Genomic DNA, 72089 nt, shown 5'->3' with positions numbered 1-72089 from the left:
TCTTCAGAGATTGTGGTTGGTTTTTAACTTTACATTTTAATAAAGAGTTACAGAAACTAAATAAGGTTCATTTAAAAAAAGGGAAATATATAAATATATTTTAAAGGGATGGGAAATGGGACTTATAATGGCTATTTAATCTGGAGAAGAAAAAGCTGACAGGTGACTTAATCCATATGTTCTGGTGTACGCATAGGGAAACTAATATGGTGGATCCTTTCCAGATGTTTTCCTTTTCCACTGAGACAAAGAAGAAAGGAAAGCATTTTTTAAAAAAGAGCTTTAGATCAGTGCTTTTCAAATTGTGTTCTACAGACCTTGAGTGTTCTTAGCTTCACTTTTACGTGCTTTATATATAAAGGATTTCTTGTTTGAATTTGTTTTAAAACATTGTTCTGATGTTAAACAGTTATGAAAACTAAAGCTTCGGATAATACAAAAATCACAGAATTCTAATTTGGGGTGGGACTTTAAAAATAATCTTATCCAAACTCCCTGATTTTCTAGATGAGAAATCTGAAGTCCAGAGAAGTTAAATGACTGCTCATAAAGGACTTCCTAAACATCAGGATTTTAAAACACCAGAGCAGATTATCAGAGGGAACTAAGTCTTTATGAAGACTTCAGTGAAATAGGATAGAGATGCGTTGAATGGTTGCGATCAGCTTTTCCCAACTGACCTTCTGTGTTATGGGTGGGAGGGTTGTAAAAGGCAGTAACAGAATCTGTATCAATTTCTACTTTTTAAAAAGTGGGAAGTAAAATCATTTAAAAGTATTTTTTGCAGTTCAAAATGGAAGTTTGAGAGTTTCTGAGAGTGTGCTGAGTGAGCCCACTAAGCTGGTAATAGACATCGAACATCAACAGCAGGCGCTTAACTCAGTTACTCACTTGCTAAATACCTCAGTCAGAGGGGAGGTTTTTACTGTTTTGCTACTTGAAGTTGTTTTGATTCTCATTCACATATGAATTTTTTTAAGATAGAAAGCAAATAGTCCCAAATAAAATAAACCAATGAGAAACATCATTGTGATAATTATCTTGCAAATGACTTATGACGATGCTCACCCGGTGCAGGGGTTACCTTCATATAATGAAAATTCTTATATAACATAAATACCTAACTCTAGAACTCAAAAATCAGTGCTAGAAAGAGAAAGCATAGTGATGACTACACCCAGATTGGCCTTCAATTTGTTAGAAACAAAGATTCAACTGCCACATGGAAAAACAGTGAAGTTATGTTTACAAATAATGGCCTGAAACTATTCCTTTTATCTAATTAGTTATAAATAACACAAAAATTATTTTTTAGAAACCTAGTTGGTTTTTAAGTACAAAATGCAAGAACTAAAAGCATGGAGAAATGAAAGTATTTTGTGTCAATTTCTGATATCATTCTATGTAGTTATATTTCAATCTAGGTTAAATACACATTTGGCACAAAATCCAAAGAGAATATATTGCCTATTTTAAATTTGTCAAGAAAATATGCTTTTCCTTAAGATTTCATTCAAAAGAAGTCATACAACAGAAGTCCAGTACATAAGAAAAAAAGAATTTGTTTTTATATTTTTGTGTAATAAATATTATTAAAAATCAGGTTAAAATAAACTCCTCAAAATAAACTTCAATAATATATTTATCTAAAATATAATATTTCATGTGAACTCTCTTCTTTCTATATGCCATACAAAAATTTTAAAATGACTTAAAAATGCCTAAATGGTTTGTGAAATAATAGTGACGGAGACTCACGGAATAGAAATATTGAAAAATGCTGGCTTGAATCAGTGTTTCTCAAGAGTAATATATAGACCCCTTTCAAAAGAAAAACATCTCTAAGGAAGGCCTCAAATGCTTACTTACATTATTTTTATTACATTTCTTAAGTATGGAACAGTAGAAAATGATATGTGACACACTTACGTTTATAGCTCCTATACAGCTGTAATACTAGAACACATTTGCATGCTAAATAAAAAATGAAACTAGACAATCAATAAAAATAGAAATTAACAGCATTTACATGGCAGATTTTGTCAAGATTAAGTCATCCTTTGCAGGGTGAATCTAGCAAAAAGAATCACAGCACGAGTTTTTTTCCTATCAAGTTCGGCTAGCTGATGCTATAGCTTGCTGTTCAATGAAATTCTCTATTTGAACCATTGCAAAACTTTATGTACAATGCACCATGACTTTTGGTTTTCACATGGTGTGAAGCTATCACTTATATATTAAATCCACGTCTATTCTTGTCTTAACTAGTATTTAACAACTAAAGTAATGCCGTTTGGCACCTCCACGATTGTAATCACAAATCCAGATATTGAAAGATGGTCCATTTGGATGATCCATAATATGCTTGTAATAATTTATTAAAAATTAACAACAAAGTGAAAACATAAAGTTAAAGAGGTCTTGAAGAGAAAAAGAGACCCCTTCCCCCCCTAATCTTTTAAGGACTATGAAAGATCCATGAGCCCTAGTTGAATAAAAACTGATTTTGGTGGTGTCCAGTCTCTATTATTATAAATAATTTGGATCATATAATTATTATAATAAATAATTTGGATCAATGGCTGAGTCAGGGCAGGGAATGGAGAGTTTAATCTACTGGGAAGTCTGAATGTTAACAAATTCCTTTTAAAAATATAGGTTTCTTTCTAATATCAAATAAATATATGACCCCAAAGTTGTCTGTGGGTTCAGTCTTCTTTCACTTGTTGATTCATTAGTTCCTTCTTCCATTCATTCAGATGCCTGTGTAATAACTAGATAAGAATGACTTGTATTGAGTGTGTGAATTATTTGTATTTTAAGTGGTATTTTCTGGAGTGCTTGTAGGTGCTTCAGTTCTTTTAAGTAATTTAAACAATCTTGTTTACACCATCAATTTGTAGTGAGCAAGGGATTTCTAAGCTAATTTGCTGTGCAGCCTAGCTTCTGGAATCGGTATGTAGGGGTATCAGAGAAGCAGCCTCAGATTAACTTTGAGATAAGATTATCTTCTAGGAGTGAAAGAAAAGAGCATAAATGTGTTCAAGATAAGATCAGCATTCTTAGCAGGAAAGCCCCAGCTTCTTAGGCCTCCTGGGTCCCCTTGAGATTTAGTAGCCACATGAATTCCAGGCACTAGAAGCGCATACTTCCCTGATGTAAATTAATAACCTGCTCTTCATCAGTCTCTTGTGGTCTAATGAGTGTGGGAGCCAGTTCAGCTCTGGATGGATGGACCAGCCAAGCTGAGGACCAGGCCTTGGTCTGTGGTGTCTTCACCAAAGGAAAGACATAAGTGCAATGACCGATCCTTCGGCCTCCCTCTCTTCCTATTATCTCTGAGCGACAACTACAGTGGTCTGCTGAAATAATTTGAAATTCTGAATTATTAGAATCCTACTTACTGGTAGCTTGTAATACCTTGCCATCCTATGAAGCTTTACTGTGATTTTGCTCCAGACGGGTTAGGACCTCCATCATTGCCACATTATATATAATGCCTCGTGATTTTCCTTCATAGTCCTTCTTGCAATGTGTAGTTACACATTTATTTTGTGACTCTTTAATTACTGTCTCCATGATGGTAGGGACCACACTTATCCCAGTGTCACAGCATCATATCCCCAGCGCAAAAACAGTACCTGGCTCAGAGGCAGTGATCATAAAGCTAAAAATTCTAATTCCTTTAACCCTTACAGTTAAGCCGTTGAGATCTAATTTAAAACCTTCTTTAAAAAAAATTTAAAATGTTTTCCAATATTCTAGTTTGCTTCTCTGTGGACTCTGTAAAAGTTTTCTCTATAAGTGTTAATCTATGCTAAATAATTTAGGAAGAGCATTCATAAAATTAATTATTATTTATGTTTTCAAAACTTCTTTAGCTCTTCTTGCATTTACCACCTTCTTGAGATTCCACATTCTCCCCAGTAATTAAGCTCTTCTCTAGGCCACTGTTCCTGTATTTTTTTTTATTGGCTTTGTGGATCCTTCATAACGTATTACCAAGAGGAAGAAAATTCTAAGGAAGAATCGATTCTCTGCCTGGAGGTAGGGGCTCCTCATCCATGTTTCTTTCTACATTTAAGAGGATATTTTGGAAGTGGATCCAGCAGAAGATGAACCCACATGCAATGTGTTCGTGAGTTCCCATATTATCTGGTGCAATAGTGGAGCATAAGGATGCTTTTTATGAAATATTAATTTAGATGTAAGTTCCAGAGCATCATAACACCAACAAGGAGTGCTTTCTGTGGTCTTTGTTGCTTAATAGGTAGACCTCCTTGCAGAGGAGACAGGAAAAGCTAGTGCAGTTATAAAGAAAAAAGTCCAGAGTTCATGAGGCTAGAGGACTCTGCTATCTGAGATCTTAGGTGATTAGATAAAAGGTGAAAGATTGGAACCCGCAAAGTGAAACTCATTCAGCTAGCTCCAACAGAGCATGGTTTTCCTACATGTCACCCCCTTTCTGTCATTGCTACCACCACAAACTCCTCCAAGCTGGAGACCATAACTTATTTTTCTTTGTGTCCTAATACTTGGCACAGTGTGAATTCGTAATATGGTTTGTATGACACTGCAACCTATTTCCTTTTCACTTTACTTGGCCTATAGAGAGTTATTAATTTGGGGGGAAGAGATTTGGATAAGTAAAATTGTTCTCAGGCAATAAAAACAGGCTCAAAAATAGATCAGAATAGATTTAATCTATTTAAATATAGACTTTAAATGGAGAATGGAAACTATGTTCTGATATATATTAATTTGGTAAACAACAAACTGGACTAATTGGCTTTACAAAACTCGTAAAGAGTTTTTTTTGGAGGAGGTGACTAAGTTACAAAGTATGCTTAGATACTAAGGAAGTTCACTGAGGTTTGAGTCTGTGCCTTGATCTGGTGTTCTCTGATCATCAACATTGGTGGTTCTCTTTTGGATCCCCCTCTTTACCACCAAGAGTGTACAACTGAATCATGATGGTAGTGATTTAACTTGATGTAGCTGTGCTTCTAAAAGTGAGAGGGCCTGGGCAGCTAGAGCTAGAAAGGTTTAGTTTTCTTTAAATGCATCAAGTTACCAACATCATCAAAATCTTTACCTGAGTGTCCACTGATGGATGCATGGATAAAAAAGAAGAAAATGTTGCCATTTCTGACAACATGGATGGACCTTGAGGGTATTATGCTAAGTGAAATAAGTCAAACAGAGAAAGACAAGATCTCACTTGTATGTGGAATCTAAAAAAACAAAGCAAAAAACTCCAATTTATAGATCCAGAGAACAGATTGGTGGTTGCCAGAGGTGGTGGTGGTGTTGGTGGTGAAAATGGGTGAAGGGGGTCGAAAGGTACAAGCTTCCAGTTATAAACCAAAATAAATCTGGGGATGTAACGTACAGCATGGTGACTCTAGTTAAAAATACTGTATTACGTATTTGAAAGTTGCTAAAAAAAAAAAAAAAGTTGCTAAGAGAGGACATCTTAAAAGTTCTTATCACAAGAAAAAAATATTTGTAACTAAGTGTGGTGATGGCTGTTAACTAGACTTGTGGTGGTGATCGTTTCACAATATATACAAATATCAAATCATTATGTTGTACACCTGAAACTAATATGTGATATGTCAAGTATTTCTCAATTAAAAAAAAATCTAGTTGTTGCACAAACTGTGACTAGAGAATAGTAGGGAAGCGTTCATAAGCCGTATGCAAAACTGTGCCTGATTCTAGCCACACCTTGAAAGATGCTGGAGTTTCTGAAGTAAACTCATAAGAGTCATGGAATCAGTATAAATTACAGATGGGGGGGGCCCATAAAAACCATCTAGTCCAACTATTTCATTTGGAGATTACAGAGATTCAGGCTAAGGGAAGTGAAATGACTTGCCCAAGGACACAGAGGGAATCAAGAGCAAGCCAGAAAGAGTTGCACAAGGTGATATGAACTGTTCTGCGGAGTTCATGCCCTGTTGTCTATGCCTTGCCGACAAACTTGAGAAGATCAACTGCACACCAGCTGGCACTACAGAGAAGCTACAGGTAGCTGAAGGCTGCCCTCCCAGTAGAGGCCAAAGACCGTCATCATGAGACTGCCAGGGTTGTTCTTAGCTTCTGGAATCGCTAGACAGGCAAGCCCCTATGAGAACTCATACCGGGGAGAACATGTAGGTTGTGCTGGTAGCCAGGAGTGTGCTCTGAAGCAGATGAAAGAAAAAGGACCCCTGTTCAAAGGTGCAGAACCAGTTCCCTGATAACAGCTTGATGTTCTGCTTTCAGATTATTTCACGAGAACCATTTATGACAGGCGGAGCACTGGTTTGAAGAATACCAGAGGCAAACGTGGTAGAAATCAGCGTTTATAACTAGGATTCTGGAACACCTAGAGGCCATGGTGCAGTTCTGACTTGGGTGAAGACTGCTCAGTGGACAAATAGAATCTGAAAAAGAAAAGTGCCTGATATGGTTTTTAGTGACAAATTAATTGTGTCCCTTTATCAGTGCTAGAGAGACCACTTGATCACCTTTCTTTCCAAACACGGTGGTTTATTACAAAGTTCTTTTAATTTTCAGAACACAGAGATGAGATAAAGCATCACTGGAATTTTGAAGTGTAAACAGACATGAGGTTTGCCCTCTGAAAGTGAGAAAACTAGAAAGGACCACACATAATGGGTGAGATTAGCTGTCCAGAGAAGTAACTCACAAGAGTGTCTATGTGGGTTTGATTGGGGAGAACAGGGATCACCCGTATCTAACCAAGACGACCAGGCTATGAGTCTCAGGGAGGTGCTCCCATGACAATAGAGCAATGAAACCACTTTGGAAAAGCCCCAAAGCAACATAAATGATTAGAATCAACTATGAACGCCAAAGTCTAATGAGTTGTCTAGGGGAAGAGGTGTTAACTGAAGGCAGATGGTCAGCATGGCACCTAGATGAAATGGAATCTAAAGAGTAAGAATTTGGCTGTGATTATCGGCACTGGACAAACAAGACACAAGTTTTGGTCCCTGAGAAGTGTCCTCTGCTACATGGGGGTGTTTGCTCACTGGCTTTACCATGGCCTTTGTCAGCTGTCTTCCATGATCAATCTTCTTGCTCTGACTGCATGTCCACCAAGGAAATTTCTAATAAATAATTCAACTTGTAAGAACCAGAAGAAAACATAGGGAATAATGTTAAGATTTTACGGTAGGGAAAAACTTCTGAAGCAATATACAAAAAAAGCATAAGTTATACACGAAAAGACTGCTTCTGAATGACAAATGAGATAATAATGTTAAAAGACAAATAGTGGACTAGAATAATATATTATATGATAGGAAAAGGATTATTACCCAAAATGTGTAAAATATGTAAATTTGTAAAAATATGTTTAAAAATGCTATCAAGCTAAAAAAACAAAAAACAAAAAAAATAACCAGATGAAACCACCCAATAAGAAACTGGACAAAAAAATGAACAAGCAACTCATAGTAAACCACAGGGAACCAAATGATTAATGAATATGAGATGGTGCTCATAAATTCAACAGTAGCCAGGGAAATTCAAAATAAAATGCCAATGGGATTTAATTTCACTTTCATAAATTTGGAGAAATTTAAATGTCTAATACTATTTGTTGTTCAGAATGTGGGGAAGCAAACCAACATGGCTGCTAGGGTGTGAATAGGTATAATCATATCAGAAGGCCCATATCCTGTAAATCAGCAATTCTGCCTCCAGGTGTATACTTTAGAGAATCTCTTGTATGTGTGTACAAGAAGGGAATGGATAAAATATACTATAGCCATACTATAGAACACTATATAGCAGTTGAAAGAAATAAGCTAGGTAGGTCTATGTAAATCTACATAAATCATTCTCAAAAAAGTGTTTTTTCTTTCAGCTTTGTTTATGTATAATTGAGAAAATGATAAGATATTAAAAAGAAAAGAATCAGGATAGGGTGATAAATGTAAGAAGATAATCAACTTGGTGGACCTAAGTATTTCAGCCATTGAAAAAGCATGTTCCTTTCCTATTAAAAATTAATAAATCTGGGGATGAATATATATTTTATCTTAATTTTGGTTAGGACATATCAGACTATAGAGTCTGCTAAGCACTTAAAAAATTGAGTTTCTGTACCTGAAAGCTAAGAATCATATTCTGCAATATGGTGACGCCCACCCCCTCCCCCCAACCAAGTATTGTCATCTGATGGCTAAATGGACACCCTCTCGGGCATGGAGAGACAGTTCATTCTCTATGAAGACCACATCTCTTGATTCTGATGCCCTTGGTGTTAGTTTATCTCAAGCCTGGTAGATTTCATCAGAAATAGCTGCCACATCAGCCACCATCCTAGTGATGCCCCACTGGAAGCTTCCAGACTCCTACAAGTCAGCCAGGTAGTGAGATAAGCATTCTAGTGCCTTTCAATACTTCTGAAGCCTGTAGACCATCAAGCTGCTCAAGCTATTTAAAACGTTCAGCGGGTTTTGCTTTTGACTTGAATTATTTAAAATAATATCAGTAACAATAAGAACCTCAAGTTGATCAGAAACTCTAATTGGCAATAATATATTATTATACTTAACAGAATAAGAAAGTTAATAATTAACTTATCCAATTGGCTAGGGATCCCTCTTATCCCCCCCCACCCCCGCCCACACCCCCAAAATAGTCTCTAAGGGAGAAAAACAATAAAAGAAGTCTTTGGTGATGGCTTTTGGCTATCATCAACTGCCACACTGAATTCTCCTCCTTAGACAACACTATGTCTAATGTCTTAGAAATAGAAAAAGAGTGTGCCCTCGGGGAAAATAAAAGAAAGAAAGAAAGGAGGGAGACGACACTTGCTGAGGTGCCTGCTGTGTGCCATATAATATGCCATTTGCTTCTGTATACATTGTCTTATTTAATTTCAATATCAACTCTGCTAAAAAAGTATTATTATCTGAGGCCCAGAGAGTAAAGTGATTCGACTGAAGCCACTCAGCTGCCAAGGGGCAGAGCTGGGGTTTCAAATGAAGTCTGCTTGACTTCACAGGTGGAAGACTTTCTATCATTGTCTATTACCTTTAAAAGGCAGTGGAACACGACTCCAGACCAAAGTTACCTTTTGCAAAGCAAGGGTTGTGTTGATTGTTTCTCCAAATCCAGAAAAATGGCTTCAAAGTTCATTGTCCTTTCATCCCTTTTTTTCTCCACTTTGAGCAAAGGGCGCTGTCCTAGATGGAAAGGAAGAAAATGCTTATCCTTTTCTTTCTCCTACTGTTCACCTCCCAACTTTGAATGAGATAACAGCTTTTCAAAAGACACAGTAAGATAGAAGGACCTTCACACAAGAATAGAACAGCAAAAGATAAACGTCAAAGGAGGAAGAAAAACGGATAATGGGATCGGTAAATACTGAGGGAAGCAAATTTTCTCAGAGCTTCCTGGTAGCCAAGGCAAAGGGAGAAATATGCTGGGTTATATGGTTTCAGTGTCAAATAAGGAAAGGACTACTTGTTCATTAGGAAAGATAAACTTTTTTCTTTGTAGTTACTCTTAGTTCTGAAGGGAATTTATCATGTGAGTTATCCTGAAAGGGATATTCAATGACATAAGAAAATAGTAGAGAATAGTTTTATTTAAAAAAAAAAAAAAAAACTAAGATAATTTTTTGGTCCACTACAGATGTCCAGAGGTGAATTTTTATGTTCTTCGTTGTTTATTCAATATGGCACAAAAACATTTGATAGGTTGATCATAAGAAGTCTTTCCTTGAAAATCTTCAATAGTTTCCTTCGATGATATCACTCAGAATATTTCTCCCAGGAGTTTTTTAGTGTCGGTCTCTTTCTTCTTTCCCTGCCACATTTTAGACTGAAAATCCTTGAAGAAGGACCATGCTGGCTCCTGTGCTTTGTATAAAACACACACACACACACACACAGCATATAAAGGATCTTTCCATGGGGGCTAGATTTTTATAATGTTTTATACTTTAAAAAAATCTACTATCAATATCTACTTGGGAAACATAGCAGTCGTGCCAGACATCTGAGTTTTATTCATTAAACCATATCTTTTACATCTGACCTATGACCCACTGATGTGTTTGTTTTTCTCCTTGTTAAAGCTCCTAACAAGCCAGACTGAACCATTCGCAAGTCTTTCTCTCTTTCTGCTTTATTTCTTGTTGCACATGCTAGAAATCAAAACTTTCTACAGACTACAATGGATAATTTTGGACTTGAATAATCCATTTCTTCTTTCCCGTCTTTATTAGAATCATAACAATTTTTAGTTATTTTCCAACTTTTTCCTATTCATAACAGTTTTTCAGTTGCATTTCTACGCATTCTTTCTTTGATTCTGCATCCATAGATTTTGTGTACCTCTGGCATTATACAGGTATATAACTTTTTAAAAATTTTGCATGTGGATTAAGCTTCACTGAAGTTTGAGGCAGACCAGGGGGGGAGATTATACTGTAACAGCACAATACATTTACAGCTGATTTCTAATAAATTCTGTATGACTGTTATGAAAGCAACTGATTCAAACACATTATAGACGAGTAAAATTATAGAAAAATTAATTTTCCATTATAGAAAAATAACTTTCATGGAAAATACAAAAAGATATTTTTAAAAAATGACACAAAAATTGCTAGTTTTCCTAAAGTTGACATTTTAGGAATTTTTCTTACGGTACTTTTCAGAAGGATTTTCCAAGGACTCCAGATGGGTTTGGGGTGAAAGTACAGGACACTCTCCAGCAGTATTGCTTGCAAAGCTATGTACCTTGACCTTGCACGTGACTGGAATTGCTCTGTGGGTTGTGTCTAACTCTCTGAGCTGCAGGCAGCTAGCTTGCCTTTATACATGCCACTAAGGTAAGTTCAGAACCAAGTTATCACATCAGGGTGGTCTTGGTTATAGGAAAGAGTCTCAGCTGTTAGTTAACAGGCTGTGAAGAAACCATTTGGGCAAAACATAGTACGTTCAAACGTGGCACTTTGCTTTCAGCTCTAAGTTCCTTTTCTTCCCTCTAAATACTCTCTTATTTCCTTCCCCACCCCCTTGCCTAAGAACTTTTATTTAAAGCTGTTGGGCTTTCCCTTTCTACATATCTATCCAGAACAATTTTTTTTTTTTTTTTTTTTTTTAGTGGTACACACTTTTAGCATAAGGAGAACACTGACCGTAGAGTTGTATTCCTGGTGGGCAGAACTCCTTTTGCAGCATTTCCTCAAGATCCCCTAACTTTGGTGGTCTCTTTTTCCTGGCTCACAGCTCTCAAGCTCCTCATCTCCCTTGGAGGCCTGGTGTTAGCCTGAGGTTGGAGATTTCTGGCAAAAGGTGGTTTGCAACATGTACTCTTCTCAAAGCCCAGCTGCTAGGGGGTGGAGATCAAGCTGTGAAGACCCTGCTTTGTTGGTGTTCTTGCCTGGCTTGCAGAATTGTCAAGTGGGGATGGGGGAGAGGGAAACCATTTTTTTCAAGATGCTTGTGCATATCAAATGCGACTTCCTAGAGGCTCCTTCTATGCTGCTTCTGCATTTCAAAGAGGGTTTATTTATGCCATTAGTTAAGTCATCACATTTAAGGCAAAGAGGCTTTTTACAGGTGTGGAACTCTTTAGAAAGGACTTTCTATACGTCCCCCTGTGTTGAGCTGACAAGAAGTTCCCACATGCGTTGCTGTGCTAATTCAAAAGATGCTTTGTTGCTCTAAGGAGAAAAGCAAACACTTCAGGAAGAGAAGGTTTCACAGAATATTGCAGATCTGGTGTGAGTGAATGTAACTAATATTTTTCTTTCCTTAGCAGATTCATCTTGGCAATCACAGTTACGACTATTACCATTTAGTGACACTAAGCTTATTTGGTGCCATCGTGAGAAGTCTCCTAGTTATCCCTATGCCTCCAAGTCTCCCATTTCTCCACAATGCATTCTACACACTACAGCTAAAGTGATCTTTCTAACAAAAATCATGTCATGTTACTCCTTACTCCCCACGTAAAATCCTTCAAGGATCCACAGAAGGCAATGCTGCCTGTTTAGTATAGCAGAGAAATCCTTCAGGCCCTAGTCCCTGCCATCCTGCCCAAATCTGCTCTCCCACAATCAGTATGCTTTCTAAGAGCAACAGAGAAACGGCACGTATAAGCACTAGTTATTAAGTACCAAGCTTGGAGCTAAATGCTTTGTGTGCACTTTGATCCTCTTAATGACTCCAAAAATTAGATGTCCCTATTTTACAGAGAAAACAGAGGCTTAGAGAGGTTAAGTAGCTTGTGGGAAGTCATCAACTTGTGAGTGGTGGAGGGTAGAGTCCCTTCCAGGTGGTTTGTCAACACAGTCTGTGAGTTTAACAAGTGTACTATACTGTCTCTCCTGCTGAATTGCTAGTTGTTTCTGTTCCCACTTCCTGGAAAGGCTTATCCCATTTGTTCAGCTGGCTGGCTGGCTTCTCCACCGTAACATGGCTCAGTTGCTAACTCCTCTGGAAGCCATCCCAGGCTCCCCAAGGCAGAGTTGGGAAATGATGTCTCTACAGCCATAGCATGAAATTAGTGTGTGCAGTCGAACCCTGAGTAAATTGTATTGAGTCCATTTACATCTCTATGTCTCTGACTAGACTGTGAGCTTTTTGAGGGCAAGGAATTTTGTCTTTGTATCTCCAATGTCTACTTCAGTGCCTAGTGCATGACTAGTTGGTGTGCAATAAACTCTTGTCAAACAGAATGAATGTATAGGAGTTGGGGGAGTATGGTGCATGTTGGATTTGCTTATTCTCAATCACCCTTTAAAGTCTATTCTCTGGTGCACAAGTTTCCTTTCAAAAGGTTTCTACATCCCTTAGGGTCCTTGAAGATTTTAATGGACTCCTTGAGGTATTTTCAATATTTCAAAAATGCTGACAGAAACCATTTATTAACCTGAGATAAGTCCCTACAGGCTAAATAAAATGTCAAGTTTCTTTGCTTTTGGCTAAAATCATATCAACTTGGTGTGATAACAGAGATTTTCTCCTAATGATCAGAAACTTTGGCAGGAAAGTCTTATGTGTGATTAATAAAACAATAAGAAAATAAGTTATCTGTAACTAAAATGCTGCTTGTTTAGTGGAAGAAATTTCTCAAAAATTGGAATCATAAAGGGGGAAACTCTAACAAAAGTGATTCTTTATGGTGATTCCTTGTGATCCTTCACAAATATGGGGAAGTCTCTGCCTTAGTTAATGGACTCATGTAGACCACAGTCTTCTTATCTGCACAGAATCCCCTTTTTCAGAAAGCTGAGGAAATTATCTTATGTTTGTGCAAATAAGGCTTTTTTACTGAACATTTTTTAAACCTCTCTGTTGACCATTGAATGTTAGAGTGATCTAGTTTCTTTAACTGCCATCCATTGGCCATAATATGTAATATACAGTTGAAGTTATGTTCTTTTCACAAATTTTGTCATTACTGTTTTCCAAAAGGAAAGAGAGAGAGAGAGAGCGCTGATATCTGCAGCACTGAATTCTGTTCCATTTGAAGTGCAGCCATCATCTATCTCCTTGCTCTAGTTCATCCTCCACAGAGAAGCTGGAGTTTTCAATTCAAAAGCCAAATTGGCTCCTATGGGTCTTCTGATTAGAAATCTTTGAAGGCTCCTTATTGCTGACATTTTCAGCTCCAAATTCCTTGATGTGATATTCTAGGCCCTTGACAATTCATCTTAAAGGCTAACTTTTCAGCTTCATCTGCCACCAGAGCCACTGAGGTTCTTTTCTGTCCGACCACCTTGGATGCCCTCTTTTCTCCAACATGGTATGACCTTTCATGCCTAGAGTGTTTTGTGTTCATGTTCAATTCCCACTCATTCTCTAAAACTCTGTTCAAATGTCATCACTTCTGGGTGTGTATATCATTCTTATGTTATAGCATATATCACCTTTTGATTTGTACTATAATTATCTCTTTTCCTGTCTGCCTCTTCCATTTTTGTGAACTCTTTGAGGGCAGGAGTCAGGTTTTATTTATATTTGGATCCCTAGGGCCAATAGCTTCCAACCACTGGGAAGACCATAAAACTTACGAATCAATTTGGGACACTTTTGAGGGTGTAAGGGGCACCTTACACCCTCAATAATTAATAATTAATAATTATGTTGGGGCCATAGTTATAAGCCAGATTTGCCTGGGCAATACAGGGTGTGTTGTTACCCTACCAATCACTCCAAGCCTTTCAATGTCCCTGCCTTCACCTACTTTCCCGTTCTATCTTTGCCCGATCTCCTTCCCTGCCACCACCCAGTACAGATGCTTCTTCACACTAGCGTCACCAAACTATCTTGTGTTCCATGATGGTCTCTGCCATCACTATCCCTCTGCCACGTCCACCTGGAAGATTCCTCTTCGCCTTTCAGGATTCTCTTGTGGACTCGGAGAACCGGACTAGGAGCTCATCCTGGGACCCTTGCCAGCAATAAGCACGGCAATACTACTTTGTATTACACCAGTTTGCTTCTTCATTGCTTTGTGCAGCTAGGTTGGAACTTTGTGAGGCAAAGCTTGCATCTTATTCATCTCTGTTTTCCAGTCAGTCTGTACTATTTTAATAAATGTCAATTGAATTAAGCATAACTTTGGAATTGCCATAGTTTTTAGGTGGCAAATCCATTAAATCTTTTGGAACATCCCCTTTACTGTTTATTTAACATATGTTTCTGGGACTGAAATTGTTTTTACATTTTAATAAATGTTACATTACTGTTTGTTGAAATTTATACATCTGATACTAAATGCCAAATTATGGTTTTTATTTGAAATGTAACTGATTTTTGGTTCTTTTGAACCATTTTAAAAAATAACTCTCGGACCTATAATCCTCTAACTAGCATTCTGGCTTTAAAAAAATTTTGAGGTGATGTCCAGGATCGATTTTTTCGAAAAGTGTCAATTCCACATGAAACATCTTGGGAATTTGGGGGAAAATTCTGTGTTCATATGTGACTGAATTAGAAAACAAAATGAAATTTCTCCTTACCTCATGATATCAGCCAGCCTTCCTAAATCCTGAGCACTTGAGTAACTGAATTTCATAAAGAATGCTTGAAGTAAGGTGAAAAACGGAGAAACCAGTGTCCCATGTGAAGCACTTATGAATCACATCCATACACCTTTTTCCTGGGAAAAGACACCCAAATCATCTACTCCTCCTCTTCTCTCACTTCAATCCATGGCCAGGAAGTGACACCCTTGGTATAGAGAAACAGTAAGAAACAGGTCTGATGTGTTACCAGGCTCAGAAAAAGGGTATTTAGAGAGTGGTTGATGGCTTGTCCCATTTTGTCCTCATGGCCTGTGGTTTCTCTCAACCTATGGGAACAAGAAGAATTACTGAAATTAGTCACAATCTTTGAGCACCTAGCATTGTGTTTGTCACACTCTGACCTGCCCACAAATATTGAATGAAAAAGGAACGAAAACATACTTGGCAATTTTTGTCATGAATTACATCTGGTTGAGGTTTTTGGAGTTCACAAATCTTAGCCAAAAGATGAGGAGAGTAGGAGAGAGAAGAAAAACTGAGTCAGGGTAATACATCCAAAAAGAATGAATATTGGCTTTAAAAGAAATTTCCAGAACTTTAGTTACATTGTAATTGCTTTAATATAGTCCCTTAGATTCTTCAAGATGTTGCTTCTGCTCTGGTCTCTTGCACCATCCTGTTCTTTTGTTCAATTTATTGGGAAATACTTGAAAAGTGTTCATTGTGCCTAGGGCATCCATCACCAGAGGCTCTGGGAAGACAGGTAAAAGATAGGACCCTGCTGCTTTGGAGCCTACATTCTGTTTATCCAGACACCTGGTTAGTGACATTTTCCATTACACGTCTTGCCTCAGTGTAAGTGGTTCCAGTGCAGGTGATCCTGGCTGTCCTGGATATTTTATGAGCTCTTTTATCCCAGATAATAGTGATAAACCCACAAAGCCCAATTAGTTGCAAGACTAGTATATCCTAGGTGATGTCCTAAGTACAGTACAAACCTTCTTTCATTTAACCCTCATATCAAGCTGAGGTAAGGATTGTTTTTAGATGAAGAAACTGAAGTTGAGAGATGCTAACTGACTCGTGTAAGTCACTAGTAAGCTAGTAAGAGTGCTGCTGGCGGAGCTGGGGTTCTTGGTCTCTGAAGCCAGTTTCTCAGCCATTATGCTGTTCAAGTTGCATCTTCTTCTGCCTGCCTCTGGCAGAAAGTATTTAAAACATTCCCCACCACGCTGCCCCTGAACTTATGACTTGCCTCTTATTGGAAATCTCAGATGAGGACTCAAGAGAGTGAAGACCTTTCTTCTGAACACTCTGAATAGGTGATGCACCAACAGCCAAAGGCTTTGAGAATTCCTGTTACCCATGGGGCTGTTCTATTCTAGATCCCTACGCACTCCCTTCTGCTGTGTGGCTGTCGTTGGCTTGATGCAGGTGTTCCATTGCACTCAATTGACTGCCCTGCTCACTGTCCTAAAAAGAGTCAAAAACGGCTTCCCCCTGGGCAACTGGACAAACATACGTGACTGAGTTATGGAGGGTGGTAGCCAGTCTTCAAAGGAAATCCCATAAGAGTTAGTATAAAAACAGATTTCCATTATACAGCCTCAGATGGAAACAATGTAATGTAGATTTTGGCAGGATATTATTATTTTTGACTAATTCTCAAACCCACAGTTTAGGTCAAAATTCATTTCTTTACCCCTAACCTACTCTGCTTGCTTTTACAAGAACTCTGGACATCATGAATTATTTTAGAAAATTGGGGGATATTCTGTGTTGCTATGTGCAACAGGTTCCCAGGAGATGACTCCAAAGTATAACTCAAGCGAAGAACAAGTTTTACTTGGATGTCAAGCAACCTCCTCAACCAGTGCACATCATAACGCTTCTGTGGTATCTGAACATCTCACCACCTCCAGTACTGAGATTATAAACAATTGAACAGCGCTTACAATAGCTGTATCTGCTCATTCTCAGACAATGCTTCATGCTGAGGTTTTTGAAAAGGTGTTATAGATATGATGCTTTTAAGTTCCAGGTCATGGGTTCAAATGCAACCCAGATTATTGACTATCATGAGACATTTATCTCTGTAAAATGAACCAGTGTTCTAACTCGAAATCTAAGATGTGGAAATACACATGTTAAATACGGCCACCACCTCTGACACCTTATTGGCCGTCATAGCAGAAAGACCAGTCTTAGTGAGCTGGGGTAAAATAAACATAAAATATTAATCTTCAAATAATAAAAGAAAAGTATTCAAATTTTATTAGACCAAATCATCATCTTAAATGAAACACACACACACACACACACACACACACACACACACACACACACAAGATGGTTTCTTTTTGGCTTTTATAATTGCATGTACTAATAAGAAATGTTCTATTTAGATGAAAAATATCAACGGTTACATAATTTTTATAATCTACACCATTTTGAAGACTCTGTAATATAATATTTTCTATATATAAAGGCATTGTTTTTTTTGGTTTTATAATGTTAACATCTACTTTTCTCACTGAGAATTTATGAGATGTTAAGGTTTTTTTTTTCCTTTATCAGTTTTTATTTTCTCATGAAATAGTCTCTCCTTGGAAATAGCCTTCCAAGGTAGAAAGCAACTTTTGTAGGTAAAGATCAAATTTACTTTAAACATGTTCCTTAATCATTCCTTCATGAATTAAGCAACTATTAACTCAGCCCCTACTATGAACACAGTACTTGCTGAACTGGGTGCTAAAGGAAGATATGAAACCATTTAACACATAATCTTCACCTTCAAAGAGCTTACAGTCTAGTGGGAATGTAGTGCAGACACAGTAAATGTTAAATGGTGAGTCAGCAGTACCTTAGATGTCACAAGGCTGTGTGTAACTGTGTATCAAATGAATGCCATGAATGCTCTGAGTTCCTGGGAAGGAGAAATCACTGTGCAAGGAGAGGTTAGACCAGCTACATGAGAGAGGGGACGGTATCCGGCCTTGAAAGGTAGGAAGTTCTCAGGAAGTTGATGAAAGGACATATTACACGTTCCATACAGAGGGCAAGGTTTGAGCAAAAACCCAGTGATGGGAAATGAGCAAAGTGTAAATTTAGGGAATCAGGCTGCATCCCACGCAGAGGTGGCAAAGAGCTTGGGCTTTGTAGTTTCTCCAAAACTCAATATTACCTGCAAAGACCATCCCTGAAACAGTGTGGCAAAGAATCTGAGCAATGCAGTGTTTGGACCTGGAGAAGCATAGGTGGGAAATGGTGCCATATGGTCTCAAACGGAGAAGTGAGAGTCTTGAAACATAGTGGACATTCCTTCTCCTTCCTTCCCTCCCACCACTTACCTTTTAAAAGGGGAAAAAACAGATAAACAGGAAATACAAGGTTTTTGCTTTTGTTTTTATTTTCACCTGTATAGTCTTTTGTCTATACATAAAGCTGTTCCCAAATTTGGGGAAAGGCCAATTCTTTGAAGTTTTCAGAGAAGGACCTCTGATTCCATTGCAAAGCACTCTGGTTTCCACAGCTTTCTTTGCTAGGAAGATTTTCTAATATCTTTGCAACTGATATCCTTCCATCGTTTTTCCTCTTTCTAGGCTTGAAAGTGGTTTAGTACTTTCCTCCACCTTTTCTAAGTCAATACTTTTATCATTACAGTTGTTTCTCTAAGGGCTGTTTCTGTAACTTGTAATCAGTAAGTAAATTTTATTTCCTCTTAAAAGCCCCCATATTCTCCATATCCTACTTTAAAATATGGGGCTAAAGACATCACAGAGTATTCTAGTATAGCCTGTATCTGTACTGAGCATGAGGGAAAGGACTCCTGGTTTTCTTTTACTAAATCAATCATGTTTTTTAAGGTTAAAGCACAAACACCAATAGTTTGTGTTGACTCTGACCTCCAGATTGTTTTCTTTATGACATCACAAAATGAATCCTGCAATCCTGTGGTTTGTTTTTCTTCCCAAGTGAATTACACTACAGAACCTCAATCTGTTTACGTCCACCCACTTCTCCAACTCATCAAGGTCATTTGCACTTCTATCTAGTTTTCCAAAGCAGAATGTACCACACCCAGTTTGATGTCATCCTGAACTTAATAACCATATTCTCTACCATCCTCTAAGTCACTACTAAAAATAGCACCAGGTTAAGACCAGTCTCTTTGGAATCCCATGAAGTGTGCATCTCTGGGCTGACACTGGACCATTAATAATTACTTACTGAGAAAGGCCTTCTAATCACTTATGAATCCTCCTGATGAGAAGAGGATTTCAGGATGTAATATTTTAATTGCCTGATGTCAAGCAAGACAAAACTTAAAACTATACAACAGTCAAAACTATTTCATATCTTTACCTTCTATTTGGTTTTACCAGATTTGTCATGCTCCTGAGGAATAGTGTTTGACTAATGTGGTAGGATTTCTTTTTTAAACAAAACTGCCTTGATCTTATCTAGCATGCTACTGTGTGTGTGTGTGTGTGTGTGTGTGTGTGTGTGTGTGTTTATAAGATTGTAATATTATTTCTGGATCTGAGTGTTAAGGTGTTGAATCTAATTTTCTGAGTTTTCCTATTTCTCTTTTTAAGACACAAGTATGCATTTCTCTCTTTCAGCCCATAGACACCTCACCTTAAGTTTGCAAAGATAATTGCTAGTGATTCTGTGATGACTTCACTGAAATGCCATACCATGGTGTTTGCCAGTAATTGTTTATTCATTCTGCCATCTGAGCGTGCAGGTCATCATTAGCATATGCATTTGTATATAATAATGATTTTCAATTTATTGAGTAGAGTCATCATCTGAAGCACTGTAAAAAAAAAAACAAGTGTAAACGCAATTCCTACCTCAGATGTTTGTCGCTTCACTGGGACATGACCACTAAGAAATCAAAACATGGAAGAAGGAAAGGTCACTCGTATTGCCGAGACGTTGCTGGCAGCTGGCTGAATCTTTCTTTGGGCAGCCTTTGGACTGCAGCCCTGTTGATTTAGAGGAGCCCCATTGTAGGAAGAGCCTTCCTGGAATGTGAGAATTTTGACAAGAGGTCTGAAAAAGAAAAGGGAGCTAGCTCGGATAGTTGGAGGGAGACCATAGGTTCATATAAAAGCAAATGGGGGACTTCCCTGGTGGCACAGTGGTTGGGAATCCGCCTGCCAATGCAGGGGACATGGGTTCGGTCCCTGGTCCGGGGAGATCCCGCATACCGCGGAGCAGCTGGGCCTGTGCGCCACGGCAACTGAGCCTGCACTCTTGAGCCCGTGAGCCGCGGCTGCTGGGGCCCGCACGCCTGGAGCCTGTGCTCCACAACAAGAGAAGCCACCCCAGTGAGAGTCCCACGCACCGCAGCGAGGAGTGGCCCCCGCTCGCTGCAACTAGAGAAAGCCCAGGCGCAGAAATGAAGACCCAACACAGCCAAAATTAAATAAATAAAAAATAAATAAATTTATTAAAAAAAAAAAAAAAGCAAATGGATTGTTCTCATCCCTCTGTTCTGTGAAAGGGATTTTCAGTGGCTTCAAAAGGAATTCTGTGTAGGAAGGGTATGTGGGGGAAGGGAGATTGTTTAAAGGAGTCAACCCTTGTTTTACCTGGCTACCAGACAAAAGAACCTTCCAGCCGTATGAAATTGGTTGCACAACTCACAACATCTTGGTTATGATAAGAGCTGTTGCTAGAGACTGGTGTTTCTGGTGCTTGAATTCTAAAAGGTAGTTTTCTACAAGCCGCCGTCTACTTTGATGGGTGTTGTGACTCAAATGTTGATTGTGGTTAATCTGCACAGATGTGAGAATGGAAACGTCCCTGGGGAAGGCTGGCTGGGTTTCTGCTCAGCTATCTGCACACTGTTAAGGAATATGCATACTGATAAGGCCAGGTCTCACCAAACTTATTCCTTACTCTAGCCCTCTCCATCCCAGTGGCCAGGGACGAAGCCTGACATGGTGTCGTCCTTTCTCATAGCCTGCGCTGAAATCCTCATCCCTGGGATCGCTCTTGGGATGAGTCAATAAAAAAGTAGCCATTACTTCCAGGAGACCCCAGGTAGCAGTTTGAACGTACCTACAGGAGGCAGGAGGGTGAGTGGTGTCATCTACTTTAGTCTTTTCCCATTAGCTTATTAAACTAGTTTATTGTATTTCCTAACAACCAAAAGCCTGGTCCCAAGGACATGAGATTCCAGATGGCTGGCCTGCAAAGCAGAGCATGAGGGGAGTGGGGGGAGCAGGAAGAGAGCATGGCATGAAGAAGGTTGCGTTAGAGCGCCGTCATGCCCAGGAAGGCAGTGCTAGCTATGAATGGGCAGAGGGTGGATGTGGTTGCCAGTAATGTGGGCTGTGGAAAGGGGCGGCTGGGAGGCATCCAGCCTTTGCCCATTGCTGCTTTCCTCTTGTCTCTTCTCCCCTTATTCCCCTACATGTCTACTACTAAGCCTATAATAATGGCAATATTGCATGTCAAAGCATTCTGCTTTTTAGCAAAGATCTCTGAATGAGGCTACTGTTTATTGTCTTCTTTGTTGAGTGAAGGGTTAGAAGAAAAGTGCATGTATTGGACTTCCCAGGTGGCGCAGTGGTTAAGAATCCGCCTGCCAATGCAAGGGACACGGGTTCGACCCCTGGTCCGGGAAGATCCCATATGCCGCGGGGCAACTAAGCCCGTGCGCTACAACTACTGAGCCTGTGCTCTAGAGCCCACAAGCCACAACTACTGAGCCCACGTGCCACAACTACCGAAGCCTGTACGCCTAGAGCCCGTGCTCCGCAACAAGAGAAGCCACCGCAATGAGAAGCCCGTGCACCGCAACGAAGAGGAGTCCCCGCTCGCTGCAACTAGAGAAAGCCCGCGCGCAGCAACGAAGACCCAACGCAGCCAAAAATAAATAAATAAAAAAAAAGAAAAAAAAAAAAGAGCACTAGAAGCATTAAAAAAAAAAGTGCATTTTTTTTTATTCAGTTCATTCAGGTTTAATATAGGGAAGATCAAAATACAATGAAGAGTACTGTACATTAATGGTCTCAGTTTCTTGAAGGTATTGAGAGAATATAGCTCTGTGTTCTTGCCATAAGTTAAAAGTAGACTTCCAAAGCCTTGACTGATATCTTAGTTTTTTTTTGTAGTATTGAAGCCTTGTGTACAGTGGTGTGTGGTGAGGTTTGGGCCTTGGCTGATATAGAAATAATTACCAAAGCGTGGTTGCTGAATTATAAATCCTGCTTACCTAACAGGCACACAATAATGGAGTAATATATTCCACAGTGGGTGTCAGGGAGGGCAAAGGCAATGTGTTATACTGTGGTAGATCAACCCATCTCTTTGATTCTGGCTGGAAACAAAAGTTGAAACTTGCCACTGATTGCATAAGTGATTCCGTCCATGCGCTTTGTCTAATTACAGATTTTTAAGTATAGTGATTTAGCTTCTGGGTAGAGAATTTGGTGTTTAATTTGAATAGAATCCTGGTAATGTCCAGTCCAAAGATACACTTACTCTGCTTCCAAAGATTGTGGTTAGGTGCTACCTTGGTTTCTGATGCACAGTGCAAGCAGGGGGCATATTGTTATATGACAGTACGACATATATTGTATGATATATGCTGAAATGGAATTTCCTGCAGTTTGCCATAAGGCTGTTTGTTGAGGTGTGTTAATGTGCTGACTTTGCATGTGTGAATGCACGAACTGGGGGTCTGTGGAACTGGTGTAGTGAGAGTCCCATGCCCGGCCCTGGCAGGGGTTGTCCTGGGCAGGAGCTCCTGCTGCTTGCGAAGCTGGAAGGGACTATCTCTAGATTACTCAGAGCCACTTTCTACTGCTTGGGGTGCTGGGAAGATTTGTTTGCAAATTCCTGCTTGACTTTGGGCTTATCACTGAACCCACCTCTGCCTGTTTGTCTCCGGTGAAGCTGCAGTTAGCCTTTTCTGATTCTAAATACCTCTGCATTAAACCTCACTTGCCCATGGATGGATGTCAAGGGCTGTGGTGTTCCTAATGAGTAAAATTTCAAAATAATGGATGACTCTTCTTCAGAAGTGCCTTTTAACTCAATTTAAAATTTGTTTTTGACTAACATCTTAAAATGAGGGATCAATTTAGTATACTAGGAAGAACTGTGGTTGGAAAGACCAGAATGACATTTCCTAGCTGGGTCTCCCTGGGCAAGTTTATAAAACCTTTCTGAGCCTCAGTTTACTTTGAGGATGAGCACATTTCTTCTTAAAGATTGTTGAAAGCAGTAAATGAGATTATAATGTATGTAAAGAGACTAACACAGTGCCTAGTTTATACCAGTCACACATCAAGCTGTGGTGTGTCCAAGCTGACTTCTACTGGCTCGTGAACCGATGGTTAAAATTTCAGGAAGCTCTTGTGCTAGTTGATAGCCTGAAATCAGTTATGGTGGAAGTACAAACCAGACCTTTCCTTCTCCCTGGAGAGTTGGTTGCTAAACATTTAAGAGCACACAGTTGATGGCAAGTGTTAATCCCCATCACCACAGCTCCAAAATATATTATAAACCTCCCAGCCTTTGTAAACAGTCCATAGAGAATTAAAAATGGGCCTTTAAAGAAAATTTAAGGTAATCACAGTAAACTTCAGTCACTTTTCATATTGTAACACAGATTCTGTCGGGGCTCATTGAAACTGTCGTCTCCATCCTGTATGATTGGAGAATGTTCTGCTTTTTGAGGTTTTATGTTTGCTTTTTAGAGTATTTTTTTTCTCTTGTTATATCATGTTAGCTAGTATATCTGTCTCTAATAGCTCCTTCCCATTTATTATTTGCTGTTTCTCATGATTTCTCAACTAAAAGATCAGCTGTTAAAATAATGTGTAATGTAAAAGTAAGCTGGCTCCCAGTTAAAAAATGGGCAAAGGATATGAACTGATATTTCTCTGAGGGAGATATACAAATGGCCAATAAGCACATGAAAAAACTCTTGACATCATTAGTCATCAGAGAAATGCAAATCAAAACCATAAGTAATAATGAGATACTACTTCGTATGCATTGGAATGGCTACAGTCAAACATCCACTAATAACAAGTGTTGATGAGGATGTGGAGAAATTGGAACCCTCATACACTTGGTGGGAATGTAAAATGGTGCAGCTGCTTTGGAAAACAGTCTGGTAGTTTGTCAAATGATTAAAAAGAGACCCATAGATCCCTCTCATATGACCCAGCAAGTTCACTCCTAGTTTTATATCCAAGAGAAATGAAAACATTTGTCCACACAGAAGCTTGTACAAGAATGTTTAGGGTAACATTGATTCATAATAGCCAAAAGGTGGATGGGTATTCATCAGTTGACAAATAGATAAGTAAAATGTGGTATGTCCATACAACAGAATATTGTTGGGCCATAAAAAGGAACGAATAATGATACATGCTACAATATGAATAGACCTTGAAAACATTATGCTTAGTCAAAGAAGCCGGGGTCACAAAGACCACGCATTATATGATTCCATTCATATGGAAGCCCAGAACAGGGGAAGCTATAGAGACAGAAAGTGTATTAACCCTATTAGCTTAGGGCTAGGGTAGGGATAGGGACAGGGGAATAGGGGAGTGATGCTAAATGTTATGGGGTTTCTTTTTGAGATGAAAATGTTCTAAAATGGATTGTGGTGATGATTGTGCATATCTGTGAGTGTACTAAAAACATTGAATTATATACTTTAAATGGATGAATTGCATGCTATATGAATTATATCTCAATAAAGCTGTTAAAACTATTAAAAATACATTATCATGAAGTAAGGTTTAATTCATAGACGGCAAGAATGATCTAAACCTAAGAAAATATTGTTATATAATCAATACATTAATTAACTTAAAAAGAAAAAGCAAACTGGCTTAGAGAGACATCCTGAGAGGCTCATCTAAAAGGGAAGTGTGTGGATTTTTGACATCTGTTTTGGCTGTTAAGAAACTCTTTTTTCCTTTTGACTGTATTCTGGAGAGTTACTGTCTCAGGTAAGTAATGCCATCTATTTGAATGAGTTGTTTACCGTACAAGCATTTTTTAAAAAAAGATTTATTTATTATTTATTTATTTTAGGCTGTGTCGGGTCTTAGTTGTGGCACGTGGCATCTTCGTTGAGGCATGCAGGATCTTTCTTTGTGGATCGCGGGCTTCTCTCCAGTTGTGGCGTGCGGGTTTTCTCTTCTCTAGTTGTGGCGCGCAGGCTCCAGGGTGCGTGGGCTCTGTAGTTTGCTGCATGCTGGCTCTCTAGTTGAGGCACTAGAGCCCAGTAGTTGGCGGCATGCGGGCTTAGTTGCCCTGTGGCATGTGGGATCTTAGTTCCCTGACCAGGGATCGAACCCCTGTCTCCTGCATTGTAAGGTGGATTCTTTACCACTGGACCATCAGGGAAGTCCCACACAGCATTTTAATTCCCCTTTTAGTTGTCAAATACAGAGGGGACTGAATAAATCTCTCTCTCTCTCCATTTGTATGTTTAAGTTCAATATTTTTGGATGACCGTAGTGATATTGCATTTCACAAATGATACTTTAATCCCTGGCTTCTGTAGAGACTGGGGGAGAGTGAAGTGAGGAGTAGGGATGGCAATGATATCTATGAGTATCATGGTAGAATGAAGATAAATGATGAGTAGAGGTAGCCTAAAAATAGCGAACTCTTCAACAGCTCTCTGTGTGTGTGTGTGTGTGTGTGTGTGTGTGTGTGTGTGTGTTTCTTTTGAAAAGAAACTTGTAAAATATTTTGGTGCAAAGAGTGTAGAGGTGAAAATACTTATGTAAACACCCAGCCATGCCAGTAACTTTCCACTTGATAGAATGCTCTTGCGTTATACCAACTCCCAGCAAAATGTTCTTTCATACTTTGCAGAATTGCTGTGAAAATGTTACCTTATGCCCTTTTTAGAAATAATCTACATATTTGAAGGGAAAAATATCTGTGTCACTTGAAATGTTTTATTAAAGCATTCAAATGCCGGTAGGAAAAAAATATATCATTTCTTAAGGAAAATCTGATCCCTTACAGAATATTTGCACTCCACTTGCAAGATTAAAAAAACATGCTATGTTGTGACTTTTCTGTGGTGAAATTCAATTTTCAGCTCTATTAATGCTATTTTTACTTTAATATTTGGTTTGTTCTTGCTCATGTTTTATTGCTAGTCATTCTTAGTTTATTTTTGTTTACCACAGTGCTCAGGGATTAGATTTCAGGAAGAGAAACAAACAAGGAGAAGTACTTCTGAAGTTCCATACCACATCAATTGCCTCAACACAGTAAGTACAGGCGAAGAAACACCAAGACTCCGATAGCTCAGCCCTAATTTTCTGGTGAAGTCTAAATGCTCCAGGAAGGCAATTAGCCAATAACCGTCCCCCGCATCGTTCCCTGCCCTCCATGCACCTGCCCAATTGTGCAGTCCTTAGCTTGAGTGTGAGGATGTCATTTTCTCAACAAGCACTGGCTCAATTTTAAAGTACTTGGACCTTGTGGGAGGGCATTTCTTTCTGATCTCTGTCAGCAGAGGCTCGATCTCTAGAAGCCTCAGGATTGATTATCTCCTGGTAACAACACTTGCCAATCTCAGTTAAACATTTGGGGAGAGGGAGAGGGCAGAGGGGTGGGCAGTCTTACTGGTCCTGGTGGGCAGATCCAGGGATAAATTGCCTCCTGGGGAAAAGGGAAAAACGAGAGTGTGTAATGATTTGTGTATCCAGGAACTTTACAAGGTCAGGCGAACGCAACAATTTAACTGTTGGCTCTACCTGATGCTTGCCTTTATTTATTAGCGTTGATACACAATATCAGTATGAAATCTTTGTGCATCTTTCTGGGCTTGAAAGAAGAGATGTATGATTTGTAAATGGTATTTGAAGTAATATTTATGAAACTTTATAATACATTCATTTTCTTATTTCCCATCTTAGAATAAATGCAAAATGGCAACTAATGGGTTGGGTATCATTAGGGAGAATTGAGGTCCCGATCAGCTCATAGCATCTCATATCAGAAGAAAATTCTGTTTCCTTTAATGCCATTTATAGACAATTTCTAGTCTACCTACAATCTAAGTTGCAAAAATATTAATATAGGTTTTTACCTTTATGGAAAACTTATATGCCACTTATGTTCATCTTTCCTTCATTCAAATTATTAACTAGTTGCTAGCTTTAAAAACTTCCCATCAGAAATTGTGCCTGTCTTTTCCCACTGCTTCTAATGAGTTTCCTGGGTGTTATCAGATGTTTCTTTCTATTTTTACCATCTTCCTTTGGAAATAAGGCAATTTTAACTGAATGTAGAACAAGAGTGCACCACTGATTTCTGTAATGGCACTGGAATATACTCTCTTTCATTCTTACAGCAATTTAACAGCGTATTTGCTTTCTCCCTCTCTTTTTAAAACTCTGCTGAGCATCATGCATACATCTTCATTAAGAAGTCTTCCGTGAGCCTAAGTCTTTTCCCTGTAAGTTTAGAACTAATTCAGAACTCACCCCAGTGGATGAGTAATTTAAATTGCTACTTACAACATGCATTACTTTGCAGTTGTCTGCTGTGAGTTTCGTCTGCCTGTTTTGCCCAGTTACCGAGTTTGGATTCTGTGTTTCTCACATCCATCTGTATAGACTTAGAGAACCAAAATAGTTTTGTTTAGTCAGCAAATTTCAGCACCTCATTATTTAGTCCGTTTTTAAGGGTGTGAATAAATATCCTGGAGGACACTACTCTTGTTCCGATTGCTGGCACCCCACCATTAACTCTTTTCCATGCTGAGAGCTGGTCATTTATTCTCCTTCTATCACTTAACTCACTTTTAACCCATGATTGACAGATCTTTACTTCCTGCCTCGTGGTTGGCAAGTTTCCTTAATAGACTCTTGTGTAGGATTTCATCAAAAGCCCTTTGAGAGCCTAAATAAATTACATCCTCTAGTTTTCCTTTACCCACTATTTTGTTGCCTCCATAAAATTTTGCATTAAACATACCAAAGGCACATAAGTAAAACAACAAATTCTAAGTGTTCTAAAAACCTCTTTTCCCCCCTTTGGATATGTCCCTTTATCATAGCATCTAATGCTGCCTTTTTTTTTTTTTTTTCTTTCCCTTAATAATAACTTTTTCTTTGTATCATCCCCACTGAACCTCTGCAAACCAAAGACATATTCCTACCTCATGTTAATGTTGTTTAGAGCTACTTTACAAAGTAAAAACGTCCCACTGCGTGGCCCCTTCAGAACTGTAAGAATCATGGCTTGCTAACTCACTCATTCACGAACTTGTCAGAAATTTCAAGAAAGCAATTATTCTCTTTGGTAGTTAACATTCCAATATTTTGGTTTTAGGGGCATGACCACTTGTCATGACTTTATTCTGTAAAGATATTTATTTGGGCTATATTGACCCTATTCCAATAATTCCTCACCTTACACACAAAATTTTTTTTTTTTTTTTGGAATTAAAGAAAGGAAATTGGAAAGTGTGTAATAAGTAGTCCGTCAAAAGCTCTCCTTTGTTAAAGCTCGAAGTCTGACCCTGACGATGTTTGCCAGCAGTGGCTGTTCCTCATTTTGATGAGAACTTGAAGGTGTGGTGCGGAGGGCAAGCGGGAATAGTGGAGTGGGGAGGCTACACTACACGCTGGCATTTGCATTTACATATCTTCTGAGCCTCACAACAACCTGACGAGTCCTGTAAGGGAAGTATCATTATTATAAAATTGTAGAATAAATTAACACATAGGAGGTACGTTATTTGCCCAAGGTTGTGGGCCACTGTCATGACCCCGGACTAGAACCTAAGTTTTCAGATCCTTCGTCCAAAATCCCTTCTATGCTGCCATAGTGATCTCTTCTATTCCTTTGAGTTGAATATGTTAAAACATTTAAGCCATTTAAAAAATTACTTGTAGCTGCTTATATACTATTTATTTCAAAGTCTTCTCAGGAGTCACGCCGTTCCAAACGTGGAGGGGACATATCCTTGCCCTCTTATATCTTATATCTGCCAAATCTTACCGTTTAGAAGTGAAGGGCATTTTCATTTTGGATCAATATTAAAATGACATAAAAAAGCATCTTGCTCTCTGATGTAAGCTTTTCTTCAGTGTTCAACAAACATTTTATCATTTTTTTCCTATAAAACAAAGTCCCCCTTATTTAAATTGTCACAGCTTGGGAGCCCTGCCTGGAACACATAATAATTGCTTGTAACACTTGAAATGAAAACAGATTTACCAGGGATGGTGGCACGACAGCAAAGAGCAAGAAAAATATAAGTACATGGAAACAGTCTCTCCTACACAGATATTTTCAGCACTAAGTATTTTTATTGAAATTGTTGTTTCCTGTTCTCCTAGCTCCTCTTCATCTGAATTTTTTTTTTTTTTTTTTTTTTTTGGGTGGAAAGGGCTTTAAAAATCTAAAGATCTGAAGGGAGAGAGACACGAGTCTTTAGAATTGTTATTTGATTTCTTGGGTTTAGCAAAAAATGATGAGGTAATACTGAATCTGAGCAGAACACTGATTGACCGGTAGCAGGAGAACAAGCCTTCTCAGCCTTGGTGCCATTGACATTTGGGACTGGATACTGTTTTGTAAGGTGTATTGTAGGGTGTTTCACAGCATCCCTGGCCTCTATGCACTAGACGCCAACAGTACCCCCACCCCTCCCCAGTTATGACAACAAGTAATGTCTTCAGACATTGCCCAGAGTCTCCTGACTTAGAGGCATAGTTCTTGGGAATGCATTTCAGGACTCTAGTAGGGGCTTTGACAAATCTCCCACTCCCTCCTGTGGGCAATCTCTTCCTATCCAGGTACAGACTGGTTTTGATGCCTGGAAATAAATTTACCTCCAGTGAGGCCTGCTTGCTTACCCAGACTCTGCTTACATTTTTTGCCCAGTGATTCTGAAAGATCCATTTACTCTCTCGTGCTAAAACTAGCTAGAGTTGACAAAAACATTTTGAGAGCTTCCCTCTTGGTTGGGTGGAACTCATGATATTTCCTGAAAGTTCCATGCTCCTCTCTGGTCTTACCCTGTTACTCCTCTCTTTTTCCACCCAGCGTGAAAACTGATAAAATGAGAATCCGACTAGGAAGCAGCAGACCTCACTGACCTTGGGCAAGACAGTCCCTCCCTGTTCTCGGCTCTTGATTTCTCAACCATGCTTTGACATAGTTGGGCTAGATAACACATCTTCATGGCCTTTCAGCTCTAGAATATTATTGTCTGAACATTTAAAATTTTTTTGGCCTCTTGAGTCTGCCAATTCAGACTTTAGAAGCAACCCCTATTCCCTCAATGACACCAATTTATAAAACTGTTTTTGCAAAAATGTTTGTTTGGAGTTGTTTATCCACTTTATTTCATCTATACCCTTTTTCCTCCAGAGCCTAACTTTTATTAACCCATAATGAGAATTTAGACACTCATTTGTTATAATGATTACATCAAGAAGTTTTGAGTTCAATCACATCTTATAAGACTACATTGTGGACTGAGATTGTAGCAGCAAAGTGTGGGAATGAAAACCACATTTCACATAGATTAGGGAGAACAGGTTATTCAAAGCAAACTGCTGGGAAACCTGTTGAAAAAAAGTACTTTTTTAAAAAAAAAATACGTAACTACTACTGGATTTATCTGGATATAGGCATTTCAAAAATCATGAAAATCTGATTCATTCCTCCAAATGCATGCAACCTTTTGCTGCTGCTCTTATGACACTGCTGGTGTTTACTCTTGGGAAGTAAGAGTGTCTGACTTTCCCCAGATATTCCTGGTACTGCAGGGAATGGTGAGGTTAAGGTGGGAAAGGCCTCCCTGGCTCCCACTTGCTGGTTGTGTGACCTTCGGCAAGTCACGTTCCCCTCTCTGGGCTTCAGTTTCTTGGCTTCTGAAACTAGAGAGTTGAATTTGATTTCTAAGTTCTCTTATAGATCTAAAATCTAATGAGTGAAATCAGAAATGTTGGTTTGGAGCAAGGCTTTGGAACACAGACTTCTTCAGCAGGGCTGGAAAGCAGGATCCCAGGGAGACTGGCTCCCCCAGAATGGCAAACCGTGACTCTTCCCTCCCCGAAGGGAGAGGTGGGCTCCCTCCCTTTGTTGAGATGTCTAGAGGGCTGCACCCAACAACCGGCTCCCTGCCCCCCAGCACAGTGCCTGTTGATAAAAGGCAGCAGTTCTAGGAAAATGGGTGGGAGCCTGCTGAGAAAAATGAGTCAACAGCCCCAGGGGGAGAAAGAGGAAGACCTGCGGGGGCATTGGACGTTCTTCTAATCAAGGAGCAAAGAGGAGGTGTTATCAGTGCTCTGTGAGCTTGCCTGCCCGAGGGGGAGGAGGAGAAGATGGCGTGAACCGGGGTGACTGAGGTGTCCTCCCTGCCAAGATTCACAGTGAGACATGCTGCAGCGCCATTCAGAAAGCACAATTGCAGCTCCTGAAGGTCTGCCTAAGCCCAGAGCAATCCCAAGTTCCTCGTGATCACAAAGCCCTGAGTGAAAGGCTGCAGCCGCCTGGTTTTCCTAGGAGTGTTTGTTAAGGAAATGGCTGAGAGAAATTTGTTCCATCAGTCTTTCTTGAATGGTACACTGGTAATGGGAATGTGCCTTGCATCATTAGCACATTATATATTCACTCATTAAAGTATATTTACTGAGTCATTATTACGTGCTGCATGTGCTGCATGATTGGGGTGTATCAGTAAACCAACTGCTTAATATCCCTGCCCTCAGGGAGCATACTGCCTAGCAGGAGAGACAGATGACACACAGTAAAGATAAGTAAGTTAAACTGCGTGCTAGAAGGTGATAGAACCAAGGAATAAAAAGAAATGAAAAGAAAAGATGCCATTTATTTAATCTTCCTCCTTTGCTTTTCCTCTACCTCTAGCGTTCATAATATCCCCCAGTATTTTCCCTCACTACAATTTCTTGTTCTTTAGTTATTTTTTCACTACCAGCATGACTGGAGTATTATTTGAGACTAATTTCACACAATAGCATAACAATGTTACGAGTTGATGTTAAAATGCCTTGTACCTGTTCAGTGACACAGTTTCTAAATTTTCCTTTCAATACTTCTGTGAGGTAGACAGAGAGGGTATTTTCACCCACATTTTACAGATGAGGAAACTGAGGTTAAAAGACTCAGTTTCAAAGCTTGGTGTCATGACTTTTTCTCAGTATTCTTCTGTAGACTTTTGTAGGAAATATTTTTTGTCATTTTCCTTTGTAGGAAAAAGTGTTCGAAATTTCAAACAATTGACTTCAAGCAAATATTTGCAACAAACCTGGTTATTCATTGGGAACTTCTTATATGGTGATTACTTTAGTTGGATAAATACATGTGCGTTTGATGGTCACCACTGTACTTCCTGATATCAGGGTTATCCCAGAGGCCACAAGATTTCCTTAGAGAGCTGGTGAGCTGCCCCGCCCATGACGGTGGGGGGATTTTTTTCCACAGCCTAAAATTGGTGATGTGCAAAATCTTTTTTTTTTGTTCTTCCCTAGGCTCTAGTGATATCAGTGAATATTGGCAAACTCTGCTCCAATTCTTGTTGTCTGTCTTGAGGTTTAACATCAACTGCATCTTCTGGAAATGGGTCATATCCTTGGATGTAATCCAGGTAAGACTTCTTAAGAGTACAAATGGGACACACGCACACACACACATAGGCTTTCCTGAAGTCCCTGGGGAATTTGCCTGCGTCCATGTACCTTCAAAGGTTATAATTTGACAGGCTATAAAGGTGAAAATCTTATTTCTGAATTCTTTTGCTGTGTTCCTCCTCCCCCTCATCAATTCCCCCACCTCTGCACAGGGCATTTTTCTTCCTGCCATAGGAATTTATGGTAAAGTTTTCATTTCCAGACTGAAAGCTCTTGGGTACCTTTTCGTCAGTTGCTACATGCTCAGCGCCCACGGTCTAATTTCAGTATTAGTACAACCAGAACATATTAAAAATATTAAGGAAGGTAAATTTACTTCTGCTGCTGTTGCAAAAAATATGATTATGTAATGCGTTCTAACACCAACTGTAAATGACGTTTGTTTTATACCATATCCTCAATAATCTGGAACACTGCCCTTACCAGTAATGTGAAAAACTGGGGGATTTCTAGTTTCATGACTTTACCACCCTCTTCTCTTTTTTAGAATATACTTCTATTTAATTAAATACAACAGGTTAAAATTAGGCAGTGTGGTTCCTTGGAGGGAAGATGGGATTTCATTTAAGGGAGTCTTGGGTTTGGAACCTGACATGCTGTTTTATTAGTGTGTGACTTTGAACTATTTAGTTTACTTTTCTGAAATTTAAATTCTTTTTTTTCCTGTAAAATGGAGGGAAATTTCCTCTTACAAGTTTTTTAGGGATTAAAAAGGGATAACAAAGAAAGTGCCTGGCATTTAGATAGAACATACTCAGAAAAATGTCAGTTTCCGTCTTTTTTTTCTACCCTCTCCCTCTTAGTTCGGTAATAAAGCTTTCTTGGGAATGAAGTTTTTATGTGACAGGTTTATTTGTCCATTAGGACTTCATACATTATGAATGGGTTTGCAGTGCATCTTGGAAGTGTCGGCTCCCCATGTGTGGTGTGGTGGGAAATGTATTCTCTTTACCACTGCGCTGAATACAAGACACACTTATTTAAACTGGTGGCTGAAAGTGACAGAACCTGCCTTGAGGCTGATCTCTTTCAGTGTTCTGGTGTGACGGTTTCCTCTTTAAAATCCACTGGTTTGGGAATTAGGTGATCAGCTGTGCTCACCCAACTTGCTAGTGTGCTGGAGAAACAACAGATACTCTTCTGGCTTCGTCTTTCATGGATCTCTTCTTCAGTCTGGGCTGCTGTGCCACAAATTTCTTTGCCATCACCACCACAGAGCGAGTTTCTGGCCAGTGACACAGATGTTGGTCAAGTGCTTCTCTCTCAATTTGATGGCTGGGAAGAGCACACTGACTTGCTCACTGAGGAGACAAAGCCACAGTTTGGAAAACTAGGGACAATTTGAGAAAGTATAGTGGTCCCACCAAGACGAGATCCCACATCTTTGTTCTGAATCAGGTGGAAAGGACAGTACTTGATATCACTAGACAAGAGCTTCTCCAGCTGACAGATACAAATTACTCTTCTTATTCTTGTAATCTGAGCAGTCAGCACCTGCTCCAGAACAAGGGCTCTGGCATCAGAGAACACTCCAAAACCACATCTAATACTCCACACGTTACCTCCTTAATGAAATGAAGAACGGCTCTGCGAAAGAAAACAGAGGTGAGGAAAGCTCACAAATAATTAGGAAAAGTAAGATGGGGGTCAGATTCAACATGCTGTACTGTCAAAAACATAATAAGAAACAGCTCCATTAATTTGGTGTGAATAACTAGGTGAATATACTCTTAGGACTTAAATCACAAGTGAAGTGGAAATTGCCCAAAGAAGTTAATAATTTCTTGATAGAGTCTTTTATAAATAATCATGATTTGTCTCTGCTGGTTATTTTATGTTTAAACTGTCATCAAAATAGTTTCCATTTTAGCAACAAGGCATGGGATTGTGTTTTTATGATATATAAGAAAAAGCTAAGTACTTAATAACATCCCCTTAGAATTATTCCTTAAATTCCATTTTGCATTAAAAATACATGGAGGAGGGACTTCCCTGGTGGCGCAGTGGTTAAGAATCTGCCTGCCAATGCAGGGGACAGGGGTTCAATCCCTGGTCTAGGAAGATCCCACATGCCGCAGAGCAACTAAGCCAGTGCGGCACAATTACTGAGCCTGCGCTCTAGAGCCTGTGCTCTGTAACAAGAGAAGCCACCGCAATGAGAAGCCTGCACACCACAACGAAGAGTAGCCCCTGTTCACCGCAACTAGAGAAAGCCCATGCGCAGCAACAAAGATCCAACGCAGCCAAAAATAAATAAAATAAATAAATTGAAAAAAAAAAATCCATGGAGGAAACCCAGTAAAGCAAACAAAAACCAAACAGAAACAAAATCAAAAATAATTGTGAGGACTTGTGCACTTGCAGTGATAATAATGACCCTTTTACACAGAAGGTGAGCTTTCCATGTGTCATGAACAGGTGAGAGGAAATCTCTAAGGCAAAAGATGATCTGGTCTGATAGGCCTACAAAGCCGTCAAAGGTTTCTGTTTTCATCACCTTCATCACATCACCTTTTTTCATCACATCAAAGGTCTTCCTCTACTTCACGCTCAGTGAGCTGGGTACAGCAAAGGGGGTGAGCTTCCTTGGACAGGAGGTGAGAGAACTCCATAAGGTTATCCAGGTGCCTTTGGGCCCAGAGGTACCACCCTTGGCCTCTAAATCTAATGGAATGTGTCCAGCGAGGGTGGGTGGATCCCCTACAGTGGAGAATTGCTGCTGTGGAGAGTATATATATGCTCAGGAATAAGTACTTGCTGGATACATGACTGGCCAGTTGTCGATTTGCACGTGTGATTATTTCTTCAAGTGGCAAAAAAGAAAAAAAGTACATATGCAAATATACTCATTTCAGCTCTCTCCCTGGCTCCAATTCATTTTTGACAGCCATTCAAAAGCCTTTCCTTTGAAAAGCAGATCTGCAAGGTTCAAAAGGCCCCAGGAGTCCAGGCCAGTCTTGCTGGATGTTCAAGCCGTCCCCAATCCCCAGCCCCGCCTCAGCTCAGCAGCTGCCACAGCCCGGCCGAGCCCAGCTCCCCGCCACGCCCTGTTCTTCTCTCTCTGAGCTGCCTCTGTTTACGCTGGGCCTGGAGAGCCCTCCTCCTCTCAAGATCCTGCTGTCTTTCCAAGACCCAGAAGGGATGACCCCTCTTCTGGGAGGAAACTCATGGCAGCACTGGAGATTAGAGCTCTCTGCTCCTGCTGCTTTTTCCTTGCATTTAGCTTTTGGCACTTTCCATATTAAGGCTTGTATTTTAGTTACCTGCCAGCCTCTCCCACCAGGTACAAACTCCTCAAGGGCCAGGACTTGTCTTATTCATCTTTGTGAGGGAGTGCCGCAGGCACCAGGGGAGTTTTTCAGCATGGGCACGGCAAGGTAAATGCTGGCTGATACACCTTTTCCTCTTTATTTAGATTTTGGTGATTCACAGTGTGAAAATTGGAGTTAGTCTTTTAATGTTCAAACTCCTTGCCACTCTTGAGTTTTTGCTGAGGCATCATATCGTATCCTGGTCTCAGCTACCAAAAAGTGGTTATGCTTCTTTCCTATAAGAATTTAGGCCCTGGAAGCTTGGGCAGTATTGTGTCTTTCATTTCAAATCCTGTCCATCAGATTATATGTTCCACTTCGGCTTTTCCTTTACAGCCAAAACTAATCCTCAGCGTGTTCAGATTCAGTGTTGAGCTAGTAAGAAGGGCCCCCTTTGTGCAGTAGGCCCTGGACTGGATTCCAGATTTGTCACCGCTCAGGACTGGCCTTTTGGTTGGTGCCTGGAGAGGGTGGTTGCCCCTGCCAGCCGAGGACCCTGCCGGAGAACTTGCCAGGGGAAGTGTTTGCTCTTCTTAGGATTTTTACGAATGGATTTTTCTATGGTTCAGAGTGGATCAGTAATTTTCCACAGCCAGAGTGCCTCTGCCAGATGGGTAGTTTCCCTTAGGTTGGTAGAATGCCTTCCGATAAGATTCAAGCGCACATAAATTGTTTATTCATTATGGACCTTTGGGTCCCAGCCATAGAAGAGGAGAGGGGGCCTAGGGTGCAGCAGAGACCTTGAGAGAGCTGAAGAATCCAGAGAGATAGATGAAATCAGGGTTCTAACCAATAAGATACTCAAGCAACACCTAGGGACCTTTGGTTACTATACACACTAATGTTCTAATTCATCATATGAAGGAATGTGGGTTCACTGAAAACCTAACTATCTACTGAGGTTAGGGTGATCTTGTTGGTGTACTTCCTAGCAGAGCAATACGTCTTAAAGATAGCAAATATACATACATACATAATTATAGCTCAGGTTTTTTGAGCTCTTTCCAGGTAAGATGCTTTCTGCTTTACATTAGAGATGCCATTCAGTCTTCCCAACAACCCTTAGGTGATAAATATAATTACCTCCACTTTATAAATAGCCAAAATGAGGCTTAAGGAGGTTACATATCTTACTTGCATACCAAAATTTTAACTGATGGTTTTTCCAAGTTGTTCTTTTTCCTTTGCTTTGCCCAAGACTGGAAGAAATGAAGCAGATCAACAGTTTTTATTTCCCCCGTTGACCAAGGACAAGGGTGTTTAAGAGGTTTGCTAGAGAAAAACATATCAGTTGGGAGGGTGATGTGGGAGGGTGAGCAACGATATTTTCTCTAAGCAGGAGCTGATATTTTAGGATGCAAAAGGTACAAATTAGGTTGACAGTAATTCCCCCCAGTGTCCATATCTGTATCCACTCTTTGCTCTTGATCATTAGCTGACTGGTCCAGAAATACTTGACCCAAGCTCTCTCTTGTGAGTGCTGAATAAACTCATAGCACGCAAGAGGGTAGGTTTTAAACTGCCTGCTCCTGAGACTTTGATAGGTATCTATTTCTCTCCCTATGTGGATGCCTCGTACTTCTGGTGTTTACAGATTCTTAGCTGGGCTGGGAGTACACTGACAAGCACCCATGTGTCATCTGGGCAAGGCATGTACAGCTCTGCTATTTTGATCTTTCTTTTGCCTTGAATTCAAAGTCTGCAGGAAGAGGCAGAAATCTATTCCATCTTTGTGGGTTGTGGGGTGGACCCAGAGGCCATAGTCTCCTAAACTTATTCTCGTTACTATGATACTTGCTCGGCAACCACCAGCTCCCCTTTCCTATCTGCTGTTATCCAGTCCTGAAGTTGAAAGGGGTGGGTAGTGAGGCTGAAAGCAGTAGATGGTTCTGACCAAAGGTTGCAGGGTGGGGCTGTTCTCTCCACTGCTCCTTGTTGGGTATGAAAGGAGGAAGAGGAAGGCCAGTACACTGCAGGAGAGAGTATGTCCATAAGGAGTGTGGCAGGGGGAGGGGGGAAGCTCTAAGTACAGAAAAGCTCATCTCCACCTGTGGAAAACTGAATAAACACCTGAGAATAAAGAAGAGATGATTAGTCAGAAACACCTTGTAAAAATATCTGCTCATGAAAAGTAGGTCTCTGAAATGTAAATGCCCTGAAAATCTGCAAGTCTGGAAGATAAACTTCCTGAGTTTATCACCCTTAAAAATGCACACTGGAGCTTCAGGAGCAGATTCAGGAAAAAGTTTGCAAAAGCTGGAAAAAGAGTAGAAATGACCTCCTGGTAAATTAGATATGATGATTTCGCAAGAGAATATAAGAAAAATTGAAGGAAACACGAATAGTACAGAACACCTGTGATAATGTAATCAAGAGCAATAAATAATATAGATTTTGAAATGATAAATTATGACAAGTCAAATTGGTGGATATAGGAAGACTTACAGGACTAGGAATTGAGTCCAGCCAAGCAGATGTTAAATGTTTAGAATTTAGGAAAGCACTTAGGGTGAGCTCTCAAAACATTTTACTTGCAAAATTAGTTCAGATTGATTTGGATATGAACATGCTGGAAATCAGACAACAAACATGGGCTCTGGAGAGATACAAGGTGCCCAATAGCAGAAAGGGAGATAGGAGGAGGAGGAAATAGTCTTTTATGTATTTGATTTCTCTAGGAAATAAGTTTTTTATATAGGAAATAATTATATATATATCTTTCTTCATAACTATAAGGAGCTGATTAGTTTTTTTTTTTTTTTAACTGTGAGGGCATAAAATAAAACAGAAATAAGGATATGCCAAGAAAAAGAAATAAGCATATTAGATTCTATTAAAAAAAAACAATCCGGGAATTTCTTGGCGGTCTAGTGGTTAGTACTCTGTGCTTCCATTGCAGGGGACACGGGTTTGATCCCTGGTCGGGGAACTAAGATCCTGCAAGCCATGCAGAGTGGCCAAAAAACAAAACAACAAAAAAATCTGAATCTGGATCTTTTCCACATTGAAGAGAATTATGGGATGCAGTGAAGTAATCCTAACCACTCACTCGTTCCACGAGCACATGTTCCCCATCTCCTTTAGGCTGGGCACTGTTCTGGTACTGGGTGAAGGCAAACTAAACACAGTCCCTGCCCTGGGTACAGACCAACTAAACTTGGTGTTGAGGGAACCTCAGGAGGGTGGCCTGGAGGGTCCAGGGAGGGACTCCTAGAATTGGTGGGAACTGAATTGAGTCTTAAGTTATAATAACTGCTCATGCTGTATAATATTCTGTATTTTAGAAAGTACCCACACCTACAGGACCTTATTTGGTTTTCGTTATAGCTCTGTGGCGTGGTGCAGAGAGACTTAACAATTTTGGGGTCTGTTTCATGTGATCTCTCTACCATGTTTGACACCATTGGCCATGTCCTCCTCTTTGACATTCTCTCCTCTTCTGGCCTCTGTAAGATTTTGTGCTAATAGTTTTCTTTCCATCTCCCTGGATGCTGCTCAGGATCTGTTGTCACTCTTTTCTTTCAGCCCATCCCTTAAATGTCAGTGTCCCTAAAGGTGTTGTCTCCTGCTTTCCTCTGCTTCCTTCATATGATGGTGGTAATGATTTACTAGACTCATGGCTGACACCCTCAAGAATTGGAGCGGGGTGCAGGGGGGTAGGAGGAAAGGCATTGGAGAATTTCACGGGGATGGTATGTGTAGTTGGAAAAATCTCCCCGTGTAATTCTGACAGCCCTTCTTTCTTTCTGTTTTGAGTCCCACTTACATATATATGCTGATTGTTATATTCCTAGCCAAACTCTCTGTTGAACTCTGGATCTTCTGTTCGGTTTTCCACAGGACTTTACACTTGGCTGTTTCGCCACAACTTTCCTTAAATGTCCCAAACCAAACCTGCTAGTGCCTGCTCCCCCGCTGTGGCCTCTATTTCTATTTCTCCCTCTAGCCTCTATTTCTCCCTCTCCACTCACATTCCACACTCCACACAGCCTACAGTCAATCTCCAAGCCCTTCAAATTATAACTTTTTAAAATGTCTAGAACATGCCCACTTCTCTCTGGTCCCATTGCTGCTGCCATAAGTCAGGATACCGTCATCACTTTCCTAAATTACTGCAGTGGGCTCCTAACTTGTTTGCATGCTTCCAGTCTTAGCTCTTGATACACATTCTCCTATAGCCATTATAATAATTTTCCAGAATAAAAGTCTGGCTATACATCTCATGGCCAGTGGGTAAACCGAGAGGATGGCCTGTGAAGTTGACACCAGGACCCTGCTTACTTGCCAGCCTCATCTCTTGCCCTTCCCACCCTGTCTTCCCCTTGAACCCTGTGCTTCAGTCATACTACGCATCTTCTCCAGATGTGTGGTGCCTTCCCTCATCTGCCTGCCCAGCCCTGGTCCCTGCTTGCCTAACTCTTCCTCTACCTGCGCCTTCGAATTTCAAGCGTCCATCTGGCAAGTTTATCCTGACCCACTTCCAGGCACGAGTTCGTTGTCCCCTTCCCCATTCGCCTCCATATCCCTTGGGTGTAAGTTCTCTTACACTTCTCTACTAGAGTGTAAAAGCTCTTTGAGGAACAAGACAATTGATCGACATCATTTTACTCTCAGAGTCTGGAATGTAGCAGACATCCAGTTAATGTTTGTTAGATAAATGATGAGTGCATAATGAATTGCTATTTCTCAGAAGAAGAAATAGAGGTTAACTCACATGTCTAAGAGTGACACAGTGAGTCTTCTAATCTAGGATTATTTCCGATAAATCATCTATCTGTGGCTAGAGAGACCCTATAGATATAGACAAATTGGGATTGAATCTTTATAGCATGAGATATTGTTTTACAGGCTTTTCTGTTTTTCTGTTTCACCACAGATTGGTAGTGCTCAGTGATGGCAAGGGAATGAAGAGCCAACATGGCTCACAATCCAGGGATGATACAGGGAGAAGTGGACTGGAAATCAGGGCCTCACCGCCAGCTCTCTATGTGCTTTTCTTTCAGCACGTAGCTCCTCTCAGGCTCGGCCTCCCGCTCCATAGATATGCGGGTAGAATAGGCGGTGTTCAATGTTCTGTCTAGCTCTGTAACTCTATTATACTGCATGTGTCACAGTGCCCGTTAAGCTACTTCCTCCTTCAAAAGCTCAGTAAGCAACCAGTGAAATGTACCGGGAAGTTTGGTGTGTCCTGAAGCTTGGCACAAAAATCTCTGGGCACACATCTCCTGGATGGCATGCAACCGAGGCGCATGCCTGGCTGGTCTCAGATCCAGAGGTTTCCTCCAACTCCTGGCCTTTCGTCGGCAGTGAGGACTCCTAGTGCCATTAATCCCTATCTAAACACGCAACCACCTAACGGTGTGGAGGACCCTCTTGGAGGACCTAGTTTGAAGCGTGGAAAGTTCACTGGTGTCTCCCACAGCCAGCCTATCTCAAGGGTCTGGACTAGATAGTTTATCACTATACCTGTCTACAGGAAATTCCCCGATCACATCTTCTAACGAGGAAAGCATGCCTAGGCAGGGGTATATTCATTTCCATGGAGGAGTCCCTTACCCTCTTTGCCACCAGCTGCAGCTGTTTGGATTGTGTGGCATCTGTCACAAGCACAACCAAACTGTAGGCTGGTTACAAACCCATGGCATGACCTCATACAAAAAACATTAGCTGCAATCAGGCTCTTGAACTGGGAAATACTGCAAGAACGGGGCAACCAACTCCATTCATTCCAGTGGTAGAAACAGTAGCTGAAAACGCACAAGAGGAGCCCTGAGGTAAGGTTAGAACCATGAGGGGTCACGGCAACCTGAAGTGATGAGGAGGCAGAAACTGGAGTTTGCAAAAATTAAGAGGCTATACTTACACATAGGAGTCCCTGAGGGATGAGATAGATGATCTGGAGTAAAGAGTAAGCAGGTGAGAAAAAAGAGAACAGAATGGACAAGGAGAGAAAGACCACTGGCGTCAAGCCCACACGTTCCTGCTGCTGTGGTCTGGAAGGCTGTCTCAGACCTGCACAATCTTCTGGTCCAGTTTCACACTCAGAAAGGTCTGGGCCAACCGCAGTTCCTGTTCTTGTTTCTGAGAGGTTCTTTCTCCAGTGTGTATCTTTCCAACAACCACCCCTTCCTCATTTCTTTTCGGTAACTAGAAGAGTGTAACACAGACACCCTTATGGTAGGACTCCTGAACTCTGACTCACTGCTCTGGCATTGGTAGGGCTTTCCTGTGTTCAAGTGTCCAGGTCACTCTTTCTCCACGTTCATGTCATGTTTTCATTTACAGCTCCTTAATTAGACAACAATTAAATTCCCATACATTGATCCTTAATGAAATACGTAAATTGAACTTCCATAGTTTGGGGCTTATGAACCACAAGGGAAACTCTGGATGGTCTTCAAGGAGGTCTACAGAATCCCTGAAACTGTAATTAGTGAAAGTGTGTGTGTGTGTGCATTTTTCTGAGGAGAGTTTCCATAACTTTAACCAGATTCTCAGTGATTCATAACCTCCTAAAAGTTAAGGATCACTAGTCTATCGCTAGCATAGCTGGGTTGCCAAGAGCTCAGACTCTAGAATCAGAATTGTAGCTGAAATCCCCTATGTACCACTTACCATTGGGTGGGCTTAAATATTTGCTTTACCTCTACATCTTATGTTTTTCATGCATGAAATGTGCCTAATACCAATAGTACCTACAGATAGGAGCGTTATGAGGATTACAAGAGCTAACAGACGTAATGCGCTTGTAATAGAGCGCTGCAGTGCGCAGCCCTTAGCACTCAGCCACTGCTGCCAGCTGTTACCCGCCCCCCACGCACCCTGTTACCCGGCAAGGTTACCGGGAGACCATTAATGCCGCATGGTTAGAGCCACCTTAGAGGTCCTGCTCAGCCATTGGTCGGCGCCACAGGAGGCCCCATTCAGCCATTGGTCGGCGCCGCAGTGGGCCCCTCCCCCAAGCGAGCAGCTGTCAATGGGCGATCGTTAGAGGGGCATTTTTGAGCCAAGCATCAGCGTACTGGTGGTCATCGGGTGGAGAGTGAGGTAAGTGGCAGATCCCGGCCTTCTCCCCGGGGCCCTCCAGCTCACCTGGCCTCGGGCTGGCGGGTGAGCTGCGGGGGCCCAGGGAACAGGCTGGGGGTGTGTCCTGCAGGGCTCCGGAGTCCTTGCCAAGACCGCCCACTGGCCGGGCCCAGACCTTGAGGCAGCGGTGAACCTCTTTCCCCTCCCTGCCTCTGCGACCTAATAATGGCAGCGGCAGTCTGCATGGGACACAGTCTGGGGGACCTGGCCCCCACCATTTGGGCAGCCTGAGGAGCCTGAGGGCCAGCTGGGTCCTGGGCGCCTGGCTCCCTCAGCGATGGCAACGGGACAGCGTCTGGGGACCTGGCCCTGAGGGAGCCACCAACTGAGATCTGCCTCTTCAGCCGGGCCTGGGCACTGGCGGGAGGAGCCAGCCTGGGTGCCAGACGGACTCTCCGGGGCAGAGTAACCCCCCACTCCCCGCCATGGTTCCCCTTCTCTGAGCCAGGCCTGGACCTCAAAGGGTGAAAGTTGTGCCTTGGGACCTTCCCCTTTCTTGTCAGAACAGAGAGAGTAACATTTGTTTGGTGGAGATTTACAGGAACATCTTTACCTGACCTTGACCTGATCTCAAGAACAAAGGATCTGACACCGAGAAGTTTGCAACAGCTACCCACGCCCCTCCCTCACCTTTCCTATAAGAGGGCTTTGCTGAAAGCTTTCAGGGAGTTTGGGGTTCTTTTTAAGGCATGAGCCAGCCCTCTCCTTGCGTGGCCCTGCAATAAACATTTCTCTGTTCCAGGCTCAGGCGTTTTGGTATTGTTTGGCCTCACAGTGCGTCAGGCACACGGACTTGTGTTTCGGTAACATGCTTAGCACAGCTCCTGGCATACAGCAAATTTTTAAAAAAAATTTTATTTATTTTTTATACATCAGGTTCTTATTAGTTATCCATTTTATACATAGCAGTGTATACATGTCAATCCCAATCTCCCAGTTCATCCCACCACCCCCCCACCCCACCCCCCGCCGCTTTACCCCCTTGGTGTCCATACGTTTGTTCTCTACATCGTGCAGCAAATTTTTACTGATGGTATAACATTTGTATTATACTGAAGAAATACAAGTGCAATCATTTCTTCATTGTCATGTTTTCCAATTCTGAATATTTATGTTTTATTATTGAGGGCAATATATATATATATATTTTTTTTTTGTCAGAATTTTGAGACTAGAGAACAGGACGAATAAACAAATACAATTTTTCAAAAATAGAATTTTTATTCTCTAGTGAAGCATAGCAGAAAATGCTATTAAATAGGTACTCATATTTTATAAAATTTATGAAGGTATGAAGTCCTGATGAACTAAATGGATCTATTTTATACTGATGAGCACAGTTTTATATATCATCATAATCACTAATAAAAATTAGATGAATTTAAAAGTCAGCTGCTTGTAGGTTAGTGAAATATTGAAATGACTGGAGTTTTCACTTAACCTGAAGAATTGTTACCACTTAATATACACACATTTAATACCTATTGGTTTGTCACGGAGGAATAACGGAGAAACCAAGTTTATTGACTAGAGTTTATATGAATGTTTCAATACAGCTGCTTTCACTTGATTGTATTTCTTTAATGCCTACTAAAAATCCATTATTAGGCACATTTTTGGCGTTACCAATTAATTTATATAGGACAATGTGTGATCCACAGCAGGTCAAGCTTCTGACTAGCTGTTTTAGAATAAAAGCGGATAGTCAAATAAACCTAATTGAGGTTAATAGGATAGATGTTATTGTGACACTCTGTATCCAAATGGGAGAGAGATGAGACCATTTTCTCAACTTGAATATCCCCCAGTGGAGTCAGACTTCCCAGGTACCTGCCTGGACTCTAAGAAGTGGTGAAAAGGACAGTGGTGGCAATTGTGAGCATGCAGTCAGCTGTGGCGATCCAGCTGGTTCTAACAGGAACTCCTTATGAGCCCTTTGTGGTGGAGAAAATAAATCCTCAAAATTCCTGACGGGAGGCCGTTGACTTTTAATTTGACAGATGGTTAATCAGGTGTATGTGAATAATCATTATACAGGAAACAACCCCAGCAAAACAAAACCCAACCCAACTCACGAATGTAAAAAATGTCATGTTTCCAAAATAATGATGTTCAGCCTGCCTGTTGGAAAGGGAAGAGGCACAGCAGTGGTCTTTACCAGTGCCGCACAGTGTTCTTATTCTACCAGGTGGGAGAAATAAAAGTAGAGAGTTCTCTGGCCCTCATCCGGTCACTCAGCCACTGTGCAGAGGTCTGTGACTTGCAGTTGCTCTACCCCACATAGGTATTTGGCTGGACTGCATGTCTCTGTAGAAAGACAGAAGTCCTGCTATTTGCAGTAGTTATGGCAGTGATGATGAGAGTGATGATGAAGATGAAGATGCTTACAGTTGGGCACATAATTTTCAGTCTAAAGGTCTCAGGTGCACTCTGGTGGTGGGGCTTCTGCAGGGGTTGTCTCTGAGAGAAGGCTCCTGGTGTCAGTTGTCTGCACCTGCCCTTGGCCAAGCCCAGGCTCAGGGCCAGTGGCCAGCATTTTGCTTAGGTGCGAGACTCTTGCCTAGCAGCTCTCTATTCAAACATATTGAGAACTGATTTGACCTTTGTCCCAATCCTCCCTTAAGACACCCCACGTAGGATGCTGTATGAGCACAGTGTCTACCCCATGAGAGGAACTAGTTAGGTACTCTGTAGATGTTTGGCTGCAGCTTCTTGTAATGATGTATACACAAATGGTTTCTTCATGCAGAGAGCAACTTGCTCCTTCTCACCTTGATTCTCTGTGGGTTACTTTGGTTTTTATTTTTTTGGAAGGGGGCGGGTGAGTAACAGGGAAGATTAAGGCATTTGGAAAATTCCTTAGTACATTACTGGTAGTTGCTCTTTATGCAATAGAAGACATTAGTGGAATTTCAAATAGTTCCCAGTTTGAATCCTTGATCTCTATCCTTTTTCTATAAGGATCTCCCTTTGTGTTGACTTCTCCATCCCTACAATTGGGTATAAGTGTGAGTCCTTTTAGAGAATCTTTTGGAAATTCCAGGGTCTTGAGATTAGGTGCCAAGCCTAGGATTAAATTGAATTTAGAATTACTATAGCAGTTGTTTCTACAGACTCATTCTAGGGAGGGAAATGGAGAGATTTATTGTGTGGCTTTATTCAGTTTGGTACACTGGAACAATGTTTCCCATAGTCTCTTTCCCTATATGGCTCCAGGTTACTACTGAGCACAAGATAAATTTAAACAAGATTTGGAAGGTGAAAGTGAAGCAGCAGCCGTTGTTTACCCGTGGAAGGTGGGTGTAGAACTCCGGGCACAATGGTGGGTCGTGCCTTTTGATGCTGATCTGCTAACTCACCTTATGGATGCCCCCCCCCCCCCACACACACACCAAGGCCACAGCTCCGACGGCAACCACCAGACCCTCCTTCAGCCTCTCTGAGTCCTGAGCCAGATTTACACGCAACTCCATAGTAACTTGCTGGTCTTACCGTGCAGACCGCCTCATCACTGAGAAGGGAGCAGTGAAAGACAGGTATGAGCTCCAGTTTGTCCTCATGGGCCTCAGGTTCTAGTTTGTCCTTGCTCTCCCCTCCTTCCTGTCCAGCTGACCTTCCCGATCGCTGGCCCAGGTCCACAGCGACTCCATGACCGATGCCAGTCACAGACACAACTTCCATAGACTTCCTTTTCCACCAGCTCCCATACTTGTGTCAAGTTTAGCCCTGATAATAATCCCTCTTCATTGTCACTCGTGGTAGTTCTACTTCTCTAATTGAACCTTGATTGGTACACTGTTCTTATCCTAAATGAATACAAGCATTTTTTATAAAAACAGTGGCCCTGAAGTTCAGATGTTCTTTGTACTGTCTTGGGGGACACCAACTCTAGTGGGGGAAAGCATGAAGAGTCTTTTCTGTAATTCATGTGGTATGTTAGCTGAACTTGTAATCTTGAACTTGTTTTCTGTAACTCAAGTATTATACTATCCATGGGAGGGGAGTTGCTAAGGTTTATAGGGAAAAAATAGACAGTCCTTTGCCGTGATAGATCCTGAATGGATAGGTCAAGCGTATACACCTAAGGCACAGATATTAAAGGGCTTAATATCATGTCACCTGAGGACATGAGAGAAGTGAAGAAAAGATGAAGGTGGGATGGAGCAAACAAAGGTAAATGAAAATTACCTGCACAGTAAACAGTTAATGAATGAATGTATAAGAGGTGTTTTGACATTTTTAATTAAAAAAATCAAACAAAACAAATCAAACAAGAATATAGAATTATTTTTTAATCTACTTTCACAATACCTCAAAACAACTGTTTTCATCTTTAGGTATTATTTTTCATATTTATATACATTTGTTATATAGTTGGAATCACAGTGCAATAGCTTTTTATATTTTCTTTGTTTTTCCCCACTCATTTTTCATATATATTTTTTTCATTGACCCGGATCTCAAGGGAGACTGTGAGTACTTTTAAGGAGATTTTTAAGCCTCTGTTCAAAAATGTGTTAAGTTTTATCCTTCATCTCCTGCTTAGAATGTTTGGTTCTGAGAGGTCTATGAGCGGTTTTAGAAATCAGTCTGACAGACGATTGCTAAAGCAGTGTGTAGCCAAGGTGAGTCCTAAAAAGTAAGAGCTAAGGAAACTTCTAGAGAGACGTTTAGGGTATAAACTTTGCTATCATATTCAAATTTCTTGCTACGGTCCTGGCTTCCTGGACTTGAACATTTGAACAGTCAAGACAGAAATGGTGTAGGGGTGATCGGCGTGGTCTGGCAGAGGCCACGGTCAGAAGAGACTGCAGGGCTGCTGGAGAGCAGGGAAGGTAATGGCTCATGCCTGCTGACCTGAGAGAGAACTTTCTGGACTCAGGGATCTATAAATTTGAGTGAGAACTAGCTTACTATTGGGAAAGGCCATCCCTATGCCTCTGCCAATGTCCGTATCTACCAGGGGGCAAGTGTTTTTTAATCGGAGCACAACCTATATATGTACGTATATTTAAGTACAAACACACAATTAAAATGAAACCTTACCTTGAACTCCAGTGCATTCGGTTGGTAAAAATCAAGCTCCTTTGGTTGAGTTTCGAATTAGGTGACTGAGAATTTCTCTCCCTTAACCTTCACCTCACCCTTATCTCCACCTTTACTTCTTTTTTATTGCAGTCCCCGAGACCCATGTGGTTATAAGAAGAACAGCTTGAAAAATGCTGGTTTGGAACCACTTTAGTTCATACTTAGTCTTATAAGGAAATCTGAAGTTTTCATGTTTGAATCAGATATTTTGCATCTTTTTAATTTTCATTAATCTCTTTGTGATAATAATGATCTATAATAGCAAAATCTATAATTGCAAAATCATAGTGCCTACAAGGTGTCAGGCTCTGTTCTAAGCACTTTACATATATCAACTCATTTAGTCTTTCCAACAACCCTATGAGGAAGGTACAACCATAATTCATTGATTCTAAAACATATTTTCTCTCACATTTTAGCATCTGTGAAACTGGAATGTGTCTTACTTTTGATGGCATGTAAGTTTAATTGGCAACATTTCAAAATTTCTTAATGGAACATAAAATATTTGTATGTTTTGCAATAGAGGATAGCTTAGATTCCGTGAAATACAACATTACTATCCTCATTTTACAAATGAAGAACTTTGAGCATAGAGAGGTCAGGTAACTTGCCCAATATCACAAACCTTGGCATTCAAACTTCAGAGTTTGTACTCTTAGCTACTTTGTGCCCTTCCTGGCATTCAGCATGGCTTTCCTTTGTCCCTGCTTTTACTGCCACCAAGGGTGTACCCTTAGCATGGGGGGACCCCTGCCATTTCTGATAGTGGACTTCATCCACTGAGTTGAGGCCCTCTTCCAGGAGCCCCCATGACAAGGCAGACACCACTTCCAGGGTTTACCCATCGAGCCTTTTTCATGCAGCCATTAACATTCTGCTGGGATTTACTTATCTTATTGCTTTTCCAAATGAGAGACAATTCCAAAACAGTCTTTGGGAGATGAGACACAGAACAAGTTTTGATAAAAGACTGGAAGGATAAACGATATACTAGAACTGGTTCTGACTGGCTTGTGAGAGCTCTTGCCTGCTGGTTGGTGGAAGTATTTACATCACAGAAATCAGCAAACACAAAAGAATAAAATACCTAGGAATAAACCTATCTAAGGAGGTAAAAGACCTGTACTCAGAAAACTGTTAAGACACTGATGAAGGAAATCAAAGATGATACACACAGATGGAGAGATATACCACGTTCTTGGATTGGAAGAATCAGTATTGTGAAAATGACTGTACTACCCAAAGCAATCTACAGATTCAATGCAATCCCTATCAAATTACCAATGGCATTTTTTACAGAACTAGAACAAAAAATCTTAAAATTTGTATGGAGATACAAAAGACCCCGAATAGCCAAAGCAACCTTGAGGGAAAAAAATGGAGCTGGAAGAATCAGACTCCCTGACTTCAGACTATACTACAAAGCTACAGTAATCAAGATAACATGGTACTGGCACAAAAACAGAAATATAGATCAATGGAACAGGATAGAAAGCCCAGAGATAAACCCACGCACCTATGGTCAACTAATCTATGACAAAGGAGACAAGAATATACAATGGAGAAAAGACAGTCTCTTCAATAAGTGATGCTGGGAAAACTGGACAGCTACATGTGAAAGAATGAAATTAGAACACTCCCTAACACCATACACAAAAATAAACTCAAAGTGGATTAAAGACCTAAATGTAAGACCAGACACTTTATAGGAAAACATAGGAAGAACACCCTTTGACATAAATCACAGCAAGATCTTTTTTGACCCACCTCCTAGAGTAATGGAATTAAAAACAAAAGTAAAAAAATGGGACCTAATGAAACTTAAAAGCTTTTGCACAGCAAAGGAAACTATAAACAAGATGAAAAGACAACCCACCGAATGGGAGAAAATATTTGCTAACGAATCCATAGACAAAGGATTAATCTCCAAAATATATAAACAGCTCATGCAGCTCAATATTAAAAAAACAAACAACCCAATCAAAAAATGGGCAGAAGACCTAAATAGACATCTCTCCAAAGAAGACATACAGATGGCCAAGAGGCACATGTAAAGCTGCTCCACATCACTAATTATTAGAGAAATGCAAATCAAAACTACAATGAGGTATCACCTCACACCAGTTAGAATGGGCATCATCAGAAAATCTACAAACAACAAATGCTGGAGGGAGTGTGGAGAAAAGGGAACCCTCCTGCACTGTTGGTGGGAACGTAAATTGATGCAGCCACTATGATGAACAGTATGGAGGTTCCTTAAGAAACTAAAAATAGAAATACCATACGACCCAGCAATCCCACTACTGGGCATATACCAGAGAAAACCATAATTCAAAAAGACACATGCACCCCAGTGTTCATTGCAGCACTATTTACAATAGCCAGGTCATGGAAGCAACCTAAATGCCCATCGACAGACAAATGGATAAAGAAGATGTGGTACGTATATGTGATGGAATATTACTCAGCCATAAAAAGGAACGAAACTGGATCATTTGTAGAGACGTGGATGGACTTAGAGACTGTCATACAGAGTGAAGTAAGTCAGAGAAAAATATCATATATTAATGCATATATGTGGAACCTAGAAAAATGGTACAGGTGAACCGGTTTGCAGGGCAGAAATAGAGACACAGAGGTAGAGAACAAACGTATGGACACCAAGGGGGAAAGCAGCGGCAGGTGGGCGTGGTGGTGGGATTAAAAAAAAAAAAGAACCAGCAAACACTGTGTGTGAATCAGGGCGTTCTGTTTGTTTGTCCTTTTCAGAGAGCCAGTTTATGATCCTATCACTGGAGAGTTGCTAACTTATTGGATTCTAGGAAAAAGACCTCATTGGTCAAAACACAATAGTAGGAGGGAAACAGGCAGGGTGAGTATGAGTATGAGCAGATATTCTGAAGTTTTCACAATAGTCTCAATGGCAAAGAATTCTACTCTAATTACATCTTGTGTGTGTATGTTTTAATTTAGTTTATGTCATGATCTTAATATCTATAGGGTAGGAGACCAGTGACACATATGCTATCCACCTGAAGAGCTGAGAAACCTAACTACCCAAGGAGCGAGCACTGTCCAGTTTTTATTTTGCCCTCCTTGTTGAGAGAAGGAGAGGTTAGTCAGCTATTTGCCGAGGGAAGTGAGTGGGCAACAGGACTTCCAAGATCATCCCAGAAACAATAGCTATTAGATCCTAGAGGGCAGTGCTCAACATGTAAGAAGTGATCAATAAATGGTTATTGTTGAACTAAGCAATTATGTAAGAGTTCTTGTATAGTCACATCCCTTCCATGTGGGTTCTTTGGTTATTTTCTCTTTTTTTTCCTTGGTGATTCTCAGTAATACCCACAAAACAAAAATGGCTTGTGGGCTTACCATTAGGAGGAGGAAGGAATTGGGCTGCTGTGTAGACTGCCTCAGCCTGAAGAGAGAAAACTCCAGGAAATTAAGTAGATTGCAGCAAGGTTAAAAAGAAACCCAACACTGGCCAACGCCTCGAGGGTTTGGCACAGAGGAAAAGAAGATCAGAGGAGCAGGCTGGAGTCTGAGGAGAAGCTCTTGGGGCTGGAGTGAGGGACAGGAGCTTGAGTTTCCAAAACAGGGGCTCTTTGGTCACTTTGGGGCCACAGAAGACATGTATGAGACATTGGTTGTGGGAGAGAGGCAAGAGAAGGGAGACCGACTCTCAAGGCAGAGAGGACTTGGAGGTGGGGATTATGGCAGCTTTACATGTTGCAAAGGACCTGCCCATTTCTTATTTCCAAATTGGGCTGCTTTAGAAAAAAAAAAAAAAAAAAAAACCTTTGTGATTCTTCTCTATTTAAAACTACCATGGATTCAGCTCAGGAAATGGACCTTCATGGGTTGTAGGATGACGATTTTAGCAGCTGGACTCTCGGCTAACTCAGAGAGAGAGCATGGGCTTCACAGGGGTATGGTATGAAGGCTGAATAGCAATTTCTAAAATGACCTTCCCAATATCTTTCCCCACACACAGAAAAGGATTGTGCACAATCTATTAACAAATCTGGCTCTCATTTATAATTCTTTGAACTGTCAGAGCAATCCTAGCTGATTGAAAGTAATTATCAATCTCTCCAAATGATTAAACAGCATATTTAGATTTTCATTTATATCATCATTTTGACTGAATGATGTGTATGTGTGTGGGACTGTGTATTAACAAGGTATCTCTTCAAAGTTATAATAAATACTTGATGAAAAAAGAGTTGCCTATTGCTCAGCATAAAAGGAAAAACAAGAAGTCTAGGGCGGGTAAGCCAAAGAACAAAATTGGGACCTAAAATAAATGATGAAAGACAGACTGTGGCAGAGATAAAGTTTCAAGAGACATAAGTGATAAACACATAGAAAAATACTTGTGACGTTCCTAGCATAGCATCTGAAGATTGAAAATTCTGGTCAGCATCAGCAAACAAGCAGTGTAATTAATGTGGAACAGAAAGAATACCACAGATGTTTAAAATTATTTTTTTTTCTACTGACTCAGTCTCCTGCATATTTACAAATTGAAGGTTGTAGATTGATAGCCCCTGAGATTCATGCCCAATGGGCCCTGCTCCAGGTTTGTGTTTGCACTCAGTGACATCCTGTTGGGTTCAAACTATTTCCCCCAATTAGAATATAAGAAAAATTACCACCAAAACCTGCTTTGTCTCACATTGGTCTCCCACGTGTGTTCTGTTAAGGAGTCACTCAACAGGAATAACAAACAAAAACTCCCACCAGAAACCGCAGCATCTCACAGAGGGGGTGCAGGCTGCTCTTCTTCACTAAGATAACTCAGTTTGGTACAGCCTCATTCATAACACAATAATAGCAATTCGTTTCCACTGGGTTCATTTGAATTCTGATTTTGCTACATGTCCCCATCTGGATTAGCTCAACAGACTTTAAATGCTAGAGAAAGATTATGCAAATGTGGAAGTTCATAACACTCTGAAGAGATTTTCTTTTGCAACCCCAAGGACTAGGCAGATGTTTCACGAGGAGGTAAACTAAGTCACCAAGATGTTTTGCTGGTGTGTTAAGGTCTCCCGGCATGTCAGAGGCAAAACACCAGAATCTTGGCCAGAGTTTAAAATTCTGCAGGTTAGTGTTAGAGCGTGATCATCTTCCAGGTTGGTGGGGGTTTTTTGTTGTTGTTGTTGTTTGTTTGTTTGTTTTCACTTTTTTTTTTTTCCGCAGTGCTTGTTAAGCATGAAATTTTTCTGAAAGGGCAGTCACAGACAAAGTAGCCCAAATGGTTTGAAAAGAGCCAGCTCTACAGAGGAAGGCCCTACATCTTATACCTAGGAGCCTTTCCTTCAAAGCGTGCTGGCTGATAGGACGCCAAGAGAATTTCAGTCATGGATTGTGGTGATCTCTGAGCATCTCAGGTGGTTTAAAGGGCAGCAGGAACATGGCAAATCCTTTGTAACCTGGAGGAGTCAGCCCACTTCTCTGGTTTGAGACAGACACCAAGTCTCATGTGGGGGTCTGTGCATGTGTCAGCCGTTGTTCCATAAACACTGAAATCAGATATAATTTGCCAAATAGTGTGTTCCTAGATAAGACCTTCTACTTTGCTTTGAAGTTGATCAAAAGCCAATCCTTAGTTCTTTTTCTATGAAAGAAATTAGCAAAATAGAATATGGTGAGAATAGATGAAAAGGTACTAAAAATAAAATGTTCTCATCTCTAAAAATTATATATTCACAATTTAAATGTTCTCTTGACTTAGATAGGAGTTTTGTCCACATTTACTTCAAGATGCAAAAGGTATTCTAACACACATACTCATAACACAAAGAAAAAGGTACTCAAAGAGACTCTGAGAAATCATCTGTCCACTTAGTAACCAGAATAGAAACAGAAATAGAAACCAGGCATAAAAATAATTTCTCAGAGTCTCTGGCCTACAAAAGATACATTTGGTTGTGGCATGTCAACTGGTCCTTTCCCCCTTGCCTCTGTGTCCCCTTTTAACAGTTTCCATCTCCTTTTATTCTTCCCCAAGTCACAGGGTTAGGAGAATATTAGCAATTATCTTTGACAGACTCACTTAGGTTATGTTTACATAACAATAAGAAAATGTTTCAGGAAGGAATTCACTGTTGCACTGGGGTGTAGGCATTAATTTCTTCATGTAAGAACCAGTTCTTCTTTACAGAATGTTTCATCAAAATGTTTATTTCAAGCCAGTGGGTTCAGCCTAGTTAAGGGGTGTTTTCCACATAAAAGGCTCGTGGTTGGATAAGAACTGGCCTCACCCAGGGTGTCCTAAAACTGTCTTATCTTTTAACACATTTTCTAACTCCTTTTAGACAAAAGAAGGAAACCAAAACCAAATTGGGGCTAACAATATGGTTAGGAAGATAGGGCATCAGCATTGTGCTAGGGACACATATTCCTGTGAAAATGAAGGAAGTGCAAAGGAGAGAATCATGAAATTTCACAATGTTCAGAGCTGGAGGGACTTAAAACTAATCTAATCTTCCTTCTTCTACAGATGTGGGAACTGGGAACCACAGAGCAAAGCAACTGATTATATTTTCTAAAAACACTTGGCCTGTGATCCAAGAGCTGACTGAAACATTTCAAGGCAGATTTTTCTAGATATTCCAGAAAAAAAAAAATCCAGTGTTCTCTTTTATTCCAAAATCCAATCATTCATATGCCTGGAAGTCTTTTCCTGTATTTCTCTCAATTTCTCATGCTTATTTATGACAAAAATGGTTTACTTTTTGGCAAACTGCCTTAGGTGGACGAATATTCCGAGACAGGATCTGGAGCCTGGCTCTGGTTAAAGGGGACCCTAACTCTGGCTAGAGACAGATCTCTGTTGCTGCCGTTGTGGGCCTTGATGTTCGGCTGTTCGCCCATAACTGAGAACTGAGGACTCTTTAGCATACAGGAGTCAGAACAATTCTAACAGGGACCAGGTTCTCTGCTGACCCTATGTGTCCCTGGCTCAGTCTGAGGGATAGAGAGGAGTGCTTTTTGGTTTTGATCACTTTCTTTTGGGGCAGTTTAAGTTTGCCTCTCGCTCTTTCAACAGATCCATAAGATTGTGTTTACTCTCTTCTCTTTCCTGTTTTTTGGAATTTTAATTTCCTAGTCATTGAAAGTTGTCTGTTTTCCAACTTTCACCCCCTCCACCCCCTACCCCGACCTTTATTCTAATCCCCTAATCCCATTTTAGCAAAGTATTGAGTTGTTGTTGTTTTTTTTTTCTTTTTTTTTTCTCCCTGTAGTTTTCTGGCTGCCTCGGGAAGTTTACTCAGCCCCCCCCCCCCCAACTCCTTTTTTTTTAACCAAAAGTGAATTTTGCTTATTTGGACATTTAAAAATTAATGTCTTCTAGTTTCTGTGAGACTGGTTTCTCTCACTTTTTTAATCATTAGACTTCTTGAAAGAGGTCTATACTTAGTCAATACTTAGTGTCGTCACATCTCAATTCCTCAACCCATTACAGTCGGGCTTACACCAACACCGTGCAATTAAAAATGCTTTCTCACCAGTATCCTCCCAATTGGCCAGTTCAGTGGCCCCACTCTTCCTTGTCACCCTGCTTGACATTTATGCAACATTTGACACGGTTGACCAGCCACTCCTTATTGAAACTCTTTCCCTTCTCAGGCTCTTTTATTTCATAGGCTCTTGCCTCTCTAAGCTTTCTTCATGGGCTTCCTTTTCTGGTTCCTCCTGCCTTTTGATGTTATTTTTCTAGGGGATCTATTTACAGTTTGCTCACACCATACACCCTTACTCTGCTTTATTGCTCTCAGTAACCCCAAATGCATTGATGAAGTTCTCTGGCTTATAATTTCTCAGCTGAACTCCGGTTCATAGTTCCTAGAGCCTATAGGACATTTTCAACTGTTTTCTCTGAATGTGATGGATGATGACTATTATTCTCGTTATCGTCATTATTAAATTCTCTATGCCTTTGCTCATGCTGTTTTCTTGGTTCCTCCTTCACCTTCCCTGCTTGGAGCACTCCTGCTAGTTATTCAAGACCAGCCCCCCTGCTGCTACCTCCTCTTCAGAACATTCTCTGTCACTCTGAAGAGGAGTTTTTGTTATTTCCTTTTTTCTTTTGGAGCATTTTGATAGTGATAATGACTAACATTCATCGAATTCTTAGATGCTAGTCTCTGATTTAAGTTCTCATGGATGATCTCATTCAATCTGCACAGAAACCTCTGACAGGTACTTTTATCATCCACTGAGTTTGCTTGAGAAACCTGACTCAATGTAATAACTTGTAGGTTCTCACAATAAAGTTTCAAATCCAGGTAGCCTGAGTCCCTCCCCAAATAACTGGAGCTAACTTTTACTGACTGCCTACTTTGTTCATAAATTTCTGTATTATCCTCCTTTAGTCCCCAGAACACTGTTACAAAGTGTTACAAAGTACAATTATTATATCTATTTCGTGAATGAGGAGACTGAGACACAAATAAACTAAGCAACTTGCTCAAAAGCTGCCTAGCCCCCAAAGTAGCCAAGTCAGGATGCACTTTTATTTACCTCTGTTATAGAACTTCCCAAATTGTTCTATAGTTAACTACCTAAGACATCTTTCACTCTTCTGTCTGCTCTGTGAGGGCCCCGATGATGTTCCTTCCAACTTTTTATCCCCTATATCTAGTCACAAAATAGAAGTTCAATAAATGTGGAGAGAGAGACTGATAAACAGATTGGTTACTGTTGTCTTTGGGTCATTTTTCTAGGACAATTGATATGGATCCATTTTGTTCTGTTTTCCATGGCCAATCATTTCTGTGTGTGTAGCATTGTGAAGCCAAATGTGAAAATGCTGTCTCTGCAAACTTTCTTTCTGAGTAAAAATAGTTTCAGTTCCCAAAGGTAAAATAATTGCTGCCCTGACAGCCTGTATCTTCTTCCCTCTCCCTTTAGCAGTTTTTAGCTGTTGTGTCCAGATGGAAGGTTTAGTTGAAGAGACCCTTAATCTATTCAGAGATAAATACCACATTTCACAGAATATAAGCCTAAGACAAACTTAAGTCATGTTGCGGTTTGAAAGAGGCCATTTTCTGTTGAGTGAGGTAGTATCTGTCCATCTCAGGTACTTGCTAGCTCTATTACCCGACCCCTTCCTTCCTTCCCTCCTTCCTCCCTCCCTCCCTCCCTCTCCTCCCTCCCTTCCTCCTTCCTATAGCTGGACTTTACTTCATGCTGAAGATGTCACATAAAATTCTATCTCTCCACTCTCTCCAAAACAGGTTGGATTTGTAATTTTTCAACCATAAAATACAGTACTTTGCATCAATACAGTGCAATATATATATTCATTTTTCTTGTTTTGTTTGTTTATAAAATTACAGGAGTACTGGTATACCTTGTTATATTGCACCTCTCTTTATTGCCCTTCAAATGTATTGCAGTTTTTACAAATTGAAGTTTTGTGGCAGCCCTGCGTCGAGCAAGTCTGTTGGTACTACTTTTCCAACAGCATTTGCTCATTTTGTGTCCCTGTGTCACAGTTTGGTAATTCTCACAATATTTCACACTTTTCAATTATTATTATATTTGTTATGGTGATCTGTGACCAGTGATCTTTGATGTTACTATGATGCCTTCCTGAAGGCTCAGATGATGGTTAGCATTTTTTAGCAATAAAGTATTTTTAATTAAGTTAGGTACCTTGTTTTTTTTTAGACACAATGCTACTGGACACTTAATAGACTACAGTATAGTGTAAACGTAACTTTTAAATGCACTGGAAAACCCCAAAGTTTGTGCGACTCGCTTTACTGAGATATTTGCCTTATTGCAGTGGTCTGGAACCAAACCTGCAATATCTCTGAGGTATGCTGGTAATACATGTTTATTGTAGAAAATATTCAGAATGTAAAGTTATATGTAGTAAAATTTTAAGTTTCCTAAACTGAGATCACATCATACATACTATCTTCAGCACATTTTTCATGTAATAATATATCTTTCCATGTCTGTGTTAATAAATCTACTTCAATCTTTTAATGGTGACATCGTGTTCCATGTTAAGGAGTATGTATCTTATAAGCCAATTCCCCTTAGAAGAACATGTGGATTGGGCTCCACAATGCTAAATATACACATATCTTTGTGCCCAGGTGCAAGAATTCTGTAGCTAATTTCCTAGAAATAAAGTTGCTGGGTCAGGGAGCATGTATTATTATTTTGATAGAGTCTTCTGTGGTATATGATCTCCAACGATGGCCTCCCACATTCACATCCTTAGATGGAACCTCACATTAAATCTGGGCTACCTACCCTTACGATTTTAATTTTAATTTAACTAATAAACATAGTTAAATCTATATACTTTAACTGACATTGAGAATTAATCTGAATCTATTAACTCCTTCCTCCCCCTGAACATGGCAAGACTGGTAACATGCTTTTACTTTTCCCTTTCCTCCCCATCTTTATTTTGACTAGATCATTTGGAATTTTCTAGACTTGCTAATTTTTAAAATGCTATTCCTCTATTTCTTATGACATTTCCTAATAACTGAATTGAGCCTCACAGCCACATTATTAAAAATAATTTAGAGTTAACTATAAGTGCTAGTGGGCTTTGTTTCTCATCCCCTTGTAGCATGTTATACTTTTTGAAAATTCTTCTTTTATTTTAAATTTCTTTTTTGTACTTTGTATTTTTTTTCCAAAAGAGATGCCTGGGTGGTAAAGTTTATAAGTCATTGTGTATATAACAATATCTTTATTTTTTCCCTCATACTGGATTGATATTTTATCTGGTTATGAAATTCTAGGTTCAAGGTAATTTTTTCTTAGCTTTTTGAAAGCATTTCTCTATTATCCTTGAGTACTCCATCATTGATATAAAATATGATGGCAAACTGATTTTTGTTCTTTAGGTAACCCTTTTTTTTTTTTTTTCTCCTTGGAAAATTTTTAGATTTTCTCTTTGTCCTTGGAATTTAATAATTTTACTAGGATTTGTTTGTGTTTTTATTTGTTTGCTTTTTAAAATTTTCTGATGCAACACTTCGTTGGCCATTTTCAGAAGGAACATTCAGAATGTCAGATCCTAAAGCTCTCCTAGCAAGAAGATTCTGAATTTTCTTTTATCATTGTTTCTTGCTTTTTATCTTAAAGAAAAAACAAACCCCAAAAAACAAACAGGCTGTGAGAAACACCAAAACAGTAGACAGAAAAGGAGAAACAACATTTGCAGTCCATAATTTAAAAAAATCTTCTCAACAGTTATTAATCATAGTTTATTATTTTTACCATTTTTTTCCTATTGAAATAGACCTGAATATCTAGAAATAATGCTATCATTCTTTTACAGCCAGACTCAGGAAACTTAGATTATAGAATTGATGTATTCCTGTGGGGAAAAATTTGCTCTCTGTACCCCAAAGCCTCACTCATTTTCTTAATAAAATTGAAGATGGGCTTGTCCTGAAGATTAATTTGGCCTCATTCATTATAAAATCATTTTCAACAATTTAACAAGTGAATTTAGATTACATATCTAGATTGTATGAATTTCTGAAAAATATATTAATAATACATAACATGCAAAATATCAACAAGAAATCCCTAGCTAAATAAATAGCTTAAATGTATTAAAGGAAAAAAAGTAGGTCTGACTGAATATCCATGGGCTAATCTTTACTGAATGTTGCTCTGTGCCAGGCTCCTCTCTCTACTATTTTTATAAGCATCCGTCCTTTAATTCTCACATTAGTCCGATGAGGCAAGCGTTGCCATTACCCTAATTTTATGTAGGAGGAAACTAAAATTGGTAGAGCTTGCATGGGACCACACAATTAACAAATGTGCAAATTAGCAAAGCCAGGACTTGAATCCAAGTTGCCTCATTCCTTGGGAGTGTTTGCTTAAGGTACACGGTGGTAGGGAAAGTGTTAGGGAGCTTGATCTCTGCACCCCATAATCAGAGAAGATATTCTGGAGGCTGTGGTTCCTGAAGGGATTAGCCAGGTGAGGAAGAGAAGGGCATATCAGAAAAGGACAATTTTTACAATGACACGGAAGAGCGAAGAATGTGGCTCACTGGGGAGAACTGTATATTGTTGGGTGTGGATGTATGTGTCTCTCTGTGGCTGTCAACTTTTCTGAGACATGCTGGATTTGATTCTTTGGGTTTTATCAACAAAATGTCTGCACAGTTGTCCAGCAATTCACATCAATGGTGAAGGTGGTTGAAATAACAGAGCTGATGGAGACCTGGTTATTTCAATCATATAAACATAGCGTTAAGATTTGGTTTCATCTATTTAGATTGGGGGCTTAAATTACCATGGATTTCAGATGAAATTTATCATAAAACACACTGTGGTCCAGTCATGTTTGCTCATCAGAATAATTGACAGTAAAGTTCAGGACAACAGTATCAGACCTGCATGATTCTGGCCCATAAGCATTTCAAATAGGCTGTCCACTTATGAGTAGGCCCCTATCAGGAAGAGTGAGAATGCACACCAGAGGAAAAATGTTAGTAAGTAGAGTACTTTCAATTTTAAGCTTTCAGAGCATTTCTATGCACATAAATGAATCAAGAGCCAGTTGAATAGTTAAGAAAATGCTTTGCACAGAGCTCTTTAAAATTTAACAGGTGTCAGAGAAATTCTACCAAAGAAGCTGAAGTGCACTTTGAGTGTGTTTTATGTTCAGCGTTATTGCCTGACACAAGGACAGAATGTGAGACCGAGTATCTTCATCTGGGGAATGCTTAAATTCTAACTCAGTTTAGATTTCATCATGTGCCAGAAATATCTTGGATGATTCTATCAATTCCGTATAAAATAATGCACCAGTTCTTACACATCTCGTACCCATAGAGCATAATGAAAAACTTGCAATGATGAGTTGGATTGTGATTTTATTAAGTCATCTACTATGACTGCTCTGTGTCATGTTTATCTGTGGGAGCCAATGCAATGTGTGTGTTAGGTTAAATTCCTTCTGTAATTTGAACCCCTCTCCATTGGAGTGATCTCTGACCACTTTTAAGGCCTTGGTATTCCTTCAAAAACAAAGGCCTTATCTCTTCAGATTGCACCCTGAATTCCATTTGCCTCTGAATTCCAATCAAAGAAAACTGAATAATCCAATTCCCTTTGAAATTTTTGATGCAATCTGATGTTGACAAGGATCTCCAGAGTAGTCTATGTGAAAAGTATGCTCTCCTGCTGGATCATTGCCCACATTGGTTTTTTTGTATCTGATTCAAAGCTGTTTAAAACAAGGTTTCTCTAAAGTCTCTTACATTATCACAGCTTGGATAAATTGACTTTAGTGGAAAACATCTTGACATATCAGCTTCATGAATTTAGAAAACGTAAGGCTTTTGTCAGAGAAAAGTGTGGTATGATTAAACCTTGATATGGTTAAAAAAAGTGATTTGAAACAAAGCTTTGTTCAGGAGATGGGCGAAATTTCTAAGGACTGACTTACAGTCTGAGACTGGCTGACCTGTAGGATTTGTGATTCTCATGCAACATCCAAGAGGGGATGGAGGCTACAAGGATAAATTTACAAGTCACAACATGTTTTCTGGGGCATGAACATTCTCTCCTCTCCTCTGGCCCCTACAGTTTATCCTTCAGTGGCCTTCTATTACAGCAGTTCTCTGAACCTCTCATACGGCACTTAATCGCTTTATTCTTTTGTCTTGTTTTCAAGTTGTTCATGTGTTATCTTGCCTCCACAACCAGATTGAAAGTTCCTGGAGATCAAGGGCCATGTTTTATACTGCTTTTGTGACTATCACAGTATCTAATAGTATGCTGAGTTCACAGGAGACCCATCAATCCTAGTAAAGTGGAACCAAATTGAATAAGTAGCCTTGGTAATCTTGACCCAGGGCCAGGCAGAATCCACAAAACCTATTGGTCCTCATTGGCAGCCACATCACATTTCATTTCTGTGCCCAAGTAATCTCCTGCCTTAGCTATCCACATACCATCTTCTCCTCAAAAGGCATCTTCTTTTTTGGAAAATTTCTAGGTTTTTCTCATCTGTAGTCCCTTTTCATCTTGAATGCCAGGTCTAGGTATATGGCATTAAATGTATTTTTTTGGTCAATAATTAACAAATTAATAAATTATACCTGTGTGGTTGCCTAATCTCATAGGATTTAATAGTAAATATATGCTTACAGTCCTTGTAAGCGGTTTCTTAGTATATCAATTTAATTTTTATTGAGTGTGGCAAAACTATCATTTTTGTTGGAGTTCATCGTTGCTTCCAGAACCCAAGCTATTTATTTATTTTTTTGTTTCCTCTTTTCTCTTAAAAATGTGTATTTCCTTTGATTCTAAAATCAATAAGTAGTTATTGTAAAGATTTTTGCAAATACAGGACAACAAGAAAATCAAATCCATCCATAACCCCATCGCCTAGAGATAATGTTTTTAAGATAATTTCCTGCCATACTCTTCCCATGTATATGTGTATGCATGACCCTCAGTCTGTTAGCTTGGATGTATAAGACATATTTTTTTATCATCTTCTTAAATCCAAATGAAGTCTGACCTTATCCTTCAGCCATCCTTCCAGAGGATATTATAATCACCTTGCCAACTGTGAGGAAATTTCACTTATATTTTTATTATAATTGATTGGAAATTATAATCAATCCATGAAAAGTAGCTATTTTTATAATATTCAGTCTCCCATATAAGAATATGGTGTATAACCTTTGTTCAAGTTTTCTTTTGTCTTCTGGTAAAATGTTGTAGGTTCCCCCCCACCCCGCCGTGGGTACAGAAGTTCTTCTCTTTTCTAAGTTATTTCTAGGTGTTTAACTTCTTTTATTGCAATTGTGAAAAGACTCTTTTTATACTTACATGTACTGTTATTAATGATATTATTTAAGAAAATTGCTGATTTTTTCATATTTACTTTTTCTTCATATTAGTAAATTTTCTTATTAGTTATATTAATTTTCAGTTTACTTCTTGGAAATTTTCAGCAGATCATAGCACCACTGGCAGATGATAACAGTTGTACCTCTTATTTCCATTTCATGTCTTATTACATTGACTAAAACGTCAAGAGTAAGATTAATAGGGGAATTCCCTGGCGGTCCAGTGGTTAGGACTCAGCACTTTCACTACCGGGCCGGGTTTGAACCCTGGTTGGGGAACTAAGATTCTGCAAGCCACTCGGTGTGGCCAAAAAAAAAAAAAAAAAAAAAGAATAAGATTAATAATACTGATATCTCTATTTTAAAGAGATTGTGTCCAGTGTTTTATAGATTTATATCATGTTATCTGCTGTTTTGAGATAGGTGCTCCTTTTTATGCTGAGTAATTAATAGTTACTTTTAAAAATTATTCTTTGAAGGAGACTTTCTAAAGAATTTTGTAGCTATCTGTTTAAAAGACTATTGTGTAGAGAGTAAAAGTGTCAACATGGGCATAATTTACTAATTTATTGGTCATTAATGGATAGTGGTATGGTAATTATAATAATAATTAGCATTTGTAACATTTGTTTACATTATTTCACTTAGTTAGACTTTATTATCCATTTATATTTTTGTTATTATCACTTGTATTTGCATTTTTTCCTTCTTCCACTGCATCGTATCTTCTTAAGGAATCATATTATTCCTTTGTAACATCTTACAGTGTCTTCTAAAGTGTTCACGTTCCATGGATACTTGTTGTTGATGACCTACTAACCGAGTATTGATCATAATAACAACAATAATAGTGACCCTGTATTTATTTATTGACTATTTACTATATACCCAGGCAGTTCCAAGAACCTTATATGCTACCTTTTTAATACACACAATAATCCTTTAAGGTTGATATTATTATTATTATACCCTTTTTTCTGTTTGAGGAAACTGAGGGACTGAGAGAGGTTAAGCAGGTTGCCTTGGGTGCACACCTAGGAAATGATAGAGCCTGGAATTGAATCCAGGCATCCTAATCCCAGAGCTATGTTCCCTTCCACAGATGGTCATGTTCTTGTGTAAGTCATGCTGGTAAACTTCCTTAAATGAAATATCAATCCTCCTTTATAACTATGAAACCTGGTGCAACCAGTAGAATGGGGTAAGACTTGAAATGTGTTTTTCTGGAATAGCAATTAATTTTTGGTTTTTTTTTTTTTTACTTCTCAGGATAGAACTTTTGATTCTTCTATGTGAAATGGCCCTAAGAATGTTTTACTCAGTAATCTTGATAGCTTTTCCTAGGCAGCATAACTTTGGTTATCTCTTAAATTTTTGTTTTGCAAAATTCTTTATTTTTGTTGAAAACAAAGATTATTTTATCACTTGTGGCAGAATAAATAGTCACCATTAGTAAAGTTACAATGATGATGCACATGTCCTTGGAATAGTTTATCCTCAGAGAGTTTTAACTGGTTAAACTTTCTGTATTCTGTTGGGTGGAGGGTGGTGGACTCATCAGAGCCTGGAAGGAAAGAAAATGGGTCTCTGGTCCAGCTTGGCACTAGTCATATGTGAGGCCACTGGAAAACCAGAGAAGTGTTTTTATCCACAAAAAGGGTATGTAAAACTGAGTAAAATATGATTCAGTTTTCTTCTAGGGCTAGAGGTTTATTATCAATGTAAAATTTATTATCAATATTAATTCAGAAATTATAAGAATATATTTTTGATAGATACCAAAGCATCAAGCCCATTAAACTTTTTTTTTTTGCCATTTGAAAACTCTCAACATCTTGTTTAATTAATATAAAATACATTATTTGAAAATCTTAAAAATTACCAATTTAATGTATAAATTATGTATCATCAATTTTAAGTGATAGAATTATCATTTTTATGATCCCTTAGAAAATAATTTAATTGACTCTTGTAGATACACTTTAACTGCAATCATATTTATGTTCCCTCTCTTTACCCCATATGTTCACAACAATTAAAATAATAACAAAACAATAGTCACCTCCGGATTCCACTATAAAAACAGTGCTTTAGACAGAGCATATTTCAGGTTATCAAACACTATTCATTTCCATAGTTTCAGGTCTACCAATAAAAACCTATCTTTCCATAATTTTATTTTCTACTAGCTTAGATTATAAATAGCTCTTAGACTTGATATTTTTCAACAATTGTCATGCTTCTTTATCGAAAAAGAACTTTTTCTCACATTCATTTTGTATCTCCCAGTTGTGTCTACCTTTAGTGTTTTAATTACAGGTTATTTGGGGCTATCGGCATAAAAATGAATTAGTTTGGAAGCCAAATTTCATTACTCGTACTGCAAATATAGATCCAATAACAGATGCAACAAATTTTAACTATCATTTCCGTCAGAATCACAGATGGTATTGATGTGGAAGACATCTGTGGCACAGGCCAGAGGAGAGACGGTTGGCTTTCTCTTAAAGTTAGGGCAAAGGATGTGGCAAAAAGAGATCTAAGGATGCCATGAGGAATTTCAGCACTGCTCTTGTGTGCACTCAGGTCATGGTAAATCAATTATAGCAGATTCAGAGGCCATCTATGGGGAACCCAGGAGCACAATGGGTACTGGGTGTTCCAGGGTTTTCCTACTTTGTTCCTGGCAGAATCTAGAATAGAGAATAGGTGTTATAAATTGTTTGTGCTTAAAAGTAGATAGAAAAAAAAAAAAAAAGTAGATAGAAAAGACTCTAAGTGGGAGAAATGCTTTATCAAGTGGGAATATGGTCACAGCAAGTTTGAATCCCCTTATACTATTGCTGAGGAAACTTAAATGTCAGATACATGAAGCAGCAAGGTGAATAGATAAAACCTATATTAGAAAGATGAAAAGGTAAAAAATGGGGCAGCACTGTACTGTAAATTGAGTGTATTGACCACAGGATATAAATATGGGCTTAGATGATCCATTTATTACTTTAACAAATATTGTCAAATACGTATTATGTGCTAGAAACTGTGACAGTTGCTGAGAGACAATGATATGTAATTTAAACATGGTCCCTGCCTTCCCAGAGTTTATAGTCTTGTGGGAGAGCCTTTGTGCATATTAAAACACTAGCACAAGTGTAAAAGATAAATATATAGTTGAAACAACGTTTTTTGTTTCTACTATTCTCAAGGTTTGTATTTGTACTATTTTTTCCACTATCATAAGCTATAAATGCTGGTGTAGCAATAAACATTTTACATGTATTAATTCATTTAATCCGCACACCACTCTGTCTCAGGTGTCCCTATTTTACAAGTTAAAGCACTTAGGCATAGAAAGATGGCAGTGATTCACCCAGGGTAGAACAGCTTCTAAGCTGGAGAGCTGGGAACCGAACCCTCGCAGTGTCGATCCAGAGTCTATGGTCTTCATCATGACTACGTATATTGCAATGATGCAATTGTTTGTGCTAAACTTAATGTAAATCTTTGTCCAGAGCATTAGTACTTATACATCTCCCTTTTATTGGGTCATAATGTCCCTGTGGGCCATGTCATTGATGTTTTCCGGAGTGCTCCGCGTACAACGAAGCTTTGGAATGTGTTATTGATAACTGACCTCACCAATCAGGCAGAGAAGGTCATCTTGTTGCATAAATGATGTTGGCAAACTTCCTAAAATGCAGTTTTAATCCTGCTTTAATCCTGATAGCTATTATCTTCAGTTAACTTCAGTTAACAGGTTTTTAAATAAGAATAAACCCTGGGAACATAAGGAGGACATAAGACTATCTTAGCTCACACACAGGCCAGAAAGTTCCAGGTGTTTGGGATACAGTGATGCTCCAGGGAGGCTGGCAGCACAGCTGGTGACCCAACAGCATCTCTTAGAGGAGGCTGTCCTTGGGATAACACTTGTCTGCCTGCTTTTTCTGCACAGTTCAGTTCCCTCTCCACGTTTATCCTTTTTTTCTTCCACATTTATTCTTGATAGCACACACCTTCTTATTACACTCTGCTTCCACTGCTTCATGACATCTACTGCACGTTTATTTCCATAGTGCTCTATGTTTGCTGACATAGTTGCAAGCCTCAGATTTACATTCCCCATGAGACAGTATCCGATGGGATCTGGTTTAAGGCACCTGGTTAGGGCAGATGTTTGGCGTTGGTCCCGCATGAGCTGATGGCCAGTCTGGAGCCAGTTGCCCTTGACTCAGGAGCTGACCCCTGTCTCCTAATTTATGGTCAGGTTGTGATGATACTTAGCATTTGATATATCGGAAGCCTTCTGCAGGAAGTTCTGGGCATGTCAGGCACTCTGAGAATCTGAGAAGGGTGTAGTGAAACTGTCAGACAAAGTTGCATAGCTCTCCCAGTATAAACATATTATTGATTTATTTCTACATTGAATGCCTATGTGACCCAAGTCAGTAATTTGTGACGCTGGTGGGTTGGGGAACAGAGAAAGAATCTGCTTGTTAGAATAGAAAGAGAATGAGGGGCTAAGGATCATGAAACTGTTAGGATATTATGAATATTAACATTTAAAGACATTTCTAAAAACAGAGTTGTCAGTTATGTGGTTAATTGTGAAGTTGTTGATAGCAAAGTGATAGGGCAGAAAGGAACCTCAAGAGATTATCTAGATCATTTTCGTACTACAAAAGATTAAACGAGGTGGTTGTCAACCATTTAAACATTTGTATCTAAGGAAAATCTCCCTAAAATCTGTAGAGTAATGTACTCTTGAGAAGGCACTAAGATAGAAAGCCTCTCCTCTTTTCCCCATTGTCTCTGTCCATTTCTCTGCTTTATTTTCCTTCTTAGCTTCTATTACTACCTGCATACTAGATATTTATGTTTTTATTTGTTTGTCATTGTCTACCCTGCGAGAATATGAACTTCACGTAGCATCTTGGTCTCGTTCTTCCTTCATCATATCTCCTGTGCTTAGAAAGTGCCTGGCTTATGGTAGGTGCTTATAAATATTTGTTGAATAAATGAAACAATTAATATATGTATTGAAAAGTGTCTGGATGAATAGACACCAAATTGTTAACAATACCCATCTCTGGGGAATACAATTAGCAAAGCTGGGAGAGAATTGGAGGAAAGAGGTAGACTGGTGGGGCTTTTATAAACCTCAGTGTTGTTTACATTTTGCATTACTTAACAAAACTATATTTGACTTATGTTTAACTTTTTAAGAATGAACCCATTGCATAAGCAAGTGAAGGCATATGTAGATATTATGTTGTAACGCAAACGTATGTTTACTTATGTCCTATAGCCTTTTTCAGTGAATATGTCCAGTTTTCTGTAGTGAGGTGGTAAGTTCCTTTTCGGGGAGGCTCATATTTTTTAAATCTATTTTTACTATTTCATATGTGGTTAGAAATTAATATGTAATTGTTGACCAAACTTCTGGGGCAAAACAAAACAACATTAATACCAATTTTTAAAATAAGAGTATCTTCCAAATGTCTGGAAACAGCCTTTCACCAGTATTCAGCAAAATAATAGAATTTCTGGTAAGAATACTTGCAACCACTTAAGAAGCAATTGATCATAAACAATAAATAGAATCATTTTATAAGGATAAAAATTATGCCAATACACATAATAGCTTTTTTTAAAAGACTATAAAATTGCAGAATTAAAGATGAAGAGTATATTAGTCAGGAAAACAGAATTTGAACCACATTTATTTCAGTAAACACATTTATTATGGGGAAATAATTACAAAAGGCGTTAGGAATGCCTGAAAGTCAGACGGAGAAGGAAGGCTGCCAGAGGTTAGCAATAGCAGGAATCCTCTATCACCTTTAGAGCTGGAGGAACTAAGGCAGAAAGTAGTGTCACCTGGGTCCTGAGGCCAGCACCACTGGGTAGGAACTGGGACTGCTCAGAGGCAAAGGGAGGGGCTATCTATTAGGGGCTAGAACCACAAGGAGAGACTCTCTGATTGGTCTATGTAAGAGATATAGTTACTACCCGAAGGAGAAAGAGGAGAAGAAATACTCTGGCTTCTTCCTTCTCCCTACCCTCAATCTCCCACTGGTGCCTGCCATTGGCCAAACCTATCAGGAAGTCATTCTGAAAGGGATCCTGGGAAATGTAGTTTACAGAGTTTGTCCCTTGAAATACAGTGCAGATCAGGTAAAATCAGGAACGGTTTTGAGAACAGGCAAATAACCTGAACAAATGGCATAATAAAGGAAAAAATATATTCTATTCATGCAATAGTCGAGTTTTATACAAAATATTTTTAGATATACTTAGTCATGTGAATTACTTTCTACAATATTTATTTATATATTTGGGTAAGAATATCAGTGTGGTTTGAAGAACAGCATTAATTATTTCTCAGCCTTTTTAGTCAAGAATCCTTTTCACAGTAATAGATAATATTGTCAATCACCTTACTGATTCTTTACTCCTGTATTATTTTAATAGTGTATTATGGCATCAAAAATAAACACACGTTTCTTTCTCACTTCATGGAAGGAATCTTTGTCATTGTGCTAAATTTTTCAATGTTTAAAAAACATTTTTTTTCTGATTTGTTTCTAAATGGCAAACTAAGAGAGAGACTTGGAGGCTACATTTATAAGCATTTCTCATGAAAAATCTTTTCCCCACCAATAAATTAAAAGCCAAATTAGACATAACTGACATTATATTTTCTCTTCTTAACTTTGGCTTTTGAAATAATGGAGACATTTCACTGTGCAGTGTAGGAATTTAAATTAAATGAATGCACCTTATGGATCTTTTGAGGATCATCTTGAGGTGAATTTGCAGAATTATTATCATTTATTGCTTTTCACCGACTATATAATTGAGAAGATTCTCCCAGTGATTTATACCACCATTAATACTTTCTATTAATTATGATTTGGAAGATGTAGTAAGTATAATGTTAATGAATGTGTTGAATGATGTTGGATTAATTGGAATGACGAAAACGCCTTAAGCAAAGAGAGATAGTTTGAGACTATCGGCAAATCCAAAGATAAAGCTGTTATTTACTTTGTGTCCTGCCCTGTCCTTAGAAATCTGACTTGTCCAGAGCAAGAAGTTAGGTCAAATATGACGGGTTCAGAGCAAGAAGTTAAATTCAATCTTCAATTGTCATTCCTGGTATTTGGGAAAAAACCTTTTTTTTTAATTGTAGAAATTTGAAACATACACAGCAATAACTCCGAGTACAATTCACCCAGCTCTGACCAGTGTCAACTCATGACCAGTCTTGGTCTATATATTCCCTTTCCTCTCTCCTTGAATGCCACTGGATTATTTTAAAGACAACCGCAGATATCATATCACTTCATCCCTTGTTTAACAAGCCTTTTCTAGGGGGTGGGGGTGGGGTGTCTGGTTGCTTTCCATCTACTAGCATAGTAGGAGCATCAACGCAAAATCCATCTGTTTCCCAAGAATGGCTGTCATTCGTGTGCCCTGATGTTGGAAATTACCAGGGAATTATGTATCCTTTGGTGTATTGTTCTAAATTTAGGCATTAGGTAAACAATCTTGTAAAATTCACACGTACTTCTTAGGATGGGAAATGTTAATTTTCAGAAATCATTAGTATGCCTTTTAAAATCAGATTCATGTACAATCATCCTATCCAAGGCAGAACCATAATGAAGTAGGATTTTGGACAGAAATATTCTAGAGATAATTAGAGATGTCACAAAAAAATTCCAGAACCTAGAACTTGCTCTTCACCAGTCATGGCCCTGGAAATTTTGTGATGGGGCAGTGGAAGAAGGAGGGGAAGACTGTGGAGAAACAAGCAGAGGAAGGATTCTCTTCCCACTTTACACAACTTCCTTGGAAAATAATATCTCTGTTCATGACGTCAGTTATTCCCTGTGTTGATGACTTCCAGATCTGTATTTCTGCATCTCTCCTTAGCTCAGGTTCAAACACCTAGTAGATATTTCTACATACTACCTGTGTGCCAAGCTCCTCCTTATCCAATTAAGTATCCAAGTCAGACACTTGAAAATCATGCTCCTCAGACCAGTCAACCATCAGTTCTTATCCTGTCTGCCTCTGAAAAGCCTTTCAATGTCTCTCTCTCTCTCTTCCACTGTCCCTGCCTTAGTTTAGATTTTTTTTTTTACCAGAACTAGTGAACTTATCTTAGACCCAATTCATTCTCCATTCTTCTATTAGAGACGCATTGAATATGCAAATTGAATATCTCTCCAGTCTCAGGTTCTTAAAGTTACCCTTGTGTATGGCAATATGATCCTTTGTGAGCTAGCCTTGTGCTACTTGTTCGGCTCATCTCCTACCATTCCTTAGTGACTTAGCACCTAACTGATGGAAGTATGTGTAGTTCTGCAAACATGCCAAAATGCTGAGTCTGATTTAGAAAACCTGATTCAGATGGGGCCTAAGAATTTGTATTTCTAATAAGATTCCAGCTGATGCTGCTGACCACAGACTAGACTTGAGTAGCAAGGCTCCAGGAGCTATTCTTACCCTATTCCTTAGTTATTTAACGGTCAGAGTTGTTTCTTTTCCTTGCCATCCAATTGGTGTTAACTGTGCTGTATCTTCGGCCATTTTATTTTTCAAAACAGAACCGGTCAGATTCTCTCCCTAAATCACATACTTGGCCAAATCCTTTTTACCCTTCAAGTCTCAGCTCAAATGCAAATTTCATTTAGAAAACTGCTCTGAATCCCATGGGAAGATTTGGGCACCTCTTCTCCTACGTACATTGCATTTCTTATTTTCTTCTATATGCCCCTAGTGTTAAACACATTACACTGTAGATTCTTGTTTGTCTATATCCTGATTCAAAGTGTTCCCAGCATTACTCGCAGTGCCAGGGACATGGGAGAAACAGAAAATATTTTTTGAAAAAGAGAGAGATGAACAGCGCCCCCCGCACCGCCCCCCCCCCCACCGCCCCTGCCGCCTCCCCGGCAACTTTGTGATCGTCTTTTGATATCCCCATGGCATTTCCAGAACTGTATGAGGAACAAACA

The sequence above is a fragment of the Balaenoptera borealis genome (genome assembly GCF_965194805.1).
Source record: "Balaenoptera borealis genome assembly, chromosome: 9".
Lineage (NCBI taxonomy): Eukaryota > Metazoa > Chordata > Mammalia > Artiodactyla > Balaenopteridae > Balaenoptera > Balaenoptera borealis.
Note: the sequence above shows the minus strand (reverse complement) of the source record.